This window comes from Amblyomma maculatum, chromosome 1 (assembly GCF_055883805.1).
Source record: "Amblyomma maculatum isolate TAMU_Amacu chromosome 1, ASM5588380v1, whole genome shotgun sequence".
In the NCBI taxonomy this organism is placed as follows: Eukaryota; Metazoa; Arthropoda; class Arachnida; order Ixodida; family Ixodidae; genus Amblyomma; species Amblyomma maculatum.
Window position 1 is genome coordinate 443,088,482 of NC_139344.1, and position 72,089 is coordinate 443,160,570.

Consider the following 72,089-nt stretch of genomic DNA (forward strand, 5'->3'; position numbering starts at 1 on the left):
CTGGTCCATGTCTTTTTTACATAAAGAAATTAGAGATTGTGAGAAAACGTAGTTTTAATCATGCATGCTCTCCTGTGCTGTCTCACTAGACAGCGAGTAGCGACGTATTATAACCAAATAGTACACGTATTTCATAATGATTACACTGACGAGTCGTGCAGAGATGTAATCAACGTACTTCTTGTATTCACTTGGAGTGTGTTATCAGATTATTAGATATAACCATAGCTCATGGGCTCTTAGCAGCATAAGTGGTAGGACTATGCAAAAGGAAAAAAGAATGTCGGTTAAGAAAAAGAACCTGAACCTCGTTCACGGAGATTACGGCTACGTTTTGGAAAAGGGTTGCCATTACCGTGATTTGAAAAAATTGCGGTTTGTGTTGGCTGCACCACATCGTGCCAGTAGTACAGCAGCGGCAATCCTTTGTGCCGGAGTAGACGTTTTCGCAAGCTTATCATCTTGCACCTCTGCAACGTCAATATAGGATGGAGAAAATGCAAAAGACTATTCAGATTTAGTATTTCTTCCTCTGATATTATGTTAAATTAACTTACGGCACAAACAAACGGGCATTTCTCAAAGTTATTTGATAGTAACTGCATCATGTCAGGATGTCCATCGGCCTTGGTGGACCAACCATGACAGACATTGGAGTTGAAAATGTAGCCGTTAAAACAAACAAACAAAAACAACTCAACCAAACAATGGAGTACTCTCAAGAGAACGGGGCTCACTTCAACCACAAGAACTGTTATGGACTTGAACACGACCACCACCCTTACCGCTATCCAGTCGATATCCATTACTCGTGAGACACGAATCCTGGGATATTTCTACTCCACTGCATCAGCGCCCAGAAATTGAAGCAAGCCTGAAGAGCAACTAAGCTACAAAACACACAACCTTGGTGTGGTAAAATTTAGGCATGTTGGGTACACTATTGCGCCCCCAAATATGTTTTTTGTGTGTCTTCTCTGCGTTTTGCTCACACTTATGCTATATATTGCGAGCAGCCTTTCGCGATAAACAATTTGGTTTCGAGTCACAGAACGCGTTTGGTCCTTTTCTGCAGCCCCGTCTGTAAGTGCTGTTTTCTTCGTTACCCACAAATATGTGACATAAATAAACGGAGCACGCTTTTCTGTTGGAATTAAAATCCCGTCTTCTGCACTTGACATAAGAAAACAATATTTGCCCAAATATAAAGGCACTGGCGGCAACTACCTGTTTATACATACCACGACTGCCAGTTTCAATTATGCAACACGTGAAAATTTTTAGAAGCAAATAGCGTGCTCCGTTCACCTTTGTCCGCAGTGGTAGCTCACTGCCGCGAGTGTTGCCGGCAGGTATGCCAGCACTCAACGACGTAGCGTAAATAAGTTGGGTTGTTAGAAGTGTGATTTTTTGTTGTTGCTACTAATGATGGAGCGCTCTATCGCTTGAGGGAAGAAATTCGTGAGCAGCTTGAGCAGCCAGCCGGTGCAAGAAGTTTTTCGTGCAGGACTCGGCATAAGTTCCTGCTTCCGCACAGAAGCTCACGCACCTTCAAATAAGTTGTTCGGCACCTTCAGAACTGTATATTTACCAATGAGTAAATAGCCCAAATGTGTACTACGAAGTTTTGAGGATGTGTTGAATATAACGTCCCGAATACGTGCCGCAATAGCAGTCCGGTTTAGAAAGAATGCGGGCATTTTTTTTATTTCGCCTCCCGTGAAATACGGCTGGAATTCTATACTGCGACTGTGCGACTATGCGACTTCATTGCTTGTCTGGACGTTCCCTTTTTAAAAGGCGAACAATGCCACCCAAAGCTAAAGCCAAGCCAAAGTTTACAGCGCGGTGCGCGCACTTTAAAGAGGGCTGGAACCAGTGTGTGGCGGCCCGAGTAAAGAGCTTATACTGTTTTCTCCACTCATCCTTTATTCTTTTTATTCGCCCCTTAGCGTCTGTATGCCAGAAATCACATTGGCCAACTAATTTCACTTACTTCTCTCACGCGGAGCTGTTATCCGCTTCCCTTATCATTTTTCCTTTGTGGTCTCCACGGCATGCGGTGCGCTTTGGCCCCGATCGCGATTGTAACAAAAGGTCACAAAGCAGCAACTTCGTTTATTATTATTAAAACGAAATCGTTTAAGAGCTCACACTGTCGGCGTCCGTTCGGTTACACTATCGCTGTCAATAAAATGACGTCATCGCCCTAATTCGAAACTACCGTCATTACAAAAATAAAAATCTGGTCTCCACCGGGAATCGAACCTCCATCTTTCGGATCCCCACCCGAGCACTTTAGCCAACTACGTCATACCCAGAATCGTGAAACGGACATCATAATTCTTGTATACCGCGAGGATGATAGTGCAAACTAAATTATTGAATCCCGTCTCCTCGGATCCCCAGCCGAGCGTTTTAGCCAACTGTACCCCGCCCGGGATCGTGAAACGCGCATCATAATTCACCTTGTCTATAGAGAGGAAAATAGTAGCGATGACGCTTCAGTTAGTGATAATGACGGTGCATATATTTGATAATGTTAATAAGAGCAGACGTGATGCACCGTGTGCACCGGCAACACTCAGGCTTGAGCACGTCTGCGGAGTAGATTCCACAGTGCTCTCGGAATGTTTCTTGTTCGCATTTAGTAGCAGTCGAAGAATCGCACGAGCGTAGTGAAGCTACTCGGTGGCGACACATTTCTCAACAAACTCGCTGCAGGGTGTCCATAGGCAGTGGAACACTAGTAGTGGTAAGCGAATATGTATATTCAGGAGAGGTAGTAAACGCGGATCAGTACCGTGAAAGGGAAATAACGAGAGGAATAGGATTTTAATGGAGTAAATTAAGAAAGTACTCGCAGATTGTGAATATAGAAGCTTACCGGTATTTTTCAAGAGGAAAATAAATAATAGTCGCTCATCCCTGCACTCACTTGTGGGCTGAAACGTGTAGGCTAACGAGAAGGGTACTAATTAATTTGAGCACAACGCAGAGCTCTGGAACGGAAAACGGAAGGTATAACGTTTAGAGATAGAAAACGGGCAGAGTGGGTCAGAGAAATAAAATAATAACAAGTCAATAACATATGAGTCGACAGGACGATGAAATGGGCATGAGCAGAATGTGTAGTGCGAAGAGAGGATAAAGAGAGAATAATGGATGGTCCGTGAGGACAACAAATTGGGTTTCAAGGAAAGGAAAGCGTAGCAGGGCCAGCAAAATATTCGGTGGGCTGATGAGGTTAAGACGTTTGCAGTAGTCGAGTGGATGCAGCTAGCATTCAAGGAATGCGAGAGAAGCTTTCACTCTGGAGTGGCTTAAGTTCGGCTGACGATGACGATGATTGTTTCATGATAAGAAATGGGCTATTGATGGACTTGCCTACAGTTACCCAATTGTCTTATTGTAAAAGAAATATATAATATACTTCGGCGACGCTTTAGTATTGGAGTTAGAGTACGAGACGGGATGAGCTGTGCCACACAGGCGGCAGCTTCTACGGAGCTGTGAACCGAAACTTACTTTTATCGCAGTTACCATTCCTACCAGAAGTTCAATCCCGTTCAGCGATCATGAGTAACGAATAATTTCTGACATTCCTTTATCCTGGCGCCCATTATTTGAGAGAGCAAAACAACTTAGAATCATTTTCTGAGTCTGAGGAAAAGAATGCTTCGGCACGGACAGCCGGCGGCAGTAGCAGCCGGTGCTGTTACGCGCTGAATGTGGTGGTTACAAATATGGCTGGTAGCGAAGGTGCGAGTATTTTATTTAAATGCTATTTTACGTGTTTCCTATCTTTATTTATTTATTTGACTATATACGCCTATAGTAATATTGTTTGGGGCACTTTTGTTGTTTATTTTGGATTATATTGCACCGATCAATCGCTATTTCGAAGTAAAATATTTACTCAGTGATTGCAGGCGGATGAGTTCCTCAAACTGATTTGAAGCATAACGTCGTTTTCGTCTAGCGCTGCTTTGCATATTCATCTTCCGAAAACAAATTCCATATAAACAAATGTCATTCAATAGAAATGTCATCAAATTTGCCATGCGGCAGGGGCGTTAAAATAACGGCTTGAGAGGCTAGTTGGTGCTGCATCGTATTCAGATATGTTTGGAAGAGGTATTTGGTCTGCGATGAAGAAAGTGCCACTATCCCCCTGATAAAGAAGAGGAAGAAGAGAAGAAGAGGAAGAGATTGGTCAATACCATGTTTGGACGTTGTTAAAGTCTGCGAGGAAGACAGTGCCAGTATCCCCTTGGCACAGAAGAGGAAGATGAAATGTGCCTGAGTGTAGAAGAGGAGGCGTGGTGAAGAGAAAGTGTTTTCAAATTCTAATTACAGTTGGTAGTGTGCGCGTGTGTTGTGTATCTTCTCTTGTGTTTGTGGTTTTTGCGCCACATATCTGAATACGATACAGGGGCGTTAAACCCTGCTGAGGTCGTTCATGCGATATGCAATATCACTGTGTCTGCCATTGCAACGCTCCATCTTTTATGGTGGAAGCGGGTTAGTAATGTTGGAATTGACCACTGCACCGGATTTTCCTTGCGACAGCAACACGGCTAATTGGTGAAACATTTCGAAGAGCGCCCGATGAGCCAAGGTGCGCATGTGCGAGGAGCGAGGGACTTCACACGGAGCACAGCCGCCACTGACAACTCCGCTGCTCGGGTGACTCAGAGATGCCGCCACCGCCGCCGCTGCAGCTGCGCATGCGCCAGGACAGAGTGACGTCACACGCTGGAAAGCTCGCGCTGGGGCCACCGCGGACTCCTCCGCGGCGCGCTGAGTCAGAGATGCCGCCGCCGCCGCTTTTGTCCGCAGAAAGACGAAGATGAGGAAAAGAAGAAGAAGAAAGGAGAAAAAGTAGCAGAAGAACAAGAAGAAAAAGAAAAAGGAGAGCAGAAAGAAGACGGACAAGATTAAGAGAAAAGAAGAAACCGCTGTTGATAACAATTCGGTAGTTGCCACCCTGGTATAGACGAACAACAACAGCGAGTTGCCCGCACCGAAATATTTCGCTCCAGATCCGGTCCAGCACCATTGGACTCCTCTATTTTTTTTTTTTTTTTTTTTTCGGACGTGAAAGGAAAAGCCGTAAGTGAAACCTTACGTGAAAGGAAATGTCTAAAAACTGTTATGCAGAAATACGCGCCACTCTGGTTTCTTAGTAGGAAGACGCGCTTTTTGTTCTGATGTTGCACACAGACTGGTGAAAGCGAACTGCATTACCGTTTAAATCACTATCTTTCGAAACACGATCCACGAAGGGATTATAATTCGCGCGTCGATTAAGAGCCACCGCCTGGCAATTAAGAAATTGGAAGTGCAAGCTCGAATGAGGCCTATATTAACGATGAAATTCGCAACAGATGTAATTTTCCGGGAAAGAAGCACAAATTGACAGTTAATTTAAACGGAAAATTTAAAATATCGCAAGAGGTATATAAAACAGGTTGTCTGACTTCAGGACGAAACGAAACCAATTCTGCTTACAAGGTGGCGAAAGTAGTGAGATGAATATAGGGCGATGAAGATGCCCGCTCAGTAAACAAAATTAGCTATGCGACATCTCAGAACTATGCTATGTCAGAGCTATGCGACATGCCAGAAATACAGAACTCCCAAGGAAAGCACATAATTGGCGGGTCTTTTCAGAATTTTTATAGGGGGGAGGGGATGGGGGGATTTGGGAATGGAAAAGGCTGGACCTTAGAGGAAAGCTCTAAATGAGGTCTACACACGAGCAGAGTACTGAAGGTACAGGTGTTCGGAGAGGCTTAACAGTATTGCAGCTTCTGATGTGCGGTCAGCCTGATAAGCCTGAAGAAAATAGTGAAAGTTGAGAGTAAATCATGATTACGGGATACACATACCCATTACACCCTCATTTCATACAGACTTATTAGCCGGAAGTATGTTATGGTAGCAGTAGGTTGTGGGTCTAGAAAGGCACGCCATTGAAGAGGGGCAAAAAGTAGAACTGAGGACTGCCTCGTTCCTTTAGTTTTCCAGAAATATATTTCCAGGGGCCCTTTCTATCAAAGTCGCTTTATGTTTGTGTAGCAAAAAAAAAGCATTTATAGCTGGCAATATAACTTTCACAAATTTTCCTGATTGTGTATTTATTGTACGTCGTTACGTATGCGCGCCCAGTTTCTTTTACCTCAACGTGCCAGCGTCCACCTCCAAATCGATGTGTGTCGTAGAACGGAGCATACGCGGCAGACTATGCGAGAATAAGCCACGCTGTTTGTGTAACCGGACACCGCTCCCGCTTATTTTGAGCACCGTGACTGTCTTCGTAGTTTGTATTTTGTGAACGCTGTCATCATATTATAATTGAATAAATTGTCAAATGGCAGCTCTTGAGCTAGATGGAGCGAAATAATCGACCCCAAAATATATTAGTGGAGTATGAGCTCTTTTTCTTCATGTTTCTTTTTTTTTGTGCCGCAAAGAAAAATAGATATCTGCACGGGATACCCTGCTGCCTGGAAACTTGAATCCTGGAAAGAATCGGGCAAACGCTCTGGCAATGTCCCAGAGAGAGAACTTATTGCTTTTCTTGAGATCAAAAACAAAAGTGAGACGAAAACAAATTAAGGATTTCTTTGGTCACACTGTTAAGAAAGGAGACGAATGGCGTTAAGTAACGTAAGGTGCGATAGCCTCGACATTTTATCGGATTATTTCGCTTATCAATTCTCACCCTCCTCCCTAACAATAAATAACGGGGTACCACATTTTGTTCCCTAATCTTTGTTTAGGGGCGTGGAGAAAGCTGAATAAGAGCTATAAAGGAAACAAAAAAGCAGGTGGGGTTGCTTCCCGTTTCCGTAGTGCCCTGGCTGGAGAAAGTTGCAACGGCCTTTTGCAACTTCCACGATGGCACGCATGCGCGCGCTTATTCTCGCCTACTTCGCCGTTATGCTCCGTGATACCGCGTTATGGACGCGGCGGCCAACACCCAAGGTAAATAATTGGAAGGGTGTACATAAAGAAAAGAACTCTGTTTGTGCGCATCACATTTTCGGCATTCCGCACATATATCGCCCTCAAACCAGCGGTTTGACAGAGCGCCGAAAAACCCTACGCTCATCAACATGCTCTATGTGTACATCGTATGAGACCCCAAGGACGGGGATACCAACCTGAAGTTTACAATGTTCGCCTTCAAAACTGCAACACATGAGACGACCGAGTCCGTTCTTCCTTTAGTATACCCGTGCTACCAGGTACTCTCTTAACACAATTCCTCCCTATCCCGCTCATGAGGAAGTATGCACCGCCAAAACTCTGCGGGCCGACGAAGCTGCGGGCTCACCCGTATGCGGATCCTTGATGGATCCGCATACGGTTTCTTGATGGCCTTTACAAGTTCTGTTCGAAAAGAAAGAGCTCAGGCCCTCCTCCAGTCAAGAATTCAACTACCAAACGAGCCCGTCCTGGCCTACGTACAGGAGATGAAACGCCTGTTTCGCCGCGCCGACCCTAATATGACCGAAGGTGAGAGAGTGAAATTCCTAATGCGAGGCGTTAAAGAGTCGCTCTTTGCGGGGCTTGTCCGTAACCCGCCGAGAACTGTGGAAGAATTTGAAAGTGAAGCATCGACCATCGAGAAGACGCTCGACACCCGGATGCGCCACTGCGAGCAACCGCTTCAACCAGGCTACTTCAGCCAATACCCCAGCGCATCTGCTAGCGGGGAGAACCTTCGGGAGCTCATTCGGGAGATCATGCGAGAGGAGCTCCGCCGATTGATGCCATCATCGCAACAACCGCAGGTGGCGACGCTCTCGGACATCGTCCGTGAGGAAGTCCAGCAGGCGCTGGGCATTCCTCAAGCGACGGCTGCGACTGTTCCAGTACAAGAGGCAACAGCGATGAACTACGCTGGTGCATTACGTCGCCCTGCGCCTCGACGCGATGACGTTCCGAGCCCTCGCCGCTACCGTCCTGTTCCTGAAAACCGCCCCTTGGCCCCCGCCCGCCAAGCCTACCAACAATCCCCAAGCCCCAGGAAGTGCGACGCCTGGAGGACAACAAACAACCGGCCATTATGCTTCCACTGTGGTGAGGCCGGCCTCATTCTGCGCCACTGTCCGTACCGACGAATCGGCCTCCGCGGATTTGCAGTCGACGCTCCACGACCACGCCCAGGTGAACGACCGCAAGAAATCGACAACTATCTGCGCAGCGGTGAAATTGGGCCACAAAGCCGTCAGTTCCGATCTCCATCGCCGTACAGGGCCCGCTTTGCGTCGCCAGGACGTAACTATGATGATAATGTGCGCGGAAGGTCCCCAAGCCAGCGCAGTGGAAACTAAAGGCAGCAACCTTTGGAGGTGAGGTTGCTCAACGGCGAAAAGACGAAGATCCTCCGCCGCCGACGACCACTAACGACGACGCAGCCATTTCACCGCCGCTCCACACGACGTCATCGACGACATCACGACCATACTGCAAGCAGACCACGCCGCCCAGCGCAGTAACTACGGTATGCCCCGGCCATGACCTGAAGAAACGACGGAGCCGAGATCGGACACTAAGGCCCACGTGCAATGCGAGGACGCGAACAAGTGACCTTGAAGTTGATATCGACGGTCGCAGAGTCACTGCCCTAGTAGACACCGGAGCTGACTATTCAGTCATTAGTGGATCGTTAGCCTCTCAGCTTAGAAAAGTTACCACCGCTTGGGATGGCCCGCTAATTCGCACCGCAGGTGGCAACCTGATTACTCCATCGGGACGATGCACTGCAAGAACAACCGTAAATGGGCGTACTTCCTAAATCCTCCTAAGTCCTCCCGCGACGTGATTTTAGGCATGGACTTCCTAAATGAACATAGGGCTATCATCGACCTGCGATCCAAGCTCATCAAGCTCTCTGCAGACAAAGCCATTCCTGCTACGACGACGTCGATGCAACACATCGCTCTAAACGTCCTCGATGAAGAATTTACCGTCCCGCCCCGATCAAGCATCGCAGTCTGCGTAGGTAGCGCAAACATCGAAACCGCTGAAGGCATCGTCGAAGGAAATATCCAATTGCTCTTAGAACGAGGTGTCGGCATCGCAAGAGGCATCGCGAAATTCCGGAGAGGTCAAGCTCAGGTGCTAGTAACAAACTTCACCGAAGAATACCGGCATCTCAACAAGGGCACGACGATCGCTTTTCTCGACGAATTAGCCGACCTCAAAGATGTATTCGCCCTCCACGACCAAACGCTGGAAGACGCACCGGACCAATTCCGTCAGCCCAAATTTGACATCAACCCGGCATTGGCCCACAGCAGGAAAGACCAGATTCTCAGTCTTCTTCGAAGCTACGGGGAGTGCTTCTCGTCATCATCGAAGGTACGACAAACACCACTGGCCAAGCACCGCATTATAACGGACGAACACGCCCGACCTCTGCGCCAAAGCCCTTATCGTGTATTGCCGCGAGAACGAAAGGCCATTCGCGATCAAGTTGAGGAAATTCTGCGTGATGACGTAATCCAGCCATCGAACAGCCCCTGGGTGGCACCAGTCATTTTGGTCAAGAAGAAAGACAGCACACTTCGCTTCTGCGTTGATTACCGCCGCTTGAATAGCATAACGAAGAAGGATGTCTACCCGCTTCCCTGCATCGACGACACTCTCGACCGGCTCTGCAATGCAAGGTACTTCTCATCGATGGACCTGAAGAGCGGATATTGGCAAATTGAGGTCGACGAAAGAGATCGCGAGAAGACCGCATTCATCACACCGGACGGCCTTTATGAGTTCAAGGTGATGCCATTTGGCCTCTGCTCCGCGCCAGCCATGTTTCAACGAGTAATGGACACAGTCCTGGCAGGCTTGAAGTGGCAAATTTGTTTGGTATATTTGGATGACGTTGTCTTCTCGTCAAACTTCGAAGACCACCTAAAACGACTACAGACAGTGCTGGAAGCCATCAAGTCATCGGGACTAACGCTAAAAGCAGAGAAGTGTCACTTCGCCTACGAAGAACTCCGATTCCTAGGTCACATCGTTAGCAAGGACGGTATTCGCCCAGACCCGGAGAAAACAGCTGCAATCGCACAATTCCCACCGCATGCCGACAAGAAAGCTGTGCGCCGATTCCTTGGGCTGTGCGCTTATTATCGACGATTTGTCAGAAACTTTTCGCGGATCGCCGAACCGTTGACGCAGCTTACAAAGGCTGACGTACCTTTTAAATGGGAAGCGCCGCAAGGAGAAGCCTTCGACGAACTTAAGCGCCGCCTGCAATGCCCTCCTGTACTTAGCCACTTTGATGAAAACGCCGAGACCGAAATTCACACCGACGCGAGCAGTGTAGGCCTAGGAGCCATTTTCGTCCAGAAGACTGCCAGACAGGAAAAAGTAATCGCCTACGCTAGCATGTCCCTTACAAAAGCCGAAGTCAATTATTCTACGACCGAGAAAGACTGCATCAAGATCATCTGGGCCACTTCTAATTCGCAACTTCTAATTAGCAACCTTCTTCGAGAATTCTCCGGGTTTCTGCAAGGGCATCGCAATACTGTAAATGGAAGCCATACGGCAGCAGGGCGAATGGTTAGAAATATAGACATCATATACATGGAGTAAGAGTCATTGTGTTAGCTGCAATACACACCAATCCACATGTGTGCTTACCGACTCAAAAAACGACCTACATAAAATACATTCGAGGCAGTGTATCTTTCCTCTCCTCTAAAGAAAAGCCATTTCAGTAGATATTTATCAAATTGCACGTCGGAACAAACCTAAACACCTGCTGCCCCGTCATTCCTCTCCCAGGATTGCTCCCAACCATATCCCATCACCACGTCAATCCTTTAATACATACCGTGAGATACTTCAATGCGTCTCCTTAACGAGATCGGCATTCCTGAGTCCCAGTAAATGACAGGATAATTCAGATGACTGTCATCTCAGGTATTATGTCCTAAAACAGCTCAGACACACGGCCGGCTATCGACTTAGATTCTTCTTCCGCTCAATGAACATTTTGCAGTCTTAATGACTACCTAAATCACGGGGTTTGTGTTGCCAAAAAATAAAGCCATAAACTGTAAAGAAACATAATGTGGTGGAGAGGGAGGCGCTCTTACCCAGCTTCAAGCGCGTTACCCTAAACCACTTGGCTGATATAGCTCAGGCGGCTGCATCAGCCAATAGAGTCCCGGAGAGAGGATCGGAGTGAGGGCACGGCTACGTATTGCCAAATCATATCCCGTAGGCGCACTGGAGTAGACGACGCTCTCAGTTAGTTAAACGGCGATAGTTGCTGAAAGGTCTCTCTGAACGCAACCTAAAGATAACATACACTCACTAAAGACAGGAAATGATTACGGGAAAGGTAATTGTTTATAGTGCAATCGTCATACCGATTGTTAGTGAAAGGTGTCTGTGAACACAACCTAAAGGTAACATACACTCACTGAAGGTAGGAAATAATACGGTGAAGGCAATTGCGAACCCCCCCCCCCGCCCCCCATTTTTCAGAAAAAAAAATATAACACAGGAGTCGAACAGATTTTTCAGTAGCATCAGTGCAGAGATGGGTTGTGTTAATCCATTGCGCCACAAAACTATCTTCTGTCGAGCATGGAATTTATAACATGTCTTTAGATTCAGCATAGAGCTATATACATTATTTACAAACTCTAGTGAAACAATTCACCATATTATACTCGAATGTAATAGTATCCATCCGGAAATTGATGCAGGCGCAATCACTGTTCCTGAAGCCCTGGGGTTTAGAGATACCAGTGGCCGGTTGAATAAACTGGCGGTGGAAACTAGCAAAAAACGATTGGAAGATTGGTGGCTTAAAAGTAGAGAAGTGACATAATGTTAGTTATGTAAAAACAAAAATTGAATAAATAGAATGATGGTTTAGTTATCCAATCTAAATCAATATTTAAGATATGGGGGGAAAATGAGCATGATAGCTGCTGCTACCATCCCCTTTCAAAAGGGACGCTCCATATATTCCATCCATCCATGCATCCACGCGCCAGAGCGTCGTCTGCTCGAGTGCTCCTATACAGGATATGGTTTGCTAATTCGTGACCCGGCTACGTCGCCCTGACTACCTTGCCCATTTTCCTTGAGCAAGTGTTTTCTACCACTAGTTGTCTTGAATACGTATTTTTATTGTCCACAACTACTTGTTTCAAGATCCTTGAAACAGTGATTTTTTTTTTCTCGGCATTACTATGAAGCACGTTATCCTCACATGCCCTGAAGCTTATTTTGAGCACTATAGGAACGCAAGGTGCGTTCGCTATAGACAGTGCGCGTCAGGAAAAGAACCTCGCGCGCACTGTTTATAGTGAACAGTCACATCTCGGTGTTGAGGGGGAGGAAAGCGTGCAGTGGCTGCGGGACGGGCGCATTGCATTTTTTTCGCGTAGGAACATCGCTTTGCCACCAAGGACCAATTGGGCAGATGCAACCTTCCATGAGTATCTCCGTTCGGCGTGTCGGGCAAGCAATCGTTCGTGTTGGTGCGCAGACGTGTGTCCGCTTTCCCAGGATGCCGGAGGAAACAAATATTTGGGTGAAGGCTATCTTCGGCGCGTCCCCATTCTTGACTTCACGAGGTTCGAAAGCGGCAAAGGTTTGTGTCGCAAGGGCAACTATGCCATCAACAATATGGTTGAAATGATACCTTGTGTCGTCTCTAAGCGCGTGGACTACTTTGCTTAACGGTTGGCATCTCTTGGCAGTGCCTAACCCAAATGCATGCAATGCTAGCATGCGAACGATCGCCATTGGTGCTTGATGGGGAGGCTTCGCGCGCTACGGCTTCGTCTGGCGACGTTTAATACCCGTGTCACACGGGCAACGTAAAGGCATTTGAATAAAAAGACACCTCCCTAAAAGCAGTTTCATCCGCAGATCCGCAGACACACGACAAAGTTCAATTGCCGTTCCAGAAGCGGTCTTTTCCAAAACCGGAGATCGCCGATCTCTTTTACAGTGTCAAAAGAGCAACCTCCGCACCAGTGTACACCAGTGCTTATCATCTAGTGAATAAAGTAGCAGCAGTTTATTTTTGTGTCACGTTTACACAGTACAAAAAGATATTTATGCTTCGCAGGAGGTTAACTAGGCGCAATAATGCACTTTTTATACAGCACTCTCGTGTGCAGTTTGAAGATATCACGTGGTGACGGTAACTGCCGATGCTGATACGCGACATCTTTTTTTCAATTTACCGTTTGTGAACATACTGTAACTAAATTTACTATAAACAACGCATACTAACCCATGTATTTGATTTATATGTTGCGATACGTTGGTTTATTGGGTTTATTTTGAGTTCGTTTGTTTAAAGGTGTAGCGCGCGCTTTCGATAGCGTCTTCGGTAGGAAATGCTAAAAAGAGATCGCCAGCGCCGTGTGTCTGCTATGCAACTGCTTTTGAATATAGAACGCTTTCAACTCGCTAAAAGACCGCTTAGGTAAAGAGTTTTTTCTTGCTCGTGTGACAGGGGTGTAACTCCGACCGCAGTTTTCAAGATTATTCGCTGAGGAGGCTACCTCAAACGGCGATGACAATCGCACTCAACTACTGGCACAGAAGAGCAAAATTACTAAAACCTTTTGAGCCATCAATTAATCCCACACTGGCATGGTTATTTTGCTCTGAATAAATAGTATTGGATCCGGAGCGCAAAGTTGTCGGCTGTGGATGCGGCTTGACTGTTGAAAAGCAATATGGTGATGTATATATTGACCCATGGGAAGGACAAAGCAGCAGGCAACAATCTAAGAGACGCAATTTCTCTTAAATAAGCTCTTTGTTGGGCAGACTTGCGCCGAAAACAAATTAAACAAGGGGGCGGCGACGACAGCTGCTATAACGCTCGTTCGTCGTGGAACTAAGGAATGCACTTTACTTTTGGTATGGCTGAATTTACAATCCAGTGGCTCGTGTCCGTTTCAGCATTGTTACAAGGTTTTCAGGTAACAAGCTAAATGTTACCCGAAAACCTTGTAACAATGCTGAAACGGACACGAGCCACTGGATCGTTCGAGATACATCTGGGCGCATCTTCAGCGACAAAGAAAATAATAAAAGCGCGTCTTGGCGGCGCGTCTTGCATGAGCAATATCATTGCGTGCGTTACAGTGTCTGTGATAAGGTGGCGTGCGAGAGGCTTTTGAAAACAACAAATAAAGCCTTCAGTGGTTCGCAGCAATATTGCGAGCTCCGTCAAACGTTTATTAAAATAAAGCAGGCGCATTTTATTACAAATCTTAGCGCTACTAAATTCTTTAGAAATGAATGCTCTGCAAGCAAACGTGTCGCATGGGCTTTTGTTAAGGAAAAGCAAGGCAAACCATTTTGACGTGCTTTTAACTATCTCATTGGCTAATTTCGTAAAACATCACGCCTTGACGTCATGATAATGTTCATGTTGTGGCCACCTAATGGACAGGTTTGAAGGCATCGTAGGTGGAATTGAAACAATTTTTGCATTTTTTCAGAGGCTAGAAATTACTGCAGCGTCCCTTAAGCATCGACAAATTTTTGTTTTGGTTTTTGCAAAAATCTAGCTTTCAGAAGCCCTGGGTGGTTGAAATTTTCAGAGTCCTCCAGTACGGCGTCTCTCATAGGCTTAGTTGCCTTTGGAACGTTAAACCCCACAAACCAAAACAAATCTAGCTTTCAGAAGAAACCTACCGTTTACGGTAACTGAAATATCAGATTGAAATTAAGTAGTCAAAAGTAGAAATAGCCTTTTTTTAGCAGCCATGCGCTGCCGGCGCCATGGGGCTCACTGTGGGTCGCGCCGCGCTTGTGATTGTCCACGGTATCGCGTGACGACATTCCGAAGTTCGGGGAAGCTGGCTATGCTGCTCCGGCGTTGCGCATCTTGCTAATCGCAGCTCTGCGTTGTGTTCTGAAAGTGATTAAGGCGCGCTATTTAAACCCCCAAATTCGCCTACAAACGACGCAACATCTCCGTTGTAGACAGCGGAGGTGAGTCGTCAGCGTGCACCAGCGTTTGCATAAAAGCTTGTGTTAAAGACGTATTTTGAAAAGCAGTGCATGACATTCTCAGCAGAAACTACATGGCCTTCAGCAAAAGCTTAGCAAGCAAATCCTTGGGACAAGGGTCAGCGAGCAACCCACAATCCACCAGCCACTCGCACAAGCCTCCTGCTCTCCAGAAAGCCATTGGTTCTCAAAACTGGTCCCACTGCGTAATGTACCAAATTCCATGACGCTAGCGATGGGCGCTGTACGTTAGGGAAAGAAAGAATTTTATAGAAAAGATGAAGCACTACTAAGATGCTATCAGAAAAATCGACGGTGATTTAAGTGTGATTGCCGATTATTACACTCTAAGAACTAGAACTCTTATTTCAAGAGTCAAACAGCCTAATTACTCCTGCAGATCTCACTTTACTCCTGCCATATGCGAGGAAGAGTAAAATGGCCTTTCAATCTTCCAAGGAAAAATGAGTAAAGTGAACATTCTACTCCTGCAGATTCAGATAGCATTAAAGGTTGTTTTACTCCTGCGATAAAGAAATTATAACTTTCCGTACCACACATGTTTCGATTGTTGCTCGGGCAGCACAAGTGTCCGTATTGGACATTGAAGCAGGCTTCTTTTTCATTTTTTCCTCCTGTCTACGTGATACCGCATTAAATAGTAGTAATCAGCTATCAAGGGTAAAGGCTTCCAGGCGTGTCGTCTGCTCCTGTTTTCAACTACGAAACTGTCAACTGCTCAAACTAAAGTCACCTGAAGAAATGAATAACCTACAACCATCTAACTTCACAAATGAACTTTATTATTTGAATATAATTTATGCATTTACAAATACTTGATAGTTATCAAACTCACGCTCCCTCTTCTTTTTTTTTTTTTTTTGCTTTGCGCAACTGTTGCTTTCCTTGTTCAGTTCAAGCGCTGCGTTAGCTGTGCGTTGTTTGTTCTTGCGGCCTGTCAGTTACATCGTATTTCGCTTAGCAATCCTTTATTACCGCCGGCTTGACCTCTTAAACTACCCTGTTATATCATTATGAAATGCATCGCAAGCCTCAAGCCTTCGCAGTGTTCACCATTTGCAGCGCGCAAACAGGATATGACTTGCAACTTGCTTTCAATGCTCGCTCGCCAATGGCATCAACGGTCTCCGGAGTCATTCAGGTAAGGTTCGCTTCTTTTTTTTTTTTCCGGAACTGCAAGTTTAAAATACGCGCAAAAGCGTGTATACTTCTGTTCATTAGCACATATTTTGAAGCCTCAGTTTTACCAAGCGCTATTTTCTTGTACTGGGAGCAGTGGCATTGTCGCTTGTTCGAACATAGGAGGCGCGTAGGCGCTATTTGTTTTGGCAGTGCTGTAACCGCTAATTTTCTTCCGTAGAAACAGAAGTATGTGTTCTTGTGCATACATACTTTAATAACTTCCATTTTTTATCTTCACAAATATGCATCGGCAGTCACGTTTACGTCCGGTGAGTGAGGCATTACAGTTTTGTTCCTTGCACTTCCAGGTGTACTACACTGACATAGACGTTTTTGAAAATGTTCTCCTGGAAGACAGCGGCTTGCTCAGGGTGGATGCTTGCTTGGTTGCTAAAGGCGCCCGTGAACAGCATTAAGCTCGTAAGTGTGTTCTTCCGTCACATGATTCTCAAAAGGCACTACAATGATTAATGGTGATAAATGCTTTATTTGCCTACCTATGCTGTACAAGTGGAGGAACCGCGGCCTTAGGCTAAGCACATGCCCACAAAGTGCGGTCAGCTGTTGCCATGGTCTCCTAGGCTGTTCTCTCTAAGGACGTCATTGCATATTAGGGCACTTCAGATGGGCAAGCAGCTTGAGTATGCGAATGTGTTTGCTTGCACTTTATGTTCTGAAGATTAGTGTCGTGTGTAGCAGCCAATCAAGGAAGTAATCGTGAGTTAATCCGAAGAAAATGAATTGTTCATTTTTCACTTCCTGGCATACTTTTTTTCTTCTGCAGAAAAGTCACTTATAAACAGTACGCATACTTTTTTTATAGCTGCAGCATGGACATGCTGTTATAAAGCCACTTTGAAACCTCAAAAAAATAAAGTTGCTATTTAGGTCATGCTCATAAGAAAGAGAAGCTGCTAAGAATGGCTCACGAATTCTCGAGTCATAAAGAATATCTTTTGTTGCTGTGCAAAATAATGCAAAATGTCTTACATCGCAAAAAAAAAATCTGGAAACATTTCAGTGACCTTCTGCGTGCTTGTTGAAACACACACACACACACAAAAGAAAATGAGGGTGGGGACCAATGTTGAGTGCACACAGGAAGTTGAGTAGCTGAGGAAGTCATCGCCGAGCTCTATGACAGCAGAATTGGCATGGCAAGGAGTCATAGAGCACTGGCACGACAGTGTTGCATCTGCTTCAGCTCTTTCCACACACTTTTGATGGCCTTCCATAACTCATCAGAATTTGCAATGTGCAGGACCACTTTTTGCAAATTGCCTTTTAATGGCTGAAGTGTTTTCAGTGGCTTTCAAATCAGCGACCTTAGGAAGCCAATCCAGTGTAATGGGCTACAAAGCTTTTCAAGGTGCACTTTCACAATGTGCGCCATGAGGATAGGGAAAGAATGCTGCGGCAGAAAATGCCCATTCTTGTAAGCCATGATTAACAGCGCTTAACCACACGGCCAGAGTAAAGAACACATAAATGACCAACACAGGTGCTGAACTGCAATTTTATTCTGTAACCACTAATACTCTGCTTATATACCCATAAAGGCACATACAAGTGGCGATTTTTGACACTTGTGGCAACAAAAACTAATGTGACAAATAAAAACCAAAAGAAGTACCGAAAGGGCAAACCCGAACGAGGAGAGAACGAAATAGGCAAGTTATCTTTTAAGCCGCCAACACATGGAAAGTGGACTAATAAGAACAAAAAAAATACAAATGTGGAAGGGGAGCAGAAAATGGGTAGCAGAGGTAAAGCTAACAATTAGCACAGCAAAACGCATAAGATGAAGTGCACTAAAACTGAAAAAAAAACGTCATGAACAACAAAAATGAAGCCAACAATTGACATTGCCAAATGCAGAACACAAGCAGTACTAAATAGCTAAACCAAAGCAAATGAACGAAACGCGCATGATCAACAAGGGTGAAGTCAACAATTAACATAGCGAAAGGATGAAGCTGAGGTGCATAAAACCAAACAAGAAAGATAAAATGTCAGGAAATGAATTCAACAAATGTAACAAAGCTAAAACCAGGCTAGATTAGAGAAGTCCATAAAGAAAGGCAATCTCTTTCCAAGAGTGAAATGGAGGGGGTGCTAACACAATCATCCTTGAGCCTCAAAATCTTGGCAGCTTCGACTATTTCATGTGTCAGCTTTACCAATGTGTTTTTAACAGATTTTTTTTTTTCAAAGAATGAGTGGCATGGCTTCTTTGAGTCAGTTCCTGCAGTGGACGGGCAGATTCCTGGGGGATATACTTGATAAGTCATTTTAATGCTCCATTAGCCTTTCATTGATGCATCGGCTTGTTTGTCCTTACCTTATACCTTACGGCACGTGCGGAAGGCGCTCACTCTAAGCCTTTCACTTGCCGTAAGCTATACGTGGACCAAACTGGCCGATGAAGGCTAATGGAGCATTAAAATGACTTATCAGGTATATCCCCCAGGAATCTGCCCGTCCACTGCAGGAAGTGACTCAAAGAAGCCATGCCACCCAATCTTCGAAAAAAAAAAACTGTGTTAAAAACACATCGGTATAAGCTGACACATGAAATAGTTAAAGCTGCCAAGATTTTGAGGCTCAAGGATGATATCGTTAGCAACCCCTCCATTTCACTCTTGGAAAAAAAGATTGCCTTTCTTTATGGACTTCTCTAATCTAGCCTGGTTTTAGCTTTATAACATTTGTTGAATTCATTTCTTGACATTTTATCTTTATTGTTTCGTTTTATGCACCTCATCTTCATCCTTTCGCAATGTAATTGTGGACTTCACCCTTGTTGCTCATGAGCGTTTCCTTCATTTGCTTTGTTTTAGCTATTTAGTGCTCATCATAATAATAATAAGTTTATTCGGACATGAAACATGTACACAGAACATGCCCACGGGAAGAGGCAAAAGGAAGAAGCTGATGGCATTCTTCCTGACGAGGCCTCACCCCGGGTCACACACAGCTTCATCTTTCTTGTCATGCACCTTTTCTTTCAGTTTTAGTGTACTTCATTTCATGCGTTTTGCTGTGTTAATTGTTAGCTTACCTCTTTTACCCATTTTCTGCTACCATTTCATTTTTTTTTTGCTGTTATTAGTCCGTTGTTCCACGTGTTGGCGGCTTAAAAAATGATTTGCCTATTTTGTTCTCCCCTTGTTCGGGTTTGCTCTTACGGTACTTCTTTTTGTTTTTATTTGTCACGAGTGTCGAAAATCACCACTAGTTGGTACCTTTATTGGTATATAAGCAGAGTATCGGTGGTTCCAGAATAAGGTTAAAGTTCAGAGCCTGTATTCGTCTTTTATGTGTTTACTCTGTACGTGTGGTTAATTAAGCACTGTCAATCATGAATCAACACCACTAGCACGACAACTTTTTCTATCCTTGCAAAGTCCTTCTAGCAGGTGAGAAAGGAGCTGGTGGCAATGATTACAAAATAACCTTGGGAGCTCAGCTGACCATCAATGCAGGGAAGAGGTGAGAGGCTGTCTTTATGGTAACCCCCCCCCCCCCCTTCACATGTTTAAGGATTTTTGAGTGCTTGGCCTGAGGCCATTGACATAAAGGGGATCATACCTTCAAATAGCAGTATTTAATGAAAGTTAGAGCCTTGGCAGCAAAACAAACATGGTATATAAGAAAGCAAGCCACAGGTCAAAGGACAAAAGTATAATCATTTACTTTTTAGCAACTAGGCAGCACTCTTTTTTGTTTCTAGGCCCACCCAGTACAGGCCCACCCAGTACTGCATTATAGTTATGGCTTTTGTGTAGCCATCCTATCTGAATCCTGCTTTGCCACGCCTTTGCCTAATAAATTTATCTGACACATTAAGGCTCAGGGCAGCCCTTATCTCACCCCCTGTTATGAACAGGCTGTCACTAACAGAGGCAACAATTTGTAAATTCTTTTTGGTTGCTTTTTGGTGAGATAGCGGGAAGCATCTTTGATTTGGTCTTCATCCCGGTAAGAATGTATGATTATGCCCTCTGAAGCCTCAGCCACTCCAGTTGCTTTTCTGTAGTGCGCAGTTCAGTGACGTCCCTCTAATTCAGAATCTTGTCGCTTGAGGTATCGCGGCAGCCTTGTAGGTCCGTAGCCATGCTGAAGCTCTAAGCAATGCATGTTGATAACTGTCCATTTTACAGATTGAAAAAGCATTCACATCAGAAAGTGAGAAATAAACGATCCATAAATGGGTGTGTTTGGCCAGTGTCTATATTGCATTTCTTCAATTGTTTGCTGTATAGGACAGTCTTCAGAACATAAAATATGAGCAAGGCCGTTTGTTTACTCATGCTGTCTGTTCATCTGAAGTGTGCTAATGTGGAGTAACATCCTTAAAGAACAGTGTAGCAGATGTGGGCATGCTATTCAACCCATGTTTAGCCTCTTGACCAATCACTTTGTGGCTAAGTGCAGTTTCTACAGGCCTACTATTACCTTCCATGCTATGTGTGTTAATTGTTGCACTCCTTATTTATCCTTGAGAGAATGATCTGTGTAAGTAATTGAATAAAATGGATCACTACTTTATTTTGACAACTGATTTATTGCTATTGCTGCCATGCAGCATGTGACACTGATTGAGTGTAGAGTTCTCAAGCACTTCCTTCCAGCCAATGCTTGGTTTAATAATTTTGTTATCATTGTCTTGTGTGGTCAAGTAATGGTAATAATTAGTGAACTGATTTATCTTGTGCCCTTCCAGCAGGTGTGCTTCTGCTTGGCAGCACATGAGAATCAGTAATTCTTGTTTATAAGTCACTGTATCTGTTCTATTCCCAAACATGTAATTGTACTCAAGGGGACTCAATCACAGTTCTTCAATGCTGTTTTTTTTTGTAATACACTAGTTGACTTTGCTTTATATTTGATGATACGTATTTTTTCCTTGACTGTCATCGTGTATATCAGTGGGCCTCTTAGATTATCCACTGTCCGCAGGTCGCGTGAGTACAGCCCAGCCATTTGTTTACTAGGGTTGCTTTGGCGTTAGTCTTTCTCCAGGTGGACAGTTCTGGGCTACCTGCTGGCTGCTAGACTTGCCAGGATGATTTTATGTTGGCTGCTCGCATCCAACTAGCAAACAACTGAGAGGTGATGGGGAGGTGAGGAATGTCTGCGGCTGTTTTTATTGACTAGGACCGCAGAGCTTCGGGTGAAATTTTCTGTTTTTAGGATGTCTTTAATAATGTGCAGGCAGGTGCTCGTTTCAGCTGATCTGCAGTGGTCATCTATTACATTTTTAACTGTCGCCGCATACATATTTTGTATGTGTGTGACATTGTCTCCCATCACATAATTTACAAGATCAGATGTTCGTTCCATATCAAGCTTAATGAGTTCGGATTTGCAAATTATATTTGATCTGTCAAGTTCTAGCATCAACTTATTTTACAGCATTGTTCAAGGACCTTCTCGAGCGTGAGAGCAGACCTCAATTCCCTGTGCACTCAGGCATGCGCATTCATGCAAGTATATCGTCAGCATGCGACACACGGTCTGAGTGTTCGGTATTTACTTTTCTAGCGCAGTGGAAAGGACATACTTTGGTAATTGCTCAGAAATATTTTAAGATGTAACGCATGCACGCACTATAACGTTTCACTTGATTGATCAAGGTGGCCACGACAGCTAAAAACTGAGCATAAACTAGTTATTGCTTTTCACTCCTCACACGTTAAATTATAAATCCTCGAAATTTGAGCTCATTCGGTGCAGCAGATAGTATTAAAAATTATTTTTATTATTATTGAAATTGGCTTTCTGGTCTGGCAACCATTGGCCGCTGACGTCATGAGATCATTCCCATGTCATCTGCTATTCGCGATGTAGGCTATGTAGGCTGCACTTTTGCATTCATGCTTGGATGGTGGTCACAGTTTTTTTTTTCAGCAAAAATATTTTATTCGCATACTCTCTTTTCTTTGAAAAGCCTTTACTATAATATGCGACTTTAGTGATCCTCGAACTTGTTTTGGGCTTCGTCTAGAGATTGCCGAGGAGGCTGAAATGGACGGGCTCATGCTGTATAATTCAGAATACAATCAGAAGCATATTATTCTTATGCTATGAGATTTAGCTTGTTTTAGCAACAAGCGCTCACGCATATAAAAGGGTACTTGTCCGTTTCTTTCCGCCGTGTACCCACGCCACGAAAGTGGGGAGGGGTTAGCATTATGTTCCTGATTGCTGAGGTATTGCCGTTGCTCTTTCGGTCCAAAAACTAAGAGTAAGCAAGCATTACCTTGAGGCGAGAGCATACCTTGCAACATTAAAGGAGCAGACAAAACTTTTGAACAAAGCGGTACCTCTCGACGACCTTCCGTTGATCAGTTCCGTCGGTGTCGTGCTGGCGTCGTCGCCAGTGTAATGCAAAAAATCATGCGTCGATAAGCTAAAGCTGATAAGCTGACTGTGACCATGCCTTATGCTGAAGAAAACATGCCTTATTCTATATTGCTTTTGTGCAGTAGCATCTTCATCAAGCACTTTCGTCCGAGGCTCGGCCACTGAGTCAATCAACTCCCCCCCCCCCCCCCCCTCCCTGCAAAGAAAAAAAAGATGAGTCCTTTGATATTGCAGCCTGCATTTCAGACGACGCTCCACCGTGCATGGTTTCCTGTCCGCAGTAATAATAATGTTTTTTAATATGAAAGCGCCTCTACTTTAATAAAACTTTAGCAGCACACCTCTGATTTGTATTCATTATGCAATTGCGGCTGGTACAAAAGCAGCCAATGGTGTGTGCTGTGCCTTCACTGTGGGGAACAACTGCTAGCATGACCAGCGTGGCAGTACGGCCTTGCATGCTGTTTTCCATGCATGATGGCTCACACAGGGAAGATTGGGAAAAAATAAGGTGATAGATAGCGCATGCATTTGGCATTTCTCAAATATTTCTGAGTGTTTTCTAAAACACTTCCTTTTTTCACTGTGCAGAAAAATGAAATGAAGACGTGAAAAATTAATGCACTCATGATACTGATGTACTGTCTTTGCCAGAAGTAACCAGGCGGCGTGTGCCGCTTCTCAGTTGGTTAGCAGAGAATTCATAAAACTTCTGATGCTGTAAATTGGTGCAAAATAAATGAGAGCTCCTGTATTCACTTACCAAAAAGTTATGATCCTCAGGGGATCCATGTTAGCTTCAGAATACAAGCAAGAAGCAAAACATGCAGCCTGGTTACTTTTGGCAAACACGGTACATGCACTTATTAATGTGCCTTCTCGAGTACGTACTGGGAGCTGCAACCCACGGCAATGCTCGAGAAGGTCCTCAAACAGCAAGTCAAGTAAAATAAGCTGAGTACGGACTTGAGAGATGAAACGTATTTTGCAAATAAATCGATTTAATGAGCATAGTACGGTGCAATCATCTGCACTTGTAAATGGTGAGAAGAGATATGTTGCCCCACATACACAAAATAAGTAAGCAATTGCAATGGAAAGACACACAAGATGTCCACCACGACTGGCGGAAATAAGCACTATCCTTGAGATTGTACAAAATGTCGTGTTCACTGAAGTACCGCATATGCTCACCACTTCCATATAACCTGTCGTCTGCTAGCTGCCCAAGCGCAACCCACACTAAATCGTCCTTGTGAGAGTGTGGCATCCAGCGGCATATCATCAGAGAAAAAATGAACCCCCCCCCCATACATACAGAAAAATGTAAGAGCTGGCTCCACGCTCGGGTGCCCCTTAGGCTAATAACTTAAGCCCAGTGACAAGGCGGCGCGTATGTGGAAACTAACGATAAAAAAGAGTAAGTGTGACAAATGTCTCTTAAACGTAATTTATGTTCATTATTTTACCTGTGTTTGCTGTGTTTTTGGTCATTTATTTTTAATGTGACAGCATTGAAGGCCCCGTTTCCCCAAAATCTTGCATTGTTGTTGGCAACGTCGTGAGCAAAAAGTCATGAGCAGGGTTCTAGCATTTGGTAATAAGCAGGTGACATTTTTGTGGGTCAGGCATTGATTTTTGGTGTTAGTTTGTGTGACATCATGAGGCCGCATGAGATGCCGAATTGCCTGGAGCTCCTTACGATTGAAGGGTGAGATGGGCCCTTCCGAGTCGCACTTTTGTACATTGTTGTTAAAACAGGTATATATATATATATATATATATATATATATATATATATATATATATATATCTATGTCAGGTTGTCTTTCAGATAATGTGGTAGCTTATCACTGTATGCTAATGAATGTTTGAGATGAATGGATCAGTGACGAAGCGAATAGCAGTATGCAGGTAGGAAAATGAGGGTCACCTTGTAGAAATGCAGACTGGAGACAGTCACACTACCACATTATACCCTTAAAGGTAGACTTTAAGTATCCCTCCAGGTCTTAATTTTAATTTATTTATCCGAGGGCTGTTTTTAGCACCTGTTTTACTTCCGGATTTGGTTTTTATTTATAATCGTGTGGATTTAAGGTAGTCTCATTTCTCGCAAGGGTGGAAGAACGGGCTAGTTGCTGGTTCATATTCGGAAAGGAAAAAATGATGGCACACTCGAAAAAGTGCTGTGTTGTCATTTTTTTGTTCATGTCTCAAAAATGCGGTGTTATTTTTTTTCAAGCTCTGTTCTTACTGAGCTTTTTCATTTCACCTCAGATGCATGACCTACAGTAATGAAGGGCATGCCTCTTTGTCACTTTGTCATTCCTCTGGTCTTATCACTTAATGTTGTGGTATTATTTTTTTTTTCTTATGTCTATAGCCCTGTGTTTTAGGTGAAAAGAACGGCCGAGGTTGCCCTGCTTTGTTATATTGAACAACAATGCACCGTAAAGTCATCCCGCTGTCAAAACATGCATGAACATCAGAGCATATCCTACCTTCCGTTATCGCTCTCAAAGAAAGTGTCTAGTATGTAAAAACAATAAGGCGGTAGGCATTGCTAGTGAAGTTCACTGCCGCCCGATCACATGCCCACAGGCTATGAGGTCAGCCACTCAGTATGTGTGTAAGGGCTGATATGTGAGCAGAATTAGGGTAGCAGCAGCTGCTCTACACTGCCAGGAAATGAACCACTGACAGGGTTTTAATTAGTTTGGATACTTGTCACGCAGTATGCTGTGTTGGTCCAACTGGTCACATTGCAATGCATCACCTTCTTAGTTGGATCTCTGCCTTCTCCACTACTGCAGAGTGTAGGTAGTACATAGCAAATAGTCTGCACCTTTCTTATGTAGGTAGAGCAGTGTGTTATTAGTCTGTGCAGACGTAATTGAGCGGAAAGGTTGCTTTGTGTTTCAAGTAACAGCGATCCGATATCACCTTTCTTAAAGGTCGTTGGGCTGGCGGAGTGCATTACACAAAGATTACATGTATAATGTATGTTCTGCATGCACATGTGCTTGGTAGCATTGCCGTAGTATCTTTCACTATTCAGGATCGATGACAAGAATGCCAGCCTACCTACTACCAGCTGTTGTGAACACCTCGATTACTATATTATTGCGTTGCTACAGCGGCTTATCCACAACCAATGACTCGGTCAAAAGAACATAAGCACTCCAGAGAGCTTAGACGTTAGCTTGACAGGGTCAGGGTGCTTACTGAATTTGGTATGGCAAGCACCGTGCAAAAAAGGAAGTGGTGGCAGTCCTAAAATTTTTACACTCTGCTAGATATAACTTCTTTTTTTTTCATTATTTTGGCAGTGTGTGGATCTTGCATGAAAGTAGCAATTATCAGTCAATTTTGCAAATATATTCGGTGGAATCAGCTGTGCAATACAGTATGATGCTATATCTGGCTAGTTGCAGATACATTTAGGTTTTTTTTTAATTCCAGAAGCTCGCCATAAGGCATAATATAAAAACCCATCTAAATTTTTTTCCATAAGTAACCGAAGAAGGCTCTTGCTCTTATCGTTGTCGGTGAGCCATTTGGAGAAGTCCTCTTTCCTTGTTGCAGTTAGTCCTACTTCCTGCAGAATCTGTCCTTGATGGTCCGTGCACAAGTGCACAGCAGGTGGAGAACATCCACTTCTGCAGCTGATGTGGAACACTTCGGGCATGTGGCGGGTCCGATGTCTTCTTGAGATTCCGATCGGCATGTTACCGGTGGGGTAAGGGCCGCCCCAGCTCTTATTCTTGTTACTTGCTATTGTTGTCTGCAGTACTAAAACCTGGCTCCTCATCTCCGTGGTATATGAAGTAATCAATTACAGGCTCTGCATCCCAAATACCCATATATTTGAACCTTTGAACAACAAGAGCATCTGGGGACATCACAGGCAAAGATTTGAAAATACGCAAACAGACAGGCTAAAGTGACACTCCAAGCTAACCTCATGGTGTCATTACGTGGTTGACTGCTGCCATGCGCAAAGTGCAGATGTGTCTGAATTGTTCTTTATATGCCACAGAGGTAGACGATGATAGTGATGGCAACAGGCAGGGGCAGTACCTCGGGGTGTATGCGGTGCCACTCTACTATGCAGATTTCATTTCCTTCCAGATAACAGGTTCCAAATTTACAAGAAGTGGCTCATAAATGCAGCCCTTAGTCGAGTGTAAAAGGCACTCTATATTTCCTTGGTATGGATGATCAGGTCGTTTAGGCTTTTTGAGAAAATGTATTGCATAAAAGGGTTGCCCTTTCTCAGTATTATTTACACTCGGCCAAGTGCGAGACTGCACTATGCAAAGATAGTCTGCAGTCTACCTCTCCCTTCTTGCCACCCTGCTGAAAGATATCTGTTGTCTGCCTGTAGCAATGCATCCGTCTGTTATTTCAGGCTACTAGGGAAAGTGACACTATGCACAGGCAACCGTAATAAGCATACTTATTGCGTCCCCACTAGCAACGTAAAGCAATTTACCTTTACAGTGGTCTTGTTTATGCTCTTTCAGCTAATTGCTTGCCTTTTCGTGATGCTATTTCCTTACACCTCCGGTTAAGATCACTGCAAAATTGCCATATATGTGCTCTGGGGGTGAAACCGCAGCCATCTGCTGGGAGATAAATCACATGACTGCTTTAATTTTGTAAGAAATGAATCTGCAGTTTTTACCACACATTAACAGTGCATTAGAAAGACACCAGTATCAGTTCTGAATGAAAAATGTAACCCTTACTAAATTTTATGGACATACGCACGTGGAAAAGTGCTGGCCTTTACACATTATTTAAAATGACCACTGAAAGTCAGCAACAGAGCTATCTATAGATACATACACCTTCACATTGTCTTTTTGTTTACTGTTAAATACGAATAAAGTCAGATATCCAAGCATTCAGGTGCCTGATGCAGTCGTTGGTTGTGGGTGTGCCGCTTTAGGAATGCAATAATAAAGCAGTTGAGGTGTTCACGACAGCTGGTGGTAAGGTGGGTCGGCGTTTTTGTCATCAACCCTCAACAGTTAAAGGCTAACCAAGCACATGTGCATGCAGAACATCAATTGTACGCATAGGTTTTGTTTAAAGCATTCTAGCTGCACATCGAGCTTTAAATAAACTGATACCCAGTCGCCGTTGCTCTACTTTTGAAGCATCCTTTCTGCACACATACCAACAAGCCTGGTAGGAAGTGGCTCTTTAGCATAACACCATCGGCTGCTGTCTAGTTTCAATTGATGAGTGTGCACTGCTTTACCTACAAAGGAGAGGTGCAGATTATTTGCTCTGTGTGCTATCTGCACGCTCCAGTAATGGAGACGGTGCAGGGTCAGTTGGGCAGGTGACACATTGTCATGTGACCAGTTCGGCTAACGAAGCATACTTCGTGGCTCGTATTCAAACTTCTCAAAGCCCTGTTAGTGGTTGATCACTGCCAGCGTAGAATAGCATGAGTGAAGCTGCTGCTACCCCGATTCTGCTCACACTTCAGAAGTTTTGCCTAGCCGGCACGCTGACGGACCGACTGATTGACCTTGTAGCCTGTAAGCATGTGCTCGGGAAGTGGTTAACTTTACTCGTGCTTCTGATTTATAGTTTCTTGCACTGTTTTTTACATGCTCGACACTTTCTTTGAGGATGATAATGGGAGTTAGGATGTACTCTGATCTTCATGCATGTTTTGATTGTAGGGTGACGTTATGGTGCATTGTTGTTCGTTATAAAAAAGCAGGGTGACCTCAGTAGTTCTTTTTGTCTCAAAATCAAGGCTATAAACACATATTTTGACAGTAGCTCCACCCTCGTTCACAATAAGCATTTGTTATAGCTGAGGCCAATATAGGTGGGCTCTACTTCAGAGCTACAAAATAGTGAAACCAGTACCAACAACTTCCATAAGTACTCACTGGTACCAAGCTGTCGAGGATTTTCTCTTTAGTCTGACATATTGAATACACACACATGTGGCAGCTGTTAAATTAGGTTTAAAAAAATAAAAACAAAAGTTGGCGATAATGCATAAACAAATTCATCTTCATTGCTGTAGGTAATGCATCTGGGGTGGAATGAAAATCTCAGTAAGAACAGAGAGCTTGGGAAAAAAATAAACCGCACTCCTAAGACATCGACAAAGAAAGAGATGACAACACAGCGCTTTGTCCTTGTCTCAAGAGTGCGCTGTTTTTTTTTCCCCGAGATGAACTACCAGCTAGCTCATTTTTCCACCCTTGCAGGAACTGAGACCACCTTAAATCGACGCGGTGCTACAAATGGAAACCAAGTCCGGAAGGAAAGCAGGTGTTAAGAAATCTTGGAAAAAAATTAATCCTAATTTTAAAACCTGCAGGGATACCTAAAGTCTGCCTTTAACGGTATGCTGCTAGTTGCTTCATCAGTGATTCATTTATTTCAAAAAGTGCGACTCGGAGGGGCTTGATTGCCATCTCACCCTTCAATCGTAAGGAGCTCCTAGCAATTCGGCATCTCATGCGGCCTCATGGTGCAACACAAACTAACACCAAAAATCAATGCCTGACCCACAAAAATGTCACCTGCTTATTACCAAATGCTAGAACCCTGCTTATGACTATTTGCTTACGACATTGTCACCGCCGGGGTGGCGCAGTGGTTACGGCGCTCGACTACTGTTCCCAAGGATGCGGGATCGAATCCCGGCCTCGGCGGCCGCTTTTCGATGGCGGCGAAAAGCAAAAGCGCCCGTGTGCTGTGCGATGTCAGTGCACGTTAAAGAACCCCAGGTGGTCGAAATTTCCGGAGTCCTCCACTACGGCGTCTCTCATAGCCTGAGTTGCTTTGGGACGTTAAACCCCACAAACCAACCAACCAACAATAATGCAAGATTTTGGGGAGAATGGGGCCTTCTATACTGTCACATTAAAAATAAATGACCAAAAGCACAGCAAAAACAGGTAAAATAATGAATATAAATTACGTTTAAGAGACGTTTGTCACACTTACTCTTCTTTTTTATGGTTAGTTTTTGCATACGTGCTGCCTTTTCACTGCACTTAAGTTATCTCATTAGCCTAAGGGGCGCCCGAGCGTGGAGCCAGCTCTTGCATTTTTCTGTGTGTCTGTGTGTAGGGGGGGGGGGGGCTACCTTTGGTTGCTCCAGAATAATCCGTTCATTTTTTCTCTACGATATGCTTCTGGATGCCAGACTCTCACAAGGACGATTTAGTGCGGGCTGCGCTTGGGTAGCTAGCAGACGACAGAGGTGATATGGAAGTGGTGAGCATGTGCGGTGCTTCATTGAACACGACATATCGTGCAATTTCAAGGATAGTGCTTATTTCTGCCACTCGTGGTGGACATCATGTGTGTCTTTTCATTGCCATTGTTTACTTCTTTTGTGTATGTGGGGCAACATATCTCTTCTCAGCATTCAAAAGTGTAGATGTTTGCGTCATACTATAGGCATTAAACCGATTGATTTTTAAATGCGTTTCATCTCTGAAGTCCAGACTCGGTTTATTTTACATAGCTTGCTATTTGAGGGCTTTCTCGAGCATTAGCGCGAATTGCAGCTCCCCGTGCTTAGTCAGGAGGCACTATAATTCGTACATGTACATCAGTATCATGAGTGAACTCATTTTTCACATCTTCATTTCATTTTTCTGCAAAGTGGAAAAAGGGCGTGTTTTGGAAAACACTCCAATATTTGAGAAATGACCAATGCATGCACTATCTATCACTTTATTTGTTTCCAATCTTCCCTATGTGAGCCATCATGCATGGACACCAACATGCAAAGACTGTCACGTTGGTCATGCTAGTAGTTTCTCCACAGTGACGGCACAGGACACACCATTGGCTGCTTTTGTACCAGCCCCAACTGCATAAAGAATTCAAGCCTGCGGTGTGCAGCTTAACTTTTATTTATGGTAGAGGCGCTTGCATATTAAAAACATTCTTATTGACGTTATGCATGGATGACGGCATGCAACAGACACACTTTCGTGTCAGCTCTACCACATAGTGTCCTCTTTTCCCCAGGTAGATTCCTAAGACTGCACTGCATTCCCATCCAGCAATGGAGCCAAAGTTCGAGCATCACTGATGCTGGCATCGACAAATCCCATTGATGCTCTCTCTCTCTCATGCTCCCTGTTTCCGCACTCCTTTTATGTTGAGCTTTGAGAAACTAAAATCAGCTGTAGACCTGTGCCCTTTTGGCCATTTAAAGCTGTGTCTAGCTGGGTCAAAGCTATTGCACGACCTTTCAATTTTTTTAACATTTGTTTTGTGGACTCCTAAATTCGTGACTCCCATTTGAGAAACATTGCTTTTTGATGACTGAAGTGAAACATGATAGTGCATGCATATGGTACATCTCAAATATATCTGAGCTATTATCAGAGCATGTCCTCATTCCCACTGCATTGAAAAATAAAATACCATACACTCAGATTGTGCTTCACACACTGACGATATGTTTGCATGAATGCGCATGCCTGAGCATGTACTGAGGGCTATGATCTGCTGTCACACTCGAGAAGGTCATTAAATGGTACCATAAAATAAGCCGAGGCTATGCACTTGACAGATGAAAGATATATAGGGAATCCGAGTTCAGTGAGTTCATTATGAAATAGAAATTTGCAATTGTCAGTTACCTGGTGGGAAACAGTGCCACATGCATATTATACATATATAAGCAGCGACAGCTGAAAAAGAAAAAGATACCATAGGTGGGCACCATGGATCAGCTAAGGGCACCTGTGATGCCCTCGGATAAAAGAAATGTCGCATGATACTCCTCTGTCCTTTTAGTCAGTTTAAAAATAGTGCATAAATTTCTCACTTCCATATCACCTCTCCGTTGTCTTCTAGTTGGAGGGCTGCAGCCAGCATAAAATAATCCTGGCATGTCTGGCTGCCAGCAGGTACAAACAAGACAAATATGAATAAAAATTGGAAACGTTGCTTTATGCTTTCTCCAGTTTCGCTGGCTCCTGGCTTCCCTTATGTAATTTGTCATTTGATAGATTTCATTACTACAAAAGCAGCGTCACTTCAAAATTTACGTTGTCATGGTCTTGCCTGAGTGGCAGTATTACCTTAAAATTGTATAGACACCATAATAATGCCATAGCATTCATAACTTTATTCTGGATATAAGTCTGATATAGGCATTTTGAGCAAAAATCATGGGCGTATCTCTAGCAGGTGGTGGTTGGCTGGTGACATGGCTGGACACTGCTCAGTGATTGTGCACGTCACGAGTCTACATGACACGGCTAAGTTGGCAGATAGGAATTCTGGCTTTAACCAAGCCATTAAATGTGCCCGAGTGACCTAGGGGTAGCATGTCTTAGTCTAGATCCAAGGCTCTTTGGATCCAGTCAACCAGGCATCCACAGGTGACTCAGGCAGGTTCAGATGGCTTGGTTAAAGCAGGTCTCTATATCTTTGTGTGGTCTAACATAATGTTATCGCTTACAACTGTGTTAATGAGTATGCACAACATAATAGAATAAATTGTGGGGTTACGCATTTAGCCTGAAGTGTCTGTACATGAATGAGAATCCACACGGAAGCCCCAATGTGCTCCATCATACACTTAAGGTAGAGTTTAAAGTGCCCCCGATTTTTTAGTGTGTTGTCTTTGTAACAGTGTGCATGACTATACATGGATTACTACATAGTATTTGTTTATGCTATGGCTGCTAAATAATACAATCTCTCCCATCATCTGTTTCAATTTCAATGCCAATGGCTGTGTCAGAAATCAGTATAGGTCATGGAAGGCATGAAAAACTGCAATATCTGCTTCATGATTTTATTCACTATATCGCTGAAGCTAGCCTGGTTCAGGAGCAGTCATCACACCGAACGTGCCTTTATGACCTTCCTGATATTTGACACAAAAGCCTTCTTCACCTGGATTCTGAATATAACTAAACTCAAGGAATCATTCAAGTTATTAACACGGAAGCGTTACTTCGCTATGTTCACAGATTTCTGTCTGTAGACCGCACCCGTAAAATCGTGTCCGCAGCAGTTGCGAGTAATTAAGATACATGGGAGGTTAATGAGTGGTGTCAATCGATAGAGGCTGACATAATGTTGCTGCCGAAAAATAGGGCAATAAGCTAGTTAGGTAATTAATTACAGACAAAAAATGTAAAAGTTATCTGCAGCAGTTGTGAGTAATTGAGAAGTGGTAGAGGTTAATGAGTGGTCCAATTGATAGAGGGTGATGTAGTGTTGTGTCCGAAATAATAATTAGGCCAATAAGGCAATTAATTAGAGGCAAAACTTGCAAAATTGTGTCCATAGCAGTTGTGAGTGATTGAGAAATTGTAAAGGTTAATGAGTGATGTTAATCGATAGAGGATGATGTAATGTGTGCAAGCAATTATTAGGCCATTAAGGTAATTAGGTAATTAATCAGAGGCGAAAAATGAAACAGTAAAGGCAAAAATGGTCTCATTAGCTTATGGCTTGGTGCCACATTTGAATGTATCAAATACTAAAATAATTAAACGAGTGAATTAAGGTGACTTCAAGAATGTCACATCACACAACCTGAAGTCGAGCTAAAAAAGGGCATATGAAGGGATTAGCATGCAATTTCAAAGTACCAAAGACTAAAGTATTTAAGGCAGTCAATTAAAGTGGCATCAAAGGTGTGACGTCATGCAACTGGAAATAGAGCTGAAAAAGGGCATAGGAAGGGATTGTGCAATTTGAAAGTACCAAAGACTAAATAAACAAGTGGATAATGTGAGCTAGAGGCTGTGACGTCACACAACCAACCGGCAGTCTAGCTGAAGAAGGGCATAGGAAGGGATTGGTGCACAATTTGAAAGTACCAAATAAAATGGGTGAACAATAAGTGAATTAAGCAACCAGCAGCAACCAACAGCAGATTCCGTGCTTTTGCATTACGCCAATGCAGATTCTGCAGCGCTCTTTTTAGTTGTAGATGGATGCCACTCTGCAGAAGCGGCCTCAGTAAACTCCAGAGGGAGTGGAGGTTCGCCAGTGCAGCTGCATGTGTTCTACATCAAAAGCCAATTCTCGAGCAACAAACGGTCCAGTGCAGGCCAGGCTTGTGTTTAGCCTCTGAGGGACTAGCATAGTGGTATTCCCACTTTAGGTATAGCAAATTGGCAGTCAGAATAAACGAGGTATGTGGATTTCTAGATCACTAGCTTTGTTTAATGATTTGGAATGAAAAGTCTACACTTGGTCATGATGTGCCACTGCTAGGGCATACCTAGGTGGCGACCCCATGCCTTCACACCAAGTTTTGTTTTGTTGCATTAGCTGTAGGTTAAAACGAAAACTTGAGATTAGGAGTATGTTTAGTTGCTTATAATAGTTTGCTTTAACCTTCCTTGCATTGTTTTTATTCTATATGCAGACACCTGGAAAATGCAAGGATATCTTGAGCGGCTTCACTCGCCTCGGCAAGCTGCAATGTGGTCGAGCGGCAGGATCACTTGATTTAAACTTTGCTCACAGGATCACTTGGCTTGTAGCAGTGTTCTGGGCATCTAATGCCAAGTAGACTGTGGTGTCGAAAACACTGATAGGCCTAGACCTCGCAGAGCACATCCCAAATGTATTGCTTGCATGCACAGCAAATGTGAGAAAATAAAAGCTGTGATCAGCGTGCTTTTGCGTCCCTATTTATTGAAGCACCGATTTCACATCACAGACTGTTGTGTGTGTGATGCAAGAAGTGTGAAAAAAATTTGGTCGCAAATATTGAAGTTTGTACAGTGAAGCACAATTTGTTCATTCACCATTGAATAGTGTGTAGTGGAAATACTGTGCACCATTTTGCAGAGGAAGGTATGGCCAAAGTGAGTACTACAAAACATGGCTGGAACTGGTTTAAAAAATGGTAGGATATGTAAAACAGGCCATGAAATTTCATCAGGAGGAGTAAAATAAAACTCCTTCAAGGAGTACAGGCACTGCTATCAGTGGAGTCCTTGGACTCCTCCTGGAAGAGTTGTAGGACGCTACTACAGTGTGTAGTTTTACTCCTTTCGGAGGAGTGCCTTTACTCTATTCACAGGAGTAGCGCAGTACTCCATCAGTGGAGTCCAATTACTCTGTGGCTAGAGAGAGTTCTTTTACTCCGGAAAAAGGAATCGTATATGGGACAAGCGAAAACTCCTCCAAATGGAGTTCTAGTACTCCTTCTGTTCTTAGTGTGATATGCCACGTTTGCCCGTATGCCACATTCCCTCATATGCCACATTTGCTCGTATGCCACATATACCTCATATGCTGCATATGGCACATATGACACATTATACACATATTCCATAATCTCGTATATATGTGCCACGTTTAACTCGTACGTATGAGTTTTTTCGCTAGGGAAGTTTACAATCACGTCGGGATATCGCGCTTATCTGCTTGCTACATAAACTAATCTACAGTCACCATGCATCAACAGTGCCACTTACTAGACCGACTCGCACCTCCCACCGCCTGAATAATAAAATAAGTTTTCAACGGCTATTCGGCCGAACACATGCATTTAACTTCTCTGCCTTGCCACGGGCTATAAAGGGTTGGAATGGTCTTCCGGAACGCATCGCTAGCATATCTGACCCACTAAAATTCAAAAACGAATTGAGTACCTTTTTGCAGTCAGAATAACTTTTTTATATTGCGTTCACTGTGTCAGGTTGATTTCGTCCAATGCCGCTAACTATTGTATAATGTCATAATCCTCTGTTTATTACTTCCCATGCATGCTCTAATACTTATTTGCAGTTCCAGTCCTGTATTATTGTTAACTTTTGTATTTTAAACTGTGTACCATTGTTCCTTTTGATACACTGTAACCCCTCCCCCTCACACAGTGTTCCATGTTTGGAACCTGTGAGGTATTTGTATAAATAAATAAAAATATAAATAAATTGTATAAATAAACATACTGCATAATTTTGTTGTGCTAGTAAGTTCAGTTCAGTTCAGTCGTTCAGTCGTGTCCCACTCTTCGTGACCCTATGGACCATTTCACGCCACGCTTTCTGGTCTCTCACTATCTTCCTAACATCACATAACTTCATCTGCAGTGCCTCGAGGATGCCATCTAACCATCGCGTTCGCTGCCTACCCCTTCTCCGGCGACCGTCAACCTTTCCCAAAATCAAATCTTTCTCCAGCGACTCCTCTCTTCTCATCAGATGACCAAAGTAGCTGAGTTTTAACTTTAGAATTTGAACCTCCAATGAGCAGTCAGGGTTTATGGTCTAATAACGCCTATGCGCAAGTCTCAGCGCACGACGCAGGTTTCAAGATTCTACGGAATTTGTGAATCGCAAACTATTTTCCAACAGTGGTTATTGTATTTAGTCATTTATATCTCCACGTTGCCAATATTATGGCAAACACCATAGTGAATGATTCAGAAATATGTACGCGTGGCGTTCCTGATGCGCTTGTGGCATCGGGCAGCATAGAGATGTTTTTCAGTTCTACGGGGAGTGATGAGTAGCGGGTTTTCACGTGTTATGCGTGATACGTGCTACGTCCTTTTTGTTCTCCTTCTCTTTCGCCAAAACACGGATTGCACAAAAATAGGATAAAGTTCAATGAGCAAGCAACGCATTTCAATTATTATTAGTGAACCGAAGACATTGTGTCTTGGAGAACCGCCTCATTAAAACAATGTTTCTTGCCTGTAATCGTTTATTTTTATCGTTTGACGACGCGCATTACCTTCATTCCTGTGCACAGTTTCCTTGTTTCGTTCATTCAGTCCACGCTATGCGTACCTGCATGAAGAGCGAACTGCATATCGAACGCGCAGCAAAAGGCACAGTCTGACCATGTGGATGCCGTCATCTGAGACAGGCACGTGCTCCAGCTACAGATAGCTTTACTTTTCTTTGTGTTCGGTACTTCGCTTTGCCACTGGAGTGCCACGTTCAATCTGATACCATCTGGCGCAGCGCAGGTTTTCATGTGGCAACGGCTGTCGCAGCCGAGAGGGTGAAGCGGGCGCTCAAACCTCCCCAACAGCGTTTTGACCTTTCTGCCTTCACCACCGTGTTATCGGCGTCTGGTTGCCGTGCGAACAAGAGGCGGATGGAATAGTGAAGCTCCATTGCACATGCGTTGAACTGCGACCCAAGAGGCATTGCAACGGCAAACTGGCCAGACAAGGCAACAATCAGCTAGAATCACGCCCGCTGAGCGCTCTGAAGCGGCGAGCGCAACGTGTCGTCTGCTCACGACGCATTTCTGTTTGCTCGGAAATGTAGTTGTTTGTTTACTCAGCGTTACCAAAGATTTTACCTACTCAGAATTAAGGGTGCAAATATCGAAAAAGAAATATCTAAGGGTTGGAGCCTTTTAATGCTGATTTAAGTGGGAAATTATCAGCGCGCGCGCTGATGTTCCATAGGCACGCCTGCAGAAACGGCGGAGAGGGTGGCCCCCAGAACATGTGCTGCCGCTGGCGGCAGCCCTCTCTAGAGGTCACACTGAGCGGCCGCTCGCTCGCGCCGTCAGAGCACCTTTCTTTCTTCCACCGTGGTGGTGCACCATCTGGCCGAAATGAGTAGCAAGGAAGACGAGAGCTCAGCATTCCGATCCAACATACGCGTTTTCCACAGGCTGTGCAGTCCAAGGAGGAAAATTATATCAAAGGGTTTGTGGTCATGTTCAGTGGCCATCAAGTAACGCACTCTGTCGGAATTCAAATAATGTCTTTCTTAAATGTTCTTTGCAGAACGTCCCAAAAGAATACTGCATCATTGCAGGCAATAACTCAGTGCTCGATGGCTTGAGCTGTGTCACGTAGCCGAGAATTAACAGAAAAAACGAAAATATTTTTTTTTCTGAAGCCACAATTTAATAGGCAAAACCTCGGCATGAGTTTCAATAAAAAAGTTTTATTAGAAGGCGAGATCGGCATTTTCCGCACCATTTTTATACATTATGCCCCATACAGTTAGAACAGAGCGAACAATATAAAAAAGTCGGGAACACCATAAATATCAATTCTTTGTATAAGTTTTTCTCTGAAACAGACAATAAGCACTCATAAGAAAAGCGAGCTGCCAGAATACGCACTGGTTTGTAAACTTCTTTAATAAAACCAAATAATAAGGGCCTATCGGTAAAATTGGAAGAGACCAATAGGTTTAGAAGAAGGCTCACAAGGTTAGTTTGCAGGGATACTCTCGTAATTGGATGGGAGCTATTACGGAAAACAAAGAGACGAGCAACTAACTGTCTGACATACAGATGTGTCAAATCTAGTCCGCCAACAAAAAGAAGCCTGGATAGGTAATCGCGACACATAGGCTGAAAACTGGACGACCATAAGAACGTTGTAAACGTTCGGGGAAAACTTTGGATATAATTCCTCGCGCAATGGAGTGCCTGTAAAACATAATACATTTTTGTAGCGAGAAACATGTTACAGGACTGTGCTCCGCCAAATATTGATAGGTGGTGCTGAACAAAAGAAGGAGCATAGCGTTGGAGTGCCGTGACCAGCTCTTTCAAGTGGCCCGCTAAACATGAATGCGTGAAGGGAAACTCCAATGTATTTATGGGGAACACGAGACCATTTAATTCTATTTTAAGTAAGGCCCACTAAACTTGAATGCATGAAGGGAAACTCCAATGTATTTATGGGGAACACGAGACCATTTAATTCTCTTTCAAGTAAGGCCCACTAAACTTGAATGCATGAAGGGAAACTCCAATGTATTTATGGGGAACATGAGACCATTTAATTCTCTTTCAAGTAAGGCCCACTAAAGTTGAATGCATGAAGGGAAACTCCAATGTATTTATGGGGAACACGAGACCATTTAATTCTCTTTCAAGTAAGGCCCACTAAACTTGAATGCATGAAGGAAACCTCCAATGTATTTATGGGGAACACGAGACCATTTAATTATCTTTCAAGTAAGGCCCACTAAACTTGAATGCATGAAGGGAAACTCCAATGTATTTATGGGGAACATGAGACCATTTAATTCTCTTTCAAGTAAGGCCCACTAAAGTTGAATGCATGAAGGGAAACTCCAATGTATTTATGGGGAACACGAGACCATTTAATTCTCTTTCAAGTAAGGCCCACTAAACTTGAATGCATGAAGGGAAACTCCAATGTATTTATGGGGAACACGAGACCATTTAATTCTCTTTCAAGTAAGGCCCACTAAACTTGAATGCATGAATGGAAACTCCAATGTATTTATGGGGAACACGAAACCATTTAATTCTCTTTCAAGTAAGGCCCACTAAACTTGAATGCATGAAGGGAAACTCCAATGTATTTATGGGGAACACGAGACCATTTAATTCTCTTTCAAGTAAGGCCCACTAAACTTGAATGCATGAAGGGAAACTCCATTGTATTTATGGGGAACACGAGACCATTTAATTCTCTTTCAAGTAAGGCCCACTAAACTTGAATGCATGAAGGGAAACTCCAATGTATTTATGGGGAACACGAGACCATTTATTTCCAGCATAATGAGTCGGCATTGCTCCCAATGAATCGAACAACTGACCCGAAATAATTTGAACGCCAGATACAATTCTAAGCTGCTTAATGGTGGTTATATATTAGGCAATGCTGGCTTTGTCAGTGCAGAAAAATGCCAAATCATCGGCGTACGCCATCACTTGGACTTCAGTTCAAAAGGTATCATAACCACGGATATTGTTGGTTCGCTGTACACTCAAACAAAGTGGCTCTAGGTAGAGGGCTAAGAGTAGCGATGACATAAGACAGCCTTGCTTCATGGATGATCGAATTGGCACTGGGTTTGAGAGTTGACCATTAACAATCAAGCGAGTGGAACAAATGTCGTAACAAAGATGCACCCCTTTAAATACAGTTGATCCAACATTTCCATGGTCGAGAAGATAAAAGAGAAACGAATGCCGGACACGATCAAATGCCTTCGCAAGGTCAATCTGGAGTAGAGCAAGCTGCTCATAAGAGCCAGAGCAAGATTCCAGAATTGTACGTGCAATATGTATTGTATTTTGTATGGAGCGTCCCCTGAAGCCCCACGTCTGATGAGGACCAATGAGAACCATCACCTCATATTGCAAACGATTTGATAGTACAATTTTGTAGTCCACATTTGTCAACGTGATTGGCCTGTAGCCATCCACTGAGAGCAATTTTTCTTTATCCGTACTCTATGGAATTAAGACTGTGTGAATCCTAGTAAAGGACTGAGGAAGGACCCCCACATCAAAACTTAAAGCGAAAATCTGCATCAAGACAGGGCTCAGCAAAAGGTGTAAAAGTTCTGTAAAACTCGCATGATATGCCAGCAGGGCCAGATGTTTTAAACAGGGGTAATTGGTCAATTGCCTGTTCTATTTCTTCCAATGTGAAATTACCATCAATAAAAGCACAGTCATCATCTGATAAATGAGTTATAAGAGCTGTGAAGTTAGCTAGTCGGTCCGAATTAGAAGTAGCAGAAGCGTCACTGGTTAGTATCGTGTAATAACTCATAATGCGAAAGCGTTTGACTGCGTAGATCACAGCAGATTATGGCCAGCTCTCCAAGAGATGGGAGTTCCAATTCACCTCATCTGTCTCCTCAGGAACCTGTATGGAGGACAAGAGGCCACAGTCAGAACTGGGCATGGTCTTACTGAAGTCAGAACAGGACATGGTCTTACTGATTGATTTCCGATTGAGAAAGAAGTGAGGCAAGGCTGCATACTATCGCCCTGCCTATTTAACCTATATGCAGAGTGCATCATGAGGAAGACCGGCCTGGACGAGTCTACAGCTGGAGTGAAGATTGCTGGAAAACATATCAACAACCTTAGATATGCGGATGATACCACTTTAATGGCAGAAAGTGAAGTCGAACTCTAGAGACTTCTGATGCGCGTACAAGAAGAGAGTGAGAAGTTTGGGCTTAAACTGAACATTAAAAAGACAAAGGTAATGGCGTCTTGCCCTATCAAGTCCTGGAGCATCAATGGACAAGAAGTGGAAGCTGTGACAGATTTTCTCTTCTTGGGCTCCAAGATTACCTCGGAAGGAGACTGCAGCCATGTAATTAGGAGACGCTTGCTTCTGGGTAAGAGAGCAATGGTTAGCCTTGACCGCCTAGTAAAGAGCAGAGACATTAGTCTGGCAACCAAGATCCGTATAGCTCGTGCTATGGTCTTTCCAGTTGTGATGTATGGATGCGAGAGTTGGACTGTGAAAAAGGCGGACCGCCGAAGAATTGACGCGTTTGAATTATGGTGCTGGCGAAGACTCTTGAGAGTTCCTTGGACTGCCAGAAGATCAAATCAGTCGATATTGTCGACCATAAACCCTAACTGCTCATTGGAGGGTCAAATTCTAAAGTTTAAGCTCAGCTACTTTGGCAATCTGATGAGAAGAGAGGAATCGCTGGAGAAAGTTTTGATGTTGGGAAAGGTTGAGGGTCGCCGGAGAAGGGGTAGGCAGCGAACGCGATGGTTAGATTGCATCCTCGAAGCACTGGAGATGAAGTTAGGTGATGTTAGGAAGATAGTGAGAGACCGGAAAGCGTGGTGTGACATAGTCCATAGGGTCACGAAGCGTCGGACACGATTTAACGACTGAACTGAACTGAATAGCTCATAAACACAGCGATGATCTCACACTTTTTCGTTACTAGTCTTTTGAGGGTTTTTTGCCGTAAATGTACGGCGGCAGTTTTCCGTCCCGCAAGGTTTTTGCCGTACCGGTATGATTTCAATCCTCCGTTTCAAATTTCGTGCCTAATGAAGATGCATGCTCACTGGGAGGTGCTGCCACCTCTTAGGACTTACAAGAAGCGCTTGAAATTTATTGCGCTGCCTTCTTACGAAGATAAATAGAAGTGATTCTTAGCTGTAGCGTGTCGCCCGGCCTGCGGCAACGCCAGCCCTTTATCGCCGTTTCTCTTTTGCAACATGATCGCAACAGAGGCGCGAATCTTCATTTCTATATTTATGTGCGCCTAAGTGCAGGGGATAAACAGAAGTGATTCTTAGCTGCAGCAAGTGGCCCGGTCTGCGGTAACACCCTTCCATGGTTTCGCTTACTGATTTCCATCTTAATTGGGCCTGCTGTTATCTTGTTTATCATCGCCGTTTACGAGGTATTCCTGCTCTCCTTGTGGTTTATTGAGGTTTCTGATTTTGCAGTGTGGAACAAAGTTAACTCTGAAATACGGCTCCTAATATTTTTATACAACGTTTCCTTGACTTTACTCATATTGAAATTTAGAAATCCGCAATAAAGTAATTTGACCATCTGAGACAGTTTTATTTTTTTAGAAATCGAACCTCAAAGGGTTAGGGTGCCGTTGGACATCATTGCCGGTATCAACTTGGCAGTAGCATGACGGTGCTCGTCAAGTAGAGCTTGTCGCGTAGGGGTTTCAAAATGCAAAGCACGCTTTGTATGAGATCGAACTCGGGCACCCCTGTATCTTTACGCGACCTATTTGTGTAGGTCACATTTTACCCTAGCAATTTCCTCTAAATATACTCTAGGTGCCTCACATTCTAAATTATAGAAATTATACAGACTCCTATGCAATCTACTCTCTAGAAATATCCTTTAAAATGACCTAACAGACCCAATTTCAATAGCGATCGCTCGCACCTCCTGTTTAAACAGCTCCTAAGCAGCAAATATTGGCACGGCACTTGTCAAACACACTTGCAGTTGTGGGCGTATCCGAAAGGGAAACTCCTGGTCATTTACAAGCGAAGAATTTGGCTTCCAAACCTCCAGTTGCAGCCTAAATTTTGAACAGGAAGTTCTGCCGTGCCAATCAACCATCATACAATGATCTGAAAAGGAAACCGGTACAGTTTCACACAACAAATCACGGGAAACCAGCGAAGAAGAAATATAAATCCTGTCTAGGCGCGCGTGGGACCCCCTTGGTTATGCGTGAATAGTGTGGTTGCATGACATGAGGCCCCTGTATCAATGAGTCCTGAGTCATCTATAACACGCGACAAAACTTCACCACTTCTGTCTATGTATAGGCCGAGCACGAAAATTCAGGTAACATACATAATTAAATTCCATTAGCAAAAAATTCATAACACAATCTAGAATGTTAGTCATGCCTTCAAACATATCAACACGTTCAGCTGCAGTATTGGACGCATAACTATTGATATGTCTCCCTGGCTTCTTGTAGAGCAAAAAATCACAGCCTATTAGCCGTCGTTTAGAGTTGGTATAGTGAGATAACGCAGAATAAGGAAGAGCCTTTCGCAAAAACAAGCAGCAGCCAGGCGAAAAATCAACAGTATGCGTCACAATAACATTGTAATCAGAAAAAAAGGGTCCTAGTGCACTCTCTGTATCCTGATCGCTCTCAGTCTTCATTTCTTGGACGGCGAGAATATCAAGCCGCCTGCTGCTGAAAAGTCGGCAAGTTGCAACTGCTTCTTATGAGACCTAATTAAGGCCTCGCAGATTCAGCGTTGCTAACACCAGCTCTTCAGGGTCGCCATGGTGACCCCACAAGTGCTAACAAGGCTTGCAGGTGTCTCTCCGGAGACGGCGATGTCGCCTCCGGACCTCCACCGTGACTACGGGAACGCGAATGTTGGCACTTCCCCTTGTGTTTCAAGGTACGCCGGCGGCGGCGATGCTTTACGCTTACCGATCCTCATCTTCATTTGAGTCAGATGAGCAATATGCACGACGCTTATGAAGATGCTCTTCAACAGGAGGGACGGCCTCAATTGCAGGTAGAGTGGCCTGACCTGCAAGCTCTTCCTAAGCATTGACCTCAGTGGCTGGAGTAATGATTTAACATGGCTGGTGTAACCGGGGCGGCATGTTTGGCAGGATTAGAACAGGTGGCAGGATCCCTATCATGTGCCAGATTCGGCGTCTCATATCGAGGCAGCGCCTCACGTTCTTCCACTTTCTCCTCGCTCACCTTGGAGTCACCTTGAGGGACAATTGAAGTATTAGCGGTGGAAATCGTTTCCACAGTAACGGCTGGAAGCACACCAGCCGCGTCAAGCACTTCTGTGACGTCCATAATATTATCTAGTAGAGCGTCGTCGGATGTCCGCTGTCCGTACACGATGCCGCAGCTTGTTCGCATCGGTAACGACGCACTCTTCTGCGGTATGACTGAAGCGTCGGCAGTCACCGCAACGCGGCTTACAGCAGTGCCTACGAAGTTGGCCAACACGGTTGCATTGGAGGCATAGCGGTGGCCTGCCTGGTACTAAAACAAGGCTCTGTATACCACAATTAGTCAGCACGTGGGGGACGTCGTCAACGCCGACTCCTACAGCGAGAGACAGAAAATCATCCCGGTTCAGCGTTCTCAAATCTTCCATTTCCGCCACTTTCCAGTTTTCCGTCGAAATCGAAGTCACCTTCCCAAAGGCCTGTAGTGCCTCACGTATGACGGCGTTTTCCAAGCGTTCGGGGAGCCACAGAAGCTTCAATTTCACCACTTTTGAATCTGGCTCCGCGACGACGACACAACGACAGTAATTAACAACGCGATCGCCGCAAGCCACCAATTTCTCTTTCGATTGCGCCGATTTGCAGGTGATCATCCATGCATGGGATATTTGAATTTGGCCAATTGAACTAATTTCCTTGAGGTCCACAACATTCCGAAGGGAGTTTGAAGTCTTGTGCTCGGTACGGGTCTCGGTACGGGTTTCCGGCAAGGTCCATATGCAAGAAAACGGAGTCAGCGACCAGGTTACAATTTGGGAGACGGGGGGAAAACAATCCGGTATTCATTACTGCTGGCATTAGCCTGAACAGTACCTCGGCCAGAGGCCGATCGAAGCCTTTGTGTGGAGAACATTGAGAAACCCAACCCCTCGCAACAGCGTCTTCGTCTCACTCCCTGAACCACGCCGTTTGATTTTCTCTATTTCTTGTGTGTACAATGAAAATTACAGTGGGGCAAAGTCAAAGTATAATACCTCGTAACGGTCTACCAAACGTAAGGCTTCACAAAGCTTCAAAAACACTTCAGGTTAGCCAGCTCGCACAAAAATGGCGTCCATTCAGTTTTCTCATTTTGGGCATTACAGAATGCGATCAGGTTGCTGACACATTCAATGAAATACTTCGTCGCTGAGCGATCATCCACGTCCGCGTGTCTCACAGCCTTTCTCGTTTACAGTACACTGTGGATGCAAAGCAAGGGGGTGTGCCGTACTACTTATTCATGTTGAGTTGCGTAACACCCAGATCGCGTCACGCTCTACAGAATTCCCCTTGTCTACCCTGAGGATTCAATTCAATTCGCATCAGTTTATTTTCAACTCGAAGTTGCAGGCCCTAGGCAAAAAAAAAAGATGTTTTAGAACAGCTTGAAGAGTGCCTGAGGGCCCATACATGGCAGCAGTTTTCCCAGAGTAAATTACAGTGGAAGCTCACATCAGTTTCACATCACTTCAAAGAAAATCTAAAAACAATTTAGAATACAATAATTATGAAAATAATTAGTTATCCATGAAAAATCTAAGTAATTTGCGTTATGCCCGAATTCACAATGAAACTTGTAAAGCACTACAGAATTTTAACACATCAGTCCGACTGTAATCACAGTGAGCATGGTTATTGAAGCATAGGTAGTTCTTTTGCTTTTAAAATAGTATCGCAATTTTTTATATTGAAAGGCACGCAGTATATTTCCCTCTTTTCATAGTCGTTGAGAAGAAGTGGAAGTTGGTATTGTATGAATTGACAGATATATTCGTTACGCCGCTGTGGTACAAGCCACTTGTCACAGCTGCGGGCGCGGTCGTCGCCTTTTTGTTTCCTTAAAATTTCGGACCTCTTTAAAAACGTTTGAAGGTCATTTTTTTGCAAAAACGAAAGTATACATTGAGCGATATTTTAGGTAATGTTGTGCTTTTATGTTTTGATACTTGAGAAACAGTGCTTCTGCCGGATTGTAATACATCAGCATTACTCCGAAGACGTTTTTTTTCTGTAGAAGAAAAATTGCGATAATGTTATCGATCGTTGTTGTTCCTCCACCGAACGAGCAACACTTTAAATGTAATGTAAATAATGAGTGGTAAATGTGAACTTTTATTTTTTTCGGGGCGATAATACCGACATCTTGTAAGTGCTCCCGCAGCTGATGACATTGATTTGCGCAAACAATCGATGTGGTGCGACCATTCGAGATCAGCCGAAAATGTCACTCCTAAAATCCTATGTTGGTTAACAACTTCATTAGTAGCAGTACCGTGTGTTAAAAGACGATCTATATCAGCCTGTTTGTATCTTGATTTAAAAAGTATTGCTTTAGATTTATTCGCGTTGATCTTAAGACCTTTGGCGTTGGACCAACTGATTCTCTTAGTCATCTTAGTTTCCGCTTCTTAAACTAGCTCCTGTATGTCATGACCTGAAACAAGCATGCTGGTATCATCGGCATAAAGAACATAACAGCCATCAAAACTGGGTTGAACTGCTGGTATGTTTCAGGTTAAGGAATGTGCTACTAATTTCGGTTAGATTTTGTTCATACCTGCCCAGGTAGCACAGAATGTGGGGTCCCAGTAGATCCAATCTAGGCAAGTGCGGCTGGTGTAACCATCATAAAACCTGGATCGGTCACCCATTGGGCAAAAGTGGGCAAGCCCCATTTCGGCTTGCCCCTGTTCCTGCTGCATGGGTTCCATAGCGGCGTTGTTCGGGCTAATGCCCAGCACATTCCTGCATTCGGACCACAAGGGTCCCTTGTCGGATATTTGAGGGCAATCAAACCTAAATGTGGGCTCTTTATGGGAAATCCGCCACAGATGCGAAATGAGACCACCCCCATAAAATCTTTGCGGGACCAACATCGGCTGTACTAAGGCAAAAAAAAAAAAACGGACTTGCCCACATGCTGCCCCTATCGGCACATTGTAGGTTACCTGAGGGCAGGTGAAATATTAATAAGAGCTCAATTTGGACAAGCCCTCCTGAAACCCAAATGAGGCAGCCTTGGCTAAACCGCTTTAGGTCCCACATCGGCGATAATAGGATTGGAAGTCGGGCGTGCCCGCATGGCACCAAAATCGGTCCCTTGTGGTGAAGGGAAGGGGAATTAGAGGTGGGCTATAGGTTCAAAACCAAGCCTAATTGGGGCTGCTCACATAAAACTGCTTTATTTCGCACCTGGGCGGTAATGGGGCCGGAAAGCGGGCGGGCCCGTATGATACCAAAATCGGACCCTCGTGGGGAATTATAAAGCACGTGCAACAGCAAGTGGTCTTAGGTTCAAAAACAACACTCAGCCCAGTCAGGGCTGCCACAACAAAACCGCTGTAGGTCCCAAATCGGCCGTAATGGGGCTAGAAGGCGTGCGTGCAATTGGGCATTAATCATTTCCAACCTTTACTTGTATTAGATATTGCCCTAAATTACTATTATAGATGAATTGTATAACACTTGTCATGTTTGGTCGGTTAGAAATATTACATGGCTTTAGTTCTCGCGCTCTTGAAATTGCGCTAAATATACTAAAACATCCTGATTGCTAACTGTTGCTCTTTATGCGGTTGCTGTGGCACCCTGCAACTCTCAGCACAATATTGCTCTTCAGAACACACATCTCCATAGCCTAAATGAGATGTATATGACGTCATTAAGGCTAGATTGTTGTTATGAATTGTTGTAAAATTTAATATTGTTTCTGTTTAAAAAGGGGCAGACATGTATAAAATATTCACTTCATTATATACATAGATATTAACTGGAAGAACTTTGACTAGGGCTTCCTATGAATTAACTACGTGGGACCCCTATGGGAATAATGTAGACAAGCTGTAGTGCACATTGCGCTATAAAACCCGCATAGATCCTATGCCATTATCTTAGGGGCTGACCGACTAGGGCTACCCATCAATTATCTGCGTCGGACTCCTATGAGAACAATGTGGGAAGCCCAAATGCAGTAGATGCAAACATATAAAGTAGATGCAAACATATAAAGCAAGAGCAGTCAGAAACCTAAAAAAAACAAAAAGGAGAAAGATAAAATAAATAACAAAATTAATAACCCACCTAAACAAACAACAGGACGGCCGCTATAAATGCGCGCGCGGGTAGCGCGGGCGAGCAGAGCTATGGTGGCTAGAAGGGGGAGGTGACGCCAACGGCGGACGGAAGCCGCTCCTCCATTTCAAGCCGGGTGTAGGTGGCGCTGTTGGCCGTAGTGCGATGCATGGTACGCGCCGCTCGCCTTGAGCCACGGTACTTGAACATACGCATGCCTACCGTGCGTGCAACGCGTCGGCCTTTCAATGATGTTGCAGGTAATGGTTTAGCTCATTAAACTCTAGTCGAACCTGATTACGGCTGACAGAATTCAATTTTAAGCCGTGGTGGTGCGGTGGTTAGGGCGTTCGACTGTTGTGCCCAAGGATGAGGGATCGCGCATCCCGGCCGCGGCGACCGCTTTTCACTGGAGGCGAAAAGCAAGGCACGCGTGTGCTGTGCGATGTTAGTACAAGTTAAAGAACTCCAGGTGGTCGAAATTCCGGAGTCCTCCACTACGGTGTCTCTCATAGCCCGAGTAATTTTCGCACATAAAACCCAACAAACAAAACAATTAAAAACGATCGTTGGTACTAAAATACTTCTGGTGTGTAGAATACAGGCGTATCTATCCTTTCAGTTTCAGGAATTAAAGGGTCTTGAATGAGTCCCGCCTGGTCAAGATAGTGCATGTCGAAAGTAGAAGACAGACCAAGAGAATGAGGGTGGAGGATGTACGTTTCGGCTCCGTGCGGTCGCATTTTTTTTCCCACAAACGTTGTTTGCCCCAGGGGATAAAATAATATGTAAGAAGAAAATTAAAAGGGGTAATAAATGAAAGAAAAAGGTTGGCTGTTCTCTGGTCGATGTTTTCCACCTCCTTCAGTTTCAAGAATACGAAGTATCAGCATTACTCCTAAAAAATGTGATTGGGGATCCAAACAAACAAAACAAAGCATAGCAAAAATTTATTGCACATCGTAGTAATAGCAATGTCAGTTCAGTTCAGTCGTGTCCGACTCTTCGTGACCCTATGGACCATGTCACGCCACGCTTTCCGGTCTCCCACTATCTTCCTAATATTACATAACTTCACCTGCAATGCCATCTAATGATCGCGTTCACTGCCTACCCCTTCTCCGGCGACCCTCAACCTTTCCCAACATCAAATCTTTCTCCAGCGACTCCTCTCTTCTCATCAGATGACCAAAGTAGCTGAGCTTTAACTTTAGAATTTGACCCTCCAATGAGCAGTCAGGGTTTATGGTCGACAATATCGACTGAATTAATCTTCTGGCAGTCCAAGGAACTCTCAAAAGTCTCCGCCAGCACCACAACTCAAACGCGTCAAGTCTTCGGCAGTCACAAAATAGCAATGTACTGCACATCATAACATTCAGGGTAATTCAAAATAACAGATACATTTACACATGCTTCTGTGTAATTAGAAAAAAAAACATTAAACATTGATTACAAACACTGCATTCATCTCTTGGCACTAAGAAATGGGGAGGCAAGGATATCACTTCCCGCTAAATAAAAAAAAAATATTACATTCGACCTTGAATAAATATGCAACTTAGAGCACCCTCCTAAGTTTCAGCACGTTCATTCTTCCCTGCTTAGCGTTGCGCTTACAGTTCTGGGCCTTAACATAGAAGTGCTGCCTGGTAAGAACATAAAACTTGATAATTTTGCTTGGGAGGGACATACTGTGATTTTTTTTTTTTTTTTTTTTTGCGCTGGAGTTCATCTGTTCGACGAAGTTAGGTACCCACATTAACATGTAAGCAGCGCAACACATCTTGCCATAAACGAGAGATCACGCTGGCAGCCGCGAACAAACAGGAACGCTGCCGCACCGTCCATACACCGCGCGCGAACCTGCACACGCGCGCGATCGCGTGGCTGCATCGCCAAGCTGACCGCAGCGCCACCGCGGCCTTCGCGGCAGCGCATGAACCAGAGGATCGCGCTTTCTCGGCGGATACGCCGGCGCTGGCGCCACCTCCCCCTTCTAGCCACCATAGCAGAGCCTTACAGCTCACGCAACAACAGCGCCACCGCTTACATCCGGGACCCGTCGACAATCGCCGCATCACCGCATCGCATGGAGCACGCCGGCTCCTGTACCCACTACCCATATTTTAGAGCACTGTATTTTGGCAGCCCTTTCCGTCCATTTATGGTTTAGAAGTCACTAGATTTTTTATGCCCAGCTGTATCTAACTATGGCGCGACATGCGCGTCTGTCAGGATGACTGGAGTAGACGCATACCCAAAATTTATGTTTATCAGTGTATACCTTGAATTACAAAACATTCTTCCATATTTTACAACGTGCATTGTTTTAACGGACGCTTGTTAAAAATTACGCGCACTACAATGATCATACCACTGGCAGTCCATTTCTTACCCATACCCATTTTATTTAGTCAAGTTGTACGAAAATGCAAAGTAGTTCAAAGTGCTCAGTGTTTCCAGTGCGGGTTGATAAAGTGTGGACGTACGATAACAAACTAAGGGCCCTCACTTATGACACTTTTCACACGGCATGATTTTGCGACCTTAAGACAGGACAGCACCAAAGCAAGTCCTTCAATCGGCAGGAAGAACAGCAGCGGTTCAGTATGGCTAAACCGAGTTATACGAGCGGCACTGCCTGACGTCGGTACGTGTGCTCGGCTTACCCCAACACTGAAAGTAACACTTTCCCCACCAGCTTTCTCCACACACACGGTGAAGGTAAAAAAGAAAGGTCAAAATCAAGGTGGCCGCTGCTGATCAGGAGACATTATCCATATATGATTGCTCCGACGTGTACGGTTATAAATTATATATTTCTTTGCAGGAAAGGAAAGGCGCTTTAATCACACTCTTTTATGTGGACACCTGAACTGCACCATAAAGGAAGGGATGAAGGGAGAAGTGAAAGTAAAAGGGGGAAAAAAGTGATTTCTACCCCCTGGGTATGTTTTTACAATATACCCAGGTGGTCGAAATCACTCTCTTTCCACTTGCCTTCATTATATATGACCTGGTGATCATGCGTTGATATCGGGCCGCGTTTCGATGGAGGCGAAACGAAGTGGCGTCCGTGTGCTGTGCGATGTCAGCGCACGTTAAAGATCCCCAGGTGGTCGAAATTACTCCGTAGCCCTCCACTACGGCTCCTCTTTCTCTCTTTCCACTTTCATTCCCACCTTCCTCCCTTCCCTTCGGCGCGGTTCGGGTGTCCACAGAGCAAGTGTGACAGTTACTGCGCCTTTCCCTTCCTGTGAACCAATTTTACGGAGTAGCCTATGTATTGCCTTCACCGAAATGCAAGTACGAGTAGGGTTAAACTAGTAAAACGACTAAGTTCTACTTTCAGCTGCGATCTCTTGAAGCTCAATCATTATCATCGGCGAACTCTGGAGTTTCATCCCGGAAAGTAACACTTCCACTCTGAAGATGGTTATGCGATTGAACATGGATGATTTCATGAAGAATTGGCCGAAATTGCACTCCCTTCACGCCAAGCATTTCAGGCGAATTTGGGAACACATTTTCTTTCATAACACTTTTCATTACTTTAGAATTTAGATCCCAGTACTTTAGATTAGATTAAATAAGATGAAACAGACAGACAGACAGACAGACAGACAGACAGACAGACACAGACAGACAGACACAGACAGACAGACACAGACAGACAAAGACAGACAGACAGACACAGACAGACACAGACAGACACGGCCGGACACGGCCAGACACGGCCAGACACGGCCAGACACGGCCAGACAGACAGACACAGACAGACAGACACGGTCAGACGGCCAGACAGACAGACGGCCAGAGCAAAGTAGATAAATTGATTGATTAGTGTATGGTCAGAACGAGAGGTTAGGAGGAATGAATATGGTGGATTTAACGAGCGCTTTGTTCAGATTTGGTTACCCTGCCGCGCGGGAGAGGTATTACAGGATTAAATTGGGAAGAGAGAAGGAACGAAGCGCAGTCAAAATCTAACATTAAAAATAGTGACTTGAAATAGAAAATCAGGGATTTGTACGCCTTGATAGCAGTCGAATGTCGCCAGTTCACGTTTCCGAAATTAGTTGCCATGCCCTCAGTTTTCGCACCTTTTAAATTCATTACCGCATAGAAAGTACTGTGTCCCAGGTACTACGGGGCAAAGTAAGCACACAAAAAAAGAAACAGATGAGAGGAGACAGGACAACACGCTACTGGCAACCAGTTGCCACTAGCGCGTTGTCCTGTCTCCCCTCATGTGTTTGTCTTTTTTTGCGCTTACTTCTCCCCGTACGATCATGAACCAACTAGCCCAGCAACAAGTTTTACTTCAACATCTTTCCCAGTTCCTCAGCCAGCACTGCACTTACGGGCTGTATTTTGACCTTTAGTCCGTTCTTTTCCCTGCTCAGATCATGAGGATATTACTGAGCTAGCTTGGAAATATAAATTCGAGAAATCAGGTGAAAGTTGACAGTATAGACGGAAAATATTTCAGGAAGTCAAAATCCGGACTTGGGGTACTCCCCTGATGGGGCTGGGACAGCTGGGTCACCGCCGCTTGTGGCGGTGGATAGCCTGTCACCGAATGTTTATCTGTTGCAGGCCATCATTGCACCTGCCACCGTTTCGGTGGTGGATGACGGCTGTTGTTGCGGCGCGCGTCTTTCTCTCCCTCTTCTTTTTCTTTCTTCTCTTTTTTCTCTTCTGTCTGCACGAACCAGCGGAGGTAGCTCAGCTGCAGAGCCAGTAGCAGGCCCGTGCATTTTCGTTTCCTTCTTCCTACAGTCACAACAAAATCCGGACTTTTGTCCGTGCTGTAGGTTCATATCTTAATGAAGATAAAATACGGAATTAAACGTGGAGAAAAGAAACACTGCTATATAGGAAAAGACGGGGGTAATAATTTTAAATTTTTTACCGCCATAATAAATACCGCCCGCAGGTGGACCATGTATTGCTAGTGCCACATGATAACCCGGAGGGCGTCTTGAAAACGTTCGGAAATATTACGGCGGCTCCTAATTTCCACCTATAAAGGTGCAACACGGTGCATAGTTGACCCCCCGAAACATAAAGTGTTGCTTAACCAAGTCGTACGAACTTGCCGGTATGGCTAATGAGCAGCGTTCCAACAGCAGATGAGGCATAACCACTGGAATGCTGTCTATCTGGAGCGTATCCACACTAACAATATCCCAGCGATCATTTTTAAAGCATTACCGCGGTTAAATCATCTACCGACTTAAGTGGTGGTGACCGTCACCGACCAACAGTGTACAAAACTGATTTTCTCCTATAGCTTAACCTCTCCGCCGTTTCCATTCCTTCTTTTACTCTTTGTCAATCATTGACAACTAAGCTCTATTGAAGCACTTACATTACAATAGAGCGTTGTTCATTGTAGAAAATTATGTAATTGTTCTTTTTGCCTTTTTATCTCCAGCTCTAGTTCTGAATTGGCCTTTAAAAAATATTACGTCAGTGAATACACGAATACGGATTGAATTATGAATCCTAACAAAGCACTTGTTCAGGAAGGATGCAAAAGTACCAGTTTTAAAAGTCTTACTAAGCTTCTCACTCATCCCAAACATCGCAAAAGCATCCACATGCATAACATGTGCAACCAGTCTAAACGCCTAAGCCCGCCACGTCTTCATGACGAGGGTATTTCATGAATACCCTCCACGTCTTCATAAAATAACCTAGGCGCTGACCTAGAAGTGCGTCACTGACGAGGCTATCCTATCACCGCTCATCAGCCTTGGCCATGTCGGCAAAAAGCGGTATGGCGTTATATAAACTATGATTATTCTGCTTTCTATGATTAATCTGTTTTCTGAAAAAGACGCCCATCGTGGAGTAGGCGGGGTTGTCTTCGCACCTACCTTTTCGTTTTATAAAAGGGTGCGGCTGCATCACTCGCCTGGTTTCTGCTCGACGTTAAAGTTTTAGCTCATGACATGCACCGTACCCAGCTTCGACCAGGCGGGCACAGCATCAAGTTTTCATTTAGGGCCCCTTACTCGGATCGGATGACCTATTCTTGAAAGTTCCAGGCTTCACCGCGTATCTTCGGCATACTGAACAAGTCAGTTTTATTCACGGGGGGCGCTCAGCACACTAGATAGCGCAATACTTCCGATACCAATTAATGCACATTTTCAGGAGCGCAAAAGAAAATTATTCAGGAATACATTAAATCTTTTTTTTTTTGAAAATATTGTTTTGCGGTCTTCTCGCTAAAATTTTCGTTATGATAGGAAGTTGCGGAGTGCCTGCGAAAGAACCGCGATAGAGCTATCTTATCGAAATTATCAAAAGTTATAGAAAAATAAATACAATCACCAGATTTTGATACTATCCTTGTGAAATGTTTTCAGGTAATTGAAAATTAGCCATCTAATTTTAATTGCGCTAGATTTTCTAGTATGAAGTAAAAACACTGCGTCACAGTTTGAATAGTGAATATAATTCGAGGTTTGTTCGCAACACGAATAAATAAAAATCTAACTGTTCGTTTGCTCCAAATCAATAACCACTAGGATTCACTGTTTCACTAGGATTCGCCTTTAGGTCCGTATAATATTTTCAATGTGTACAAATACCTTCCCGCTGTTGTTAACCTGTTCTAAAATCTTAATATGTGCTGATAACACATCGCGTATAGTTAAAACATAGAATCATATAAATTTAAAGCATCAGAAGCGCGTAATTAGAAAAACGATACAACTTGGTTTGTTGCTAACAAGGTAATCACTGACTGAACCAAAACCAAATATGTAGCGCTCAGTTGACAAGAAAAATTATCAGAATAGCCAAGTCAACATTAACATTAACGGTCACCTGCTTGAAAGAACGAACTTATTCAAGTTTGTTGGGGACACTCTAGACTCGAATCTGCTCTGAAAACACCAAATTAGAGTTGAGCGTGTAAAGCAGGCTTCCGTATGCATTGATTCTTTTTCAAGCTCACGATAATTTTGTAGACAGATATGACGTACCCTTAAATTTCCTTTTATTAACAACACACACTGCGTTGAATCATGAGATTTGATACATTACTCATCTTGACCCTCTACGACGGTTGCAAAAGCGATCTTTAGGAAAAACAACACAATTTCGTACGTTGAACCAATTAGGTCACTATCTCAATTGTAAATATTTTGCGATTTGACCTTTTGCTCAGATTAAAAGAAGCAGTCTGTGTAGAAAATATTGCAATAAATAATCTTCCTTTTCATGTGTCTTTGTTTTGTTCTCCTTCTCGGCATACCGGAAACCTCAACTACGCTAACTTTACTCTGCCAGCGAACAGTAACATTTATACACCGAATGGCTGGTAGAATTTGCCAGGGCCAAGGTTTAGAATAGTTTGCCGTCAGAGATGAAGGTTTCACACAGAACTAATAAAACAATCCAGATATACTTTATGGAACTAATATAACCAATCTGACGATGGGTTTATTTTTTTTTTGTGTGTCTGTTGCGCTATGTTGCCTGCTATACCATTTTGTTGAGTGCTATGTAACATGCCCGCTGTGTGTACTTTATGTTTACTGCGTTTCATGGCATATATTTGATCTTTACACCTTTTAGTGTTTGGTTTTTCGTTATTTGTCCTTTCAGTCCAAACAAAAACTGTCTTTTTCTGTAAGAAGTTTCGTTCTTGAACCGCACAATATCGTTCGGCTATACGTTCAAACAATTTTGTTTATTTATATGGTAGGCTTTAACAAAATTGAAATAAAAATAAAACATCTTCCAAGGTAAGCCATGCAGTCAGTCTGGCTTCGTTATTTTGCAGCACATGTCAAGAAACCTTTTCGGGGAAGGTACTCGGAAATTGGCCACAAAGTGTTTTAAAGTGACGTTACGTCCAGCTTTCCTTTACTGTTCGCTGGGGTAAGATTTCACATAGTTGAAGGGATAAGAAATGAGATAAAATTCAAATAGATCCGATTACTTCATTGCTTCGTTTTCAGACGTCGAAGAGACAACGTGTCTGACGGGCCTGCCTTGGTGTCAGACCCGCCATCCTGAATAAGAACGCGTCTTTCTTCTGTGCTCTTTCTATAATCCTGGAGTCTTAGAGGAGCTTCCTTAAGGAGCAATGAACGTGCCCCCTTTGAAGTTCGCTGATTACTAGACCGTGTAAGCGGAGCTGCCGATTGTTCGAGAAATGTTGCAAAGGACCGGCTTAAAAAGAAACAGCTTAAGAGCAGGAGAAGCTGCCGATGAGGAACGTGAATCCAAGCAGTGGCTCTATGCTAAAATCGGCGTCAGAGGATTAGGCGCGTAACAAAAATGGACGATAAAGCAGGCACTCTAAAAGCAATTGTCTAAGACCCTGCAGGGTCACTGGAGAAGGTAATGGCAACCCACTCCAGTATTTCCTGCCAAGAAAACCCTATGGCCAGTCACAATACCATTAATGATATGGCGCCGGAAGATGAGCCCCCCAGGTTGGAAGGCGTCCCACATGTTACTGGGGATGAACAAAGGGCGATTCCTAGTAGCTCCAGGACGAATGAAGCAGCTGGGCTAAAGCCAAAAGGACGCTCAGTTGTGGATGTGTCGGGAAGCGACCGGAAAGTCCGATGTTGCAAGGAGATATATCACATAGCAACATGGAATGTAAGATCTATGACGCAAGGTAAACTGGATGTCGTCAAGCGAGAAATAGACAGATTGAACATTGATATCTTGGGTATCAGCGAGCTCAAGTGGACCGGAATGGGAGAATTTAACTCCGGCGACCATTATGTCTTTTTTGTGGGCACGAATCCAAGAGAAGGAATGGGGTCGCTCTCATAGTAAACAAAAGAATGGGCAAAACAGTGCTAGGGTACAACCCCAAAGACGACCGAATGATTTCACTTCGGATCCAAGGTCAGCCTTTCAACATAACAGTTATCCAAGTCTATGCACCGACAACTGCTGCTGAAGAAGCTGACGTTGAGAGATTTTATGCGGACCTACAATGCCTTTTAGACCGCACCTCATCATCAGAAGTCGTTTTTCTCATAGGAGACTGGAATGCTAAGGTCGGGAGTGAAGAAATATTCGGAATTATAGGCAAGCTCGGTCTTGGCGAGCCAAATGAAGCTGGGCAGAGGCTAGTAGAGTTTTGTCAAGAAAACAACCTGACCATAGCGAATACTCAGTTTCAACAGCCCAAGAGGCGCCTGTACACATGGACTTCACCGGACGGTCTGTACAGGAATCAGATCGATTATATTCTTTGCCGGCAGAGATGGAGAAGCGCTATACAAGCAGTAAAAACAAGGCCTGGGGCCGATTGTGGCACCGATCATCAGCTTCTTGTTGCCAAAATTAAGCTTCGATTGAGGAAAACGCAGAAAACTAGAAGGACTTTCAGGTACGATCTGGATCAAATTCCATTAGAATATGCTGTGGAAGTGAGGAATCGATTTCAAGAATTAGATCCTGAAGACAGAGAGCCCGAAGAGATGTGGACTGATGTTCGTGATACAATACAAGAAGCTGCTACTAAGGTAGTTCCAAAGCAAAAGAAATGCAAGAAAGCTAACTGGTTATCTGAAGAGGCTTTGCAAATAGCTGAGGAAAGGAGGATGGCAAAAGTTATGGGGGAAAGAGAAATTTACAAGGTTCTCAATGCGGATTTTCAGAAAATAGCAAGGAGAGATAAGAATGCCTTCCTGAAGATACAATGCCAAGCAGTTGAGGACAACAGCCAATTAAGGAACACTGGAGCTCTGTATAAGACAATCAAAGATATCAAAGGAAGCTTCTGTGCTAAGCTGGGCGTGATAAAGGACAAACAAGGCAAGGACCTCACCGAAGCCTCAGAGATAAAGAAGAGGTGGCAGGAATACACAGAAGAACTGTACAAGAAGGACCCGAATGTGCAAACCCAACATAAGACGGTTGTGATTACTGAACTCGAGCCGGGCATCCTGAAGAGTGAAGTTGAATGGGCCTTAGCCAGCCTTGCTAAGAACAAAGCTAGCGGAATTGATGGCATTCCAGCTGAGTTGCTTCAAAACCTCAACCATGACGCTGTTAACATTCTGCATACATTATGTCAGAAGATTTGGACAACCCTGCAGTGGCCACAGGATTGGAGGAGGTCAGTTTATATCCCCATTCCAAAGAAAGGCAGTGCCAAAGATTGTTCCAACTACCGCACGATCGCGCTTATTTCGCATGCTAGCAAGGTGATGTTGAAAATCCTCCAAGGTAGGCTGCAGCAGTATGTGGATCGGGAACTTTCGGACGTGCAAGCTGGGTTTCGCAAGGGCAGGGGAACTAGAGACCAAATTGCTAACCTTCGCTTGATCATGGAAAAAGCAAGAGAGTTCCAGAAACCCATCTACTTCTGCTTTATTGATTATGCGAAAGCGTTTGACTGCGTAGATCACAGCAGACTGTGGCAAGCTCTCCAAGAGATGGGAGTTCCAATTCACCTCATCTGTCTCCTCAGGAACCTGTATGAAGGGCAAGAGGCCACAGTCAGAACTTTGCATGGTCTTACTGATTGGTTTCCGATCGAGAAAGGAGTGAGGCAAGGCTGCATACTGTCGCCCTGCCTATTTAACCTATATGCAGAGTGCATCATGAGGAAGGCCGGTCTGGACGAGTCTTCAGCTGGAGTGAAGATTGCTGGAAAACGTATCAACAACCTTAGATATGCGGATGATATCACTTTAATGGCAGAAAGTGAAGTGGAACTCAAGAGACTTCTGATCCGCATACAAGAAGAGAGTGAGAAGTTTGGGCTTAAACTGAACATTAAAAAGACAAAGATCATGGCGTCTTGCCCTATCAAGTCCTGGAGCATCAATGGACAAGAAGTGGAAGCTGCGACAGATTTTCTGTTCTTGGGCTCCAAGATTACCTCGGAAGGAGACTGCAGCCATGAAATTAGGAGACGCCTGCTTCTGGGAAAGAGAGCAATGGTTAGCCTTGACCGCCTAGTAAAGAGCAGAGACATTAGTCTGCCAACCAAGATCCGTATAACTCGTGCTATGGTCTTTCCAGTTGTGATGTATGAATGCGAGAGTTGGACTGTGAAAAAGGCTGACCGCCGAAGAATTGACGCGTTTGAATTATGGTGCTGGCGAAGACTATTGAGAGTTCCTTGAACTGCCAGAAGATCAAATCAGTCGATATTGTCGACCATAAACCCTGACTGCTCATTGGAGTGTCAAATTTTAAAGTTAAAGCTCAGCTACTTTGGTCATCTGATGAGAAGAGAAGAGTCGCTGGAGAAAGATTTGATGTTGGGAAAGGTTGAGGGTCGCCGGAGAAGGGGTAGGCAGCGAACGCGTTGGCTAGATGGCATCCTCGAGGCACTGCAGATGAAGTTATGTGATGTGAGGAAGATAGTGAGAGACCGGAAAGCGTGGCGTGACATGGTTCATAGGGTCACGAAGAGTCGGACACGACTGAACGACTAAACTGAACTGAAAACCCTGCACAAGCGAAAAATCCGCTCATTGATTCTAATTAAGAAGGCTCTCACGCATATAGGCAAGCGCTTGCGCAAATAAAACATACAGTAGTGAGCGGGTTGCAAACTGATGCTGATAGACGTTTTGCAACATTGCGTAGTCAGAAATTTATTAGCTTTGTAACAGTGAAGGGCAAATATTACCAAGAGAGCTCGAAAGGTACTCAAAAACTCTTTTGTAGATTATTGCTGCAATAAGTTGCCAATAGATGGCAACGAACTCGAGAGTGCTTTTTGGCAACAGCTGTTGCTTTTCAGAACAGAATCGCGCAGCGAGATAGAACTGCAAGCTGATATTGAGGACTCACAAGCGCTAGGAAGAACAAAGCATCAGCTGAACAATCTAGAAATGACCGGTTACTTCACAGCAGTCGACCGACACAAGTTGTTTTAAGGAATAGGAACCGCATGTAGCCTGTTTTCGTACAGATACTGAGATAGGTACTGCAAGCAAACCTGTGCTGTTCATAGGATTACGAGCGCGACGGGTCCCCGACTGCCCTCTCAAGAAATACAAAACAGAGGAAATCCCCATGGTTCTCAATTCTTGAGCAATTGCGATAACAGTGTGGATGATAACGATTTTCGTACTTTACCTGAATACATATTGCGTGGCTTCGAAAACCTGCAAAAAGTAACTATGTTTGATAAGGGCATGTCAAAAGGAGTTCATATACGTGACGCTTAAATAAAGCAGTAGGCTTCTGTGTCTTGCTTCGAACGCGGAATGTCTGTATAACATGGTGAAACCGCATAAGATTATGAAACTTAACTACCTGTTAGCATAAATCATGAAGTTAATACTAGCCGTTGCAAAAAATAGCGGCTACGCCGGGGTGGCGCAGTGGTTAGGGCACGCGACTACAGTGCCCAAGAATGCGGTATCGAACCCCCGGCCTCGGTGGCCGCTTTAACGCAGAGGCGAGAAGATATGCGTCCGTGTGCTGTGCGATGTCAGAGCACGTTAGAGACCCCAGTTGGTCTAAATATCCGGAGCCCTCCGCTAAGGCCTCTCTAATAACCTTTGTCTCTTTGCGACGTTAAACCTTACAAACTACACCAAAAAATAGCAAGTAAAATATCAAAGCATGCAAGGTTTTAGTGTGCTTCATGTCAAGTAGACTAATTCAACAACTGTAGGGACACGCATGCAAGGGCCAGCTTTTTTAGTGTATCTACACTGACAAGACCAGTCGCCACGTAAAATGAACTTAAAGGTTAGAGTTGGTTACATGCGTAATCGTTTTGCGCTTGTGCCAGTGTTGTGCTGAAGGTGAACGTGTACCACTGTTCTTGAATCCCAAAGTGCCTTCAAAGAGGCACGAAAAGCCCGCACCATGGAATTCCTTATAGCAAAAATATGCAGACTCTACCTTAACACTGTCTTAAAAAAAAAACGACGAAAACATTTGGCAGACGCAAATTGCTAACCTGTCTAATATGAATATATATATGGTTTGGCTTGGTTTATAGAGTTTAACGTTCAAAGTAACTCAGGCTTTGAGAGACGCCGTAGAGGAGGACTCCGGAAATTTCGACCACCTGGGGTTGTTTAACGTGCACTGACATCGCACAGCACATGGTTTTATATGTGTATATATATATATACTTCTACTTCTTCTACTTTGTGTTTAATTATCTTTCCCCTAAATAGATTACATTACTAGTCTCTGTGATTATCCAAGTAAACATTAAAAAAAGACAAAGTATCATCCCCAACGCTTTCCTTGGCCTCGCCGACTGTTGGCTTCTTTCCTTCATATATATATATATATATATATCGGCGCACTTTACTACAACGACGCGTCAGTAGTGATGAAAAATATCCATATTTGGTCACTATGAAGCTATAGATAGCCAATACAGTATGGATAGTAGTGCCGACAGTGTATGCGTTATCCGCAGCATTACTGGTAGTCATTTTGATATGCTATCGATAGTGTAAAATCATCGTCCCGAACCTATTGCACCATAATCTTGTTGCCCTGATTGCGTGGTGTTATGTTGATGGTGACTATTACAGCACTCCTTATTGTCGCACTCTAAGCGTCAACGAGGCCATAGTCGCGTTGGAAAAAAAGTTAGCACTGGTGAATTGTTTTCAAAGTGTGTGACAACTCTCGGCGTAACGATCACGAACGCGCCGATAACAAAACTCTCCTCCTGCTCGCAAAACACAGCACCGCGCCAGCCTGTTAGTGCAATTTTAGCCGCTCTGTTAAATCATGGTGTAAATGTTTTTTACAGTACAACTGTACTCTAGGTATATTTGCTGTATAAAGTGTTTAATGACGCAAAATAATTTTTGTGACGGCAATAGCGATCCTAGAAGCACCGTTTGGCTTCCCAAATTCTGAGACCAACTTAGTCGGCATTAACACTTCAACGGGTATGCTTAACAAGTTCCGCACTCTCTTCAGTACAGCTGCTAGTTTGAAAACAGTAGCAACAGCCAGTTGTGCCAGGTATGCTTGTAAAGAACGTTTAGCGTAAGGTACTAGGAGGATGTAGATAGCGGTAGTCTAAATATTGCCAATAATTCGGAACTCGTAACAGCACCATTGTTCAAAACCAGTTCACGTTTGTTTATTATGTTAGTTGACATTTTAACCCGCGTTGTTCTGGAGTGTTTCAACCTTACGAGCTTCTTCAAAAACAATTCATCGATATTCCCTCAGCAGTTTCAAGTACTATTTTCGCTTAATGCCGCTGCCATAAGGCTAAGGAATGTTACTTCGACTCTGGTGAATTGAAATAAAAATGTATATAATGATAAGAAATATTCATGCAATGATGTAGGGTTGAGTAATAGCCAATTGTTTTATTGCTTCTTAAAGCTTCGCAGTACTCTAAATGCAGTATGTCCATTCATGCATAGATGGTGCGGTGAAAAACATTTCTTATTCGACTTTGTCTACATGCAAGAAACTTAAAAACATATTGTCACATAGGGGGTGACAAGGTCGACGACACAAATGAAGGGTCGATGATTGCACTAAAGAAAGTCTTTATTGGGCTGACTTGCGCCCGCAAAAGAACTAAGCAACTCGGCGGCGGTGATAGCAACAAACGTGCTCGTCGGTCGTCGGACAAAGAATGTTCGTCACACTCGTCAACGCTCAATTTAAAGGCTGCACAGAACAATCTAGATAATGTCGCAAACAGCTACCAGCACAGGCTGGAACATTGTGGAAAGACACCAGAGTGGCCAGAACCTTCGAGACGGATCTCGGTGCATCTTGCGCTGCAACAAAACTGATAAAGGTGTGACTCGCGACATCGAGCATTAACAAACAAAGATTACGGAACTGATACGCGGTCCACAATCAGAGTAATAAGCCTATATGCCGGCGGCTGTTAAAAAACAACAAATACCGTTTTGAAGGTTTCGCGGCAATATATGTTAAAGATCACACCGCGGTCGCCGTCTACTTGCCCGATCAAATACTTATTGCGGAATTGAATAACTTATTTCGTTCGCCACAAAACTTCATAAATTATAGAAATTTGGAATCGCTGATACATCATGATATTAAACCCGCAGCAGACATAGGAAAAGCGCAGGCGACGACACAGGGCGGGTACACGGCAGGTCTAAAACGGCATTATTAAGAGCCTTACTTGTAGTTATACTAGGGGCTATACTATTGATAGTTAAGTTGACAGTTTATTGATATTAATATGATCGATAGGTTTTAATCTATACATAGCTTAACAAAGAAGTATTGCTATTGTCGTTAGGCAATTTACTTATAGTTTTGCACCACGTAGTTTCGCCGCCGCCACGGCTGCTTCCGCGCTAGCACTGCTCACTTCTCCGATTCATTGAGGCACATCACGCCGCCGTCCTCCCCGGGCACCTGGCTGCCTTTCCTCCTCAGCTCCTACTACCCGGCCGTCCACAGCCACGAGGTACAAGCACTCCTGCACAGCCCTGAAAACCAGTACTTTCATCTTCAGCAATGCCGCGCGGCGTCATACAAGCTCTCCCTAGAGGAGAGCCACATTTTGTCGGTAAGTGCTGTCTGTCATCTTCGGTGCAGCACCGCTTCAAGCCCATAGTTCGCCTGCCGTCTCACTACCATCCCCGGCGATTCCCATCTGCCTCTTATTCACGAAAACGCATGTGAACCAAATCGCTGCACTGCCAAGCAAACCGCTCCAGTTGTGACGCTTACCACGGTTTGTTGACCATGTGTTGCCTTGCTGGGTTACTTTGCCAACGGGATCGACAGAAAAGCAGCCGAATGCAGTCCTATATTCGGGACATCGATGCACCACAGCTGGTGACATTCAACACAGAATGCCGCCCATGCTATCGCCAATTAACACCAAATCTAAGCTTCATGTTCCACACTTTACTCCTGTCCCTCCGTCAACTACTCCTAACACCACTGTGAGCATGCGCTGCAAGTCAGCTGTAATCCGCTGGTTTCTTTCCTCGGCGCCACCTGCCTTGAGTATGGCACATCGCAATAAGTCTGCCGATGTCCCAGACCCGAAGCCCACTGCGTTGATGAGCTATTCCGCCGTTGGCATCACCCACGACATTAGCTCAGCACCTCTGGCTGCACCTGCCACACGAAGTAGCTTCGCCCATATCATTGGGGCGGCGCACTTCAGAAGTCGCTTGCCAGTGCTAAGCAGGCAGGTTCCCCCGGTGAACTTCCCTGAGAGTTCCCGAACAGTACGCCGCCCATAACCAAATTGCTGTTCATAGCAGCCTCACGTTCTTCCTGTGCAATCCCAGCCATTGCACAGAAGCCGAGCTGGAACACCTAAGTTAGCCTCACACGCCCGAAAGCGATTCACGGGCTTTTGTCCTAAACTCATCTACACTTCATCATCAGCCGGACTATACCTACTGCAGGGCAAAAGCCTATTTCATATTCCTCCAATTTAACCGGTCCTCTGCATCCACTTGGCCTCTACGAACTTTCTTACCTAGTTCACCAGCCTAACTTTCTGCTGCCCCTGCTAGGGTTTCATTTTCCTGGGATCAAATTTAGTACCCTTAACGACCATTGAATCATCTCGTCGCAATACATACCCTGGCCATGCCATGTTTTCTTCTTGATTTTGACTAGAATGTTATTCGCGTTATTTTTCTGAACCACTCTGCACGCTTCCTATCTCTTAATGTTGCAACTACCATTTTTCCTTCCAAACTTGTCTGCGTTGTCCTCACCTCAAGTAGAACCCTTTTCGTTAGCTTCCACGTTTCAGCCTCATAGGGGAGTACAGGTAAGATGCAACTGTTGTATACTTTCCTCTTGAACGCTACCGATAAGCTGCCCGTCATAATCTCCGAGAACTTGCAAATTACGCTTCATCTCAATGTTATTCTCCTAGACATAATTCCTTTCATAGTCCGGATCTGCAGTTACTACCTGTAGTAAGTAGACATATTCGCCCACCACTCGTGCTTCGCTACCTATTACAAACTGCTGTTCCATCCCAAGGCTGATGAACGTTACCTTCTGCACTTACCGGGCCCATTTTTACTTACTTATTCTTTCCTTTGTTATTGTTCCTTGTCCTCGCTTAAGCGATACCTTATTGAGGTGTTTGACTTAAAGGCTTTGGACGTCGTAGTACCCGTCGGCATCGCGTGCGAGAAATAATCAAAAGCTGCGTAAAAAAACTACTATGGCAATTTGTGGTGTTAGTGATTAATGATTTATTTGTGATATGATATATCGAGGTAATGAACTCCTTGTATTGCTAATGTCACGATGAGGCTGAACGCTTCAGGTGGTGGCGGTGAAAACGTTTATTGAATCTTGAGCCTTATTGACTGTTTTGCTGGGTCGGCTCAACATCGCGTAGGGTGGCCGGGAGCTTGTGGCTCTCAGCGACTCTTAGAGCCCAGCCCACCGGCTCCTTTTGTCCAGCTGGGTCTGAGCTATACAGCGCGATCTCCCATCGCTCTATGTCTGTTAGTTGCAAATTGCGTAGCGGCTGGAGCTCAGAGAACATGTAGAGTATGTGATGAAAATCTGCTTTGGGTGCCCCGCAGAGGGGGCATACAGGGGAGAAAAGGCCGGGTGGATATGGGCAAGGTGTGCTGAAGATAGGAAGGTACGGGCCTGGAGCTGGCGCCAGGTCACCTGCTCGAGCTTAGATAATGATTGATGTGGGGGCGGATAGTTGGCGTTCGCGTGCTCTGCCTGGGTCTGTAGCTGGCCCTGCTCGGTTGACGTGCGCTCGAGCTGTGTTGTGTAAACCTTCATTCCCAGGGTAGCCTGCATGAGCAGGTACCCATAGGAGTTCAACTGATAGGGTCAGGGGTTGAATAGAATTTAGAATGTTGAAAGCAGGCTTGCGAATTCTGCATCGTGCGAAATTGCGGATTGCTGTTTTTGAGTCACTAAAGATTAATGTGGGAGTGGTTGAAGAGATTGCCAATGCAATTGCAGCTTCTGCCTCTAACGAGGATGCAGCTTTAACCGAACCAGAAACTATAGGGTGAAGTGTGTTGGAAACCACCCTCAGGGCACAGGCTTGATGAGTAGCATATTAGGCAGCGTCCACATAGACTGCACTGGTATCAGCGTGGTATTGTTTGCGCAGCGCCGCGGCTCTAGCTTCTCGCCGAGCTAGGTGATGGACCGGGTGTACGTTGAATTTCTTTCGGGGTTGAGTGCATGGGTCTTAGGGAGCTTATAGGGTTGAGGCCTAAGGAGGAGAGAATATGCTTCCCTGTTGTGGTGGATGATAGGCGTTTAACTTGTGCTGTGCGAGTGGCTTCACTAATCTCACCTAGGGTATTGTGAACCCTCATAAAGAGCAGACGGGCATTCGACGTGTGTCTGGGTAGATTTAGGGCTGTTTTATAGGCGTGACGTTAGCCCACACACCACACTCATCAACCCTAACATAAAGGCGTCAGAATGTAACACTGCCACAAGATGCGTGCATGCAATATTATTTTCGCAAAAAAAAAGTGAATAGCTTACATACCCTCTTTTGTTTTCGTGACCATTGCCGCAGTGCAAGACGTAGGTAAACTCACCAGCAAAGCATCTGACTGCAACTCACTCAGCATCGAAAACAGGCTGAAAAAATAAACAGTGAGGACGAAAACTAAATAAAATAAAACTGATCAAATGTATGGCGTCAGCTGTCGATATTTGACGAATACTGAACTGAATATCTTCCTTAAAGCCTGATAGACGAACTTAGAGCTCTCAATGTTGTATCACACTTTGATTGAAGAAGGAAAAAGAAGTGGAGGTTTCCGAACGCCTGAAGCTAGCGCTCTTCCATTTTTCTGATTTTCTTTCGCTGTGAGCTATTTGTGACCTCGTCATCCTTCGGGATGGCGGGCGCACGACCCTTGCGCCCACCCGCCATCATCGAACATGCTGCGGCGTACTCGACGGGTCACCTCAACGTCGCAGACGTGGAGCTTCCAAGACTCGGCAGATGACTCCACTGTGACTGAGATGGATTCTGACAGCAGCTACACGCCTGTACAGTCGCGCCGCCTGAAAAGGAAGCTGCGCCGAATACCAATAATGACCAAATAAAGATGCTCAAAAGCAAGAGATCTTTTTCGTGGTCTTCGTACCAACAACGGCAACGGCGAATCTGAATGTTTTAAACAGACAGAACCTGACCCAGTTTTTCGACCAGCCGCCTCCCGGCGAAGTTGACGAAGTCAGAATTAATCCTTGTAAGAATGTTCTGACCATGGATGTCCAATCCTAGGCTACAATGAACAAGCTGAAAGGAATTGGTTTGCTTGGCAACATGCCGGTCCGTTCTTTTCTTGCACATGGGAAAACGACTACTGCAGGTGTAATCACCGAAGTTGACCCCGAGATAAGTGAAAGCGGTCTCTGCGCGCTGATCAAATCTACGGCGCGCATTGTGGATGTTCATTGTTCCGGCCGCTCAAGGTGCGTTAAAATAGTCTTTGAAACTGAATCTCTCCAATCCTACGTTAAAGTGGGCTATGTGAGACACCCAGTTCGGATGTATGTTCCAAAACCTGTTCAGTCCCACAAATGCCACAAGATCGGACATGTGAGTGCCGTTTGTCAAAACGATGTATCCTGCCGTCGATGCGGCGATACGCATCCTCATGACATATGCCAGATGGAGACTATCAAGTGTGCGAACTGCAAAGGTGCCCATGAAGTGACGGCTAAGGACTGTCCTAAAATTAGGAACGAAAGACGTATACTAAAGAAGGTGCGATACAACTCGACTCACCAAGAAGCGGCTGCCTCTATTCGTCGTCACAAGCACCGTTCCCGACGCCAACACAAGTAATCGGAAGGCAAGCCTAGCCTGGATAAGTCAACTTCAGAGTTAACGTTTGCTCAGGTACCACAACAGATTGAGTCTAATCCCATTAATATCACAGGCAATGTCACAGGCCAAGGATCAGACAGAAGCTGTTGTATTACCTGTCGCCTCTGATGTTGAGTGGCCTGTTCTACCATCAAAGGCCAACGCCAGGCCTCATAGCAGTTTGGTTGCCACACGTGCTAAAAATTCCGAAAACCCCGACAGCCAGGAGGTGAAAGAAATGCTGAAACAGCTGGTTCGTTCAATGCAGGTGCTGCTCTTCAGCATCAACACGCAAACAGCGAAGTTCGCTGTTCAGTTTTTGGACGCATTTGAGCCGCTCTTGGAGGCATTGCAATAATTCACAATGGCGTAACAAACTAACGCCACCTCTGTGACGATGCACTTGCGCCGCAGTGTAGTCATGCAATGGAACGCCCGAGGTCTGCGTGGTCGGCTGAGTGACTTCCGACAGCGGGTACAGCAGTACCGCTTTCCCGTGATTGTGATCTGTGAGCCGAACATGCCGGCTGCTTTCCGCCTTTCTGGATATGTTCTGCTGTGGTCTCGAGAAGCAGACGAAACAAGCAAAGTGCTTGTTCGTGTACGCCAAGACATTGCGCACGTTTGCCATGCTCTGCAGCCCCACAGCACGAACCACTACATTTGTTTGACATTAACCTTAAAAGGACGAGTATGTTCTGTAATTGGCGCCTATATTCCACCGAGAGATGGCTTGGACAAGTCATATCTATTTTCAACAATCCAGTGTTGCACAGCTCCTCGTATTATTGTGGGGGACCTTAATGCTCACCACCCTGAGTGGGGTAGTGTCATAATGAGCAATCGAGGAAGAGACCTGACAGACTTTATGCATACTCAAGATCTTGTCAATATAAACAACGGCTCACCGACGTTTCCACGCGGAACAACCTACAGCAGCTGCTTGGATGTGGCCTTTGTTTCCAGAAGCTTCCATCCCTCTGTTTCTTGGTGTAGTGATCTGGAAACACATGAGAGTGATCACATACCAACGTACGTATGCATCAAGTGGTTTGCACCTGCCACTTCGCCTCGTATGCAATACACAGACTCGCCCGCCTTTAGGGCACCGGTGGAGATTTCCAGCGTGGACCTCCAGTCACCATCTCAAATAGAGGGACTCATTACTTCCTCTCTAAGTCAGAACACTCGATATGTTTGTGTGCCGATGTCAGTGTCCAGCATCGACGTGAAACTCGAGCGGCTTCGCGCGATCCGTCGGCGAGCTGAAACGAAGTACAGAAGAATGAAATCCGTGCAAGATCTCGCACTTTCTCGTAAAGCTAAACGACACGTTCTACGCCGCCTGGAGAGGTTAGGACGACCACGTTGGAGGCAGTTCTGCTCATCACTGGATCCCCGTAAGCCCCTGTCACGTATCTGGCATGTTGCGAAAAGATTGCGCATACCTCCGCGAGAAAGGCACCCTTTTCATGCCCTGGCCCTTTATCAACGCCGCAATGAAGTTGACGTAGCTGAAGATTTTTGTAAAATGGTTGGGGCACAAACCAGGCACAGTTACCAATTTCAGAGGTTTTTGCGCCACCTTCGCCGAATGATCAATACGACGTGCCCTTTACAATAGCTGAATTAGACGCCACTCTTGCTTCTTGTCGGCATTCATCTGCACCTGGTCCTGACGGGATTACTTATACAACCTTATCAAACATAGGCAAGGATGGTAGAACTGCACTACTTAATTATTTCAATGATATATGGGCTACTAGTACTGTTCCTGAACACTGGAAGATTAGCCGCCTGGTTGCTCTTTTGAAGCCTGGAAAGCCTCCTCTCGAACTTACCTCATACCGGCCAGTTGCCCTAGAAAGCTGTGTTGGAAAGGTTATGGAGCGAAGGGTGTTGACAAGACTTGAGTGGTATCTGGAGAGTAATGATTTTTATCCGAATATGATGACTGGATTTCGCCGCGAACGCTCTTTCATTGACAGCGTCATCGACCTTGTGGCGACAGTAGAACACGAAAAGCGTCACCGTCGACTAGTAGCTGCTGCATTTTTAGATATAAAGGGAGCTTACGACATCATCCTCCATGATGCTATTCTTGATGCACTTGACGACGTGGGAGTTGCTGGCTGGCTGTACTTGTGGATTGTAAGCTATCTCAGTGGCCGCTCCGTTTACATGACTACGCCTGAAGGAGATACTACCCACTTTCAGGTCGGTCACGGAGTTCCACAGGGAGGTTTCCTCAGCCCAACTTTATTTAACGTTGCACTAATTGGCCTGGTGAGTGAACTGCCAACTAACATCCACATAAGTGCATATGCTGACGACATCTGCGTCTGGGCGTCTGGTTCGACGCGCCCACAACTACGTGCGACATTGCAACGAGCTGTGTCATCGACATCGATGTACTTACAGCGTCAAGGTTTATTCTTAGCGGCAGAAAAGTGTGCAGTGATTGCGTTTACGGGAAAATGTGTCAGCCGCTACCCGATTACCCTTCATGGAGTCGTAATACCATACGTCTCCAGGCATAGATTCTTGGGAGTAATTATTGACCACCGACTATCTTGGTCGAAACATATTACTATGGTGAAGAAAATGCTAATTAATTTTTGCCATGTACTTCGTTACATAGCTGGCATCAAATGGGGTCCAACTGAGCGCTCCTTAATACGGCTTTACGCGACTCTGTTTGTTGGCTACACCCGGTACAGTCTTCCTGTACTCTCTGAGCATTTTATGCTTGCGGACTTTAGAGAGCGTACAATCGCAGGCACTGAAAATATGCCTTGGACTGCCTAGATGCACCTCTAATAAAGGCACAATTGAAGAGGCACGTGCTCGCCAAATATCCATATACTTGTGAAACGAACCACTTCGTGTATATTTACGAGAACTTACAAGACACAGTTTTCACCCACTTATCAAGATTCTGGATGAGAGGCCGGACTGCAGTTTTTAAAGTGCACTGCGCTGCCATCAGTCGCACGTACCGACCGGATATGCCCTCCCATATTGTCCTGCCCTACCACCATGGACGATGGATGAACCTTTGGTGCACCTCCGTGTTCCCGGAATACTAAAGAAATCAGTGGTGCCAATTAGTGGACTCAAACAACTTACTCTGGCGCACATCTGGTCAGAATATCCTAATTATATTCACGTATACACCGATGGATCTGTGTCAGCACAGGCATCCGCTGCAGCTGTGGTCATACCAACTCAGAAATCGATTCTCTATTTCCTTTTGGGACATACCTCTACATCAACCGCTGCCGAACTTGTAGCCATTCGGGAATCTATTCGCTACATATGGTGGGAACCACCTCAAAAATGGTGTATATTCACGGACTCAAAGACTGCATTACAAATTTTGGAAAACGTCTTACGCCACACTGCCTATCAGTCCCTGGCAATAAACATTATGGAGCACCTCACATCTGCCCATCTGCAAGGCCACAGGATAATGTTTCAATGGATCCCTGCCCAGTGCGGGCTCCATGGGAATGAACAGGCCGATGTTGAAGCGAAAAGCGCACTCATCAATGGCCTCCAAACAGCTGTGCCTTTTTCAAGACGTGACACGACGCGCCTTCTTACGAGTTGTATGAATAATGCTACAGCAGCTTACTGGGCCCAGCCAGGCGCCCGACACATTCGTCTAAGAAGGCTCGAACAAACATTAAAATTTTATGTTCCGCGTGATATTCCGCGTCATTAGGCATGCGTACTACATAGCCTTCGTTTAAACGTGGCTTTCACGCACAAGTACTTACATTTAATTGGACAGATGGACTAGCCGGAATGTTCAACTTGTGGCATCCCAGAGACTGTGGACCATATATTATTGGTGTGCCCAGCGTATGCGTGCGAAAGAAGTGTGCTAGCCGCTTCCTTGAAGCGTTTAGACAAGAGCCTCTGTCTGAGGAACTGCTGCTGGGCACTTGGCAGGAAAAGGGGAAGGGTGCCTAGGCAGTGCGTGCTCTTTGCCGTTTTTTGGGCGCCATCACACTTGATTCGCGCTTGTAAAACAAGCTACTGTGTCTGTATATGTATTTCATATGCCTTCTGCCACATGGTCACCCATCATGACATTCTTTCTTCTCTCCTTCCCCTTCCCCAGTGCAGAGTAGCAGGCCAGACTTGAATGATTCCGGCCAACCTCTCTGCCTTTTCCTTTCAATAAATCAATCTATCTATCTACCACATTTTGATTTTGCGTTCAACGTAGGGAAGAAGTCAGCCAGTAAAATGCGATTTATGCATCCCACCATTCTTCGAAGGGTTAATTGCAAGTTGGAGCGCACAGAGCCTGCAGCTGGTAGGAATATTTCCAGACTAATTTTGTGCAACATTATTTTTTTCTGTAATCTTTCATTCATTCGGTTTGTTTCTTCACTACCATGTATGATACATATCTTCTTAAATCTATCCTACGCACAACGGTTGTCCCTGTTTTTTTTTTAAATATGTTGTTCAGTTTTATATTGCTGAACACTTTCCAGACAGCGAGAAAAACATACAGTTCGTTGACGGCATTGCACAGACGCAATCATTAAAGGATTATCTGAATAGGTTTCTAGCCTGTGGTTTCCACAATATAAATATGTTATTCTCATAAGCCCAGTCTCTCTGTAAAGCTCTTTG

At 44.6% G+C, this 72,089-nt stretch overlaps 1 long non-coding RNA gene across 1 annotated transcript; it reads left to right on the forward strand.

The window, feature by feature from the left end:
• Positions 1–15,940: 15,940 nt before the first annotated feature.
• Positions 15,941–34,212, forward strand: LOC146209589 (uncharacterized). Its single transcript, XR_014703456.1, has 3 exons — positions 15,941–16,192; positions 16,542–16,653; positions 34,010–34,212. It is a non-coding gene; the product is annotated as an uncharacterized LOC146209589 (long non-coding RNA).
• Positions 34,213–72,089: the final 37,877 nt, after the last annotated feature.